The sequence below is a fragment of the Rhinoraja longicauda genome, chromosome 34 (genome assembly GCF_053455715.1).
Source record: "Rhinoraja longicauda isolate Sanriku21f chromosome 34, sRhiLon1.1, whole genome shotgun sequence".
Taxonomy (NCBI): Eukaryota; Metazoa; Chordata; class Chondrichthyes; order Rajiformes; family Arhynchobatidae; genus Rhinoraja; species Rhinoraja longicauda.
The window spans coordinates 21,313,233-21,374,364 of NC_135986.1; the positions used below are offsets into that span (position 1 = coordinate 21,313,233).

General features: G+C 50.4%; 1 protein-coding gene across 1 annotated transcript; it reads left to right on the forward strand.

Annotated features, from left to right (window-relative positions):
* The first annotated feature begins 24,694 nt into the window (after positions 1–24,694).
* On the forward strand, positions 24,695–60,621 carry LOC144609234 (G protein-coupled receptor 137Ba-like). The gene is made up of 9 exons (XM_078427657.1): positions 24,695–24,819; positions 35,594–36,123; positions 37,590–38,007; positions 43,552–43,601; positions 52,186–52,411; positions 54,121–54,270; positions 55,565–55,693; positions 57,342–57,463; positions 59,256–60,621. Exons 3-9 carry the CDS (start codon positions 37,621–37,623, stop codon positions 59,425–59,427), a joined length of 1,236 nt encoding a protein of 411 aa, XP_078283783.1. The 5' UTR covers positions 24,695–24,819; positions 35,594–36,123; positions 37,590–37,620; the 3' UTR covers positions 59,428–60,621.
* The last annotated feature ends 511 nt before the right edge of the window (positions 60,622–61,132 follow it).

A 61,132-nucleotide genomic window follows, 5' to 3' on the forward strand; every position in this document is an offset into this window, starting at 1 on the left:
TTTACGAATGTTACATGTTTCTATAAGATCCCCCTCTCATCCTTCTAAATTCCAGTGAGTACAAGCCCAGCCGACCCATTCAGGTTTAGCTTCGTTTATTGTCACGCGCTCAGAGAAAAACTTTTTTCTTTCAGTTTATTCAGAAGGGAGGACAATGCTAAATACGCCTGACCCGCTGAGTTTCTCCAGCATCTTGTTCATTCAGTTTTCAAGAGAGAGTTGTTGTTTTCAAGTCTTAGGGCTAAGGGAATCGAGGGATATGGGGGAGAAAGCAGGAACGCACGATCACATTGAATGGCGGTGCTGTCTCGAAGGGCCAAATGGCCTGCTCCTGCACCTATCTTCTATGTATCTTCCAATCCTTGATCTTGGTACCCCCTCTCCGGCTTCTCAATGCAGAGGGAACAGAACCAACAAGGGTTTTTGGATGCCTCTGAACTAAAAATAAACTCCTTAGTTTTTTCTCAGGTTGATTGTAACACTGGAATTTAAAAGGATGAGAGGGGATCTTATCGAAACGTATGAGATTATTAAGGGGTTGGACACGTTAGAGGCAGGAAACATGTTCCCAATGTTGGGGAGTCCAGAACCAGGGGCCACACACAGTTTAAGAATAAGGGGTAGGTCATTTAGAACTGAGATGAGGACAAACTTTTTCAGTCAGAGAGTTGTGAATCTGTGGAATTCTCTGCCTCAGAAGGCAGTGGAGGCCAATTCTCCGAATGCATTCAAGAGAGAGCTAGATAGAGCTCTTAAGGATAGCGGAGTCAGGTGGTATGGGGAGAAGGCAGGAACAGGGTACTGATTGAGAATGATCAGCCGTGATCACATTGAATGGCGGTGCGTACAGGCTCGAAGGGCCGAATGGCCTCCTCCTGCACCTGTTGTCTATTGTTTTATGTAACTGCGACGTGACCTCATAAACTTCTATATTCAAAATACAGCACAGCTTTTTTAAGGCATAGAATAAAATGCCGTGCGTCGAGGACCCGTGTGGCCGTGGAGGGGCCCGCGTGGGTGGGGGTCAGTCGAGGAGGGGCCGCTGAGAACCAGGAGGGACCCGGAGTGGCCAAAAACTTAGAATCGGGTCCCTCTCTGTTCTCGACGGCCCGTCCTCGACCAACCACCTGCACCCACACGGGCCCTGTCCTCGGCCACCCTTCGCCAGGGTCCTCTCTTGAGCGGCCATTTTTTTTTAGCGTTAAAAAAACTGCACTGTCTTTTGATGATAAGATGCAAAACGCTGGAGTAACTCAGCCGGGGCGGGCAGCGTCTCTGGAGAGAAGGGACGGGTGGTGTTCCGGGCCGAGACTCTTCTTCAGACGGATGTGTTTGGCTTTGGAAGTGGCAATGGAGACGTAGTGGAACGAAGGGTTGTTAACTGTCCCGTCTTAGCCGGGACATCCCGTATTTTGGGCTAAATTGGTTTGTCCCGTACGGGACCGCCCTTGTCCCATATTTGGCCCGGGGGGGGCGCTGTAGGCCCGGACACTGTAGGCCCGGACACTGTAGGCCCGGACACTGTAGGCCCGGACACTGTAGGCCCGGACACTGTAGCCCGGGGGGGCGCTGTAGGCTGGACACCGTAGCCCGGATACTGTAGGCCAGGACACTGTAGGCCCGGGGGACGCTGTAGGCCCGGACACTGTGGGCCCAGGCACTGTAGGCCCGGATACTGTAGGCCTGGACACTGTAGGCCCGGCCACTGTAGGCCCGGAGGGCGCTGTAGGCCCAGACACTTTAGGCCCGGACACTGTAGGCCCGGACACAGTAGGCCGAGACACTGTAGGCCCAGGGGCCGCTGTAAGCCCAGACATTGTAGGCTAACGGAGTGTGTTCGGGGAGCGGGGCCGAGTGCGTTCGCCGAACGAAGGTTGCGTAGCGACCCGCCTCCCGGCCCGGGCGGCCGCCATTGGTGGAGCGGGAGCACGTCGGGTGAGGTCACGTGGGGCGCGGGGCGGTGACGTCACATTTTGTCCCCTTATTCGGGAGTGAGGAAGTTGGCAACCCTAACGGGCGGCACCCGGGTGGAGCAGCGGCCAAGTGTTGCTTCTTTCGCGCCATTTAACTGTTCCGGAGGGGCTGCAGGGGTTAATTCTCGTGGCAAGTGTTTGTTTCTTCACTTTATTCTGATCGGGAATCCTCCTCCTCCTCCAGATAAGCCCGACTTGGCTGATTGCCCAGTTCTTCGATCCATATCATAATGTTGGTTCAATTACTACATGGTGATCTTTATGTTCAACGCCGTGGGCTAATACACTTGCACCCCTGATTCATCGATGTGTATTTGGCCAAGGGGGGGGGGGGGGGGGGGTGGGGGGGAGCGTTGGTGGGAGCTGTGATGAGGCCGTTATCACTCAGAGCGCAAGGTTCTATTATCTCAGTCGTAATAATCAAACCATCAAGGGGAAAAACACTGTTTTTACATTGAAGGTAGACACAAAATGCTGGAGTAACTCAGCGGGACAGGCAGCATCTCGGGAGAGAAGGAATGGGTCGAGACCCTTGGGCAGCGGTAGAGTTGCTGCCTCACAGCGCCAGAGACCCGGGTTCGATCCCGACTACGGGCGCTGTCTGTACAGAGTATGTACGTTTTCCCCGTGACCTGCGTGGGTTTTCTCCGGGCGTTCCGGTTTCGTCCCACACTCTAAAGACCGACAGGTTTGTAGGTTAATTGGCTTGGTATAAATGTTAAAATAGTGTAGGTATGTAGGTTAATTGGCTGGGTAAATGTAAAAATAGTCCCTAGTGGGTGTAGGATAGTGTTAATGTACGGGGATCGCTGGGCGGCACGGACTTGGTGGGCCGAAGGGCCTGTTTCCGCCCTATATCCCGATGTTGGGGGAGTCCAGAACCAGGGGCCACACAGTTTAAGAATAAGGGGTAGGCCATTTAGAACGGAGATGAGGAAAAACATTTTCAGTCAGAGAGTTGTGAATCTGTGGAATTCTCTGCCTCAGAGGGCAGTGGAGGCCAATTCTCTGAATGCATTCAAGAGAGAGCTAGATAGAGCTCTTAAGGATAGTGGAGTCAGGGGGTATGGGGAGAAAGCAGGAACGGGGTACTGATTGAGAATGATCAGAAATGATCACATTGAATGGCGGTGCTGACTTGAAGGGCCGAATGGCCTCCTCCTGCACCTATTGTCTATTGTCTATTGTCTATGCAACTAAATTCAATTAAACAAATAGATCGGTGTGCAGGCAGGATCTGAAGATGCTGGTTTAAACCGAAGATAGACACAAAAAGCTGGAGTAACTCAGCGGGACAGGCAGCATCTCTGGAGAGAAGGAATGGGTGATGTTTCGAGTCAAGACCCTCCTTCAGTCTCTTGTCCAGAGTAGGGGAATCGAGAACCAGAGGACACAGGTTTAAGTTGAGGGGGGGAAGATTTAATAGGTAACTTTTTTACACAAAGGGTGGTTGGTGTATGGAACGAGCTGCCGGAGGAGGTTGTCGATGTAGGTACTATCACAACGTTTAAGTAACATTTAGGCATGTACATGGATAGGACAGGTTTAGAGGGATATGACATGATGAAAGAATGGATCGACTGGGCTTATATTCACCGGAACTTTGAAGGATGAGAGGGAATCTTATAGAAACACATACAATTCTTAAGGGATTGGACAGGCTAGATGCAGGAAAAATGTTCCCGATGTTGGGGGAGTCCAGAACTAGGGGTCACAGTTTAAGAATAAGGGGTCGGCCATTTAGGACTGAGATGAGGAAAAACCTTTTCACCCAGAGAGTGGTGAATCTGTGGAATTCTCTGCCATTGAAGGCAGTGGAGGCCAATTCCCTGGATGTTTTCAAGAGAGAGTTAGATTTAGCTCTGAGGGCTAACGGAATCAAGGGATGTGAGGAAAAAGCAGGAAGGGGATACTGATTGTGGATGATCAGCCATGATCACATTGAATGGCGGTGCTGGCTCGAAGGGCCAAATGGCCTCCTCCTGCACCTACTTTCTATCTTTCTACGTTTCTAAAATGCTGGAGTGAATGCGCGGGGACAGGCAGCATCTCCGTAGAGAAGGAAGGGGTTGAAGTTTCAGATCGAGATCTGGGCCAAACGCGAGCAGGTGGGACTAGTGGAGCAGGGAAAGTCGGGCAGAAGGGCCTGTTTCCACGCTGGACCACTCTGTGACTTAGGGTTGCCAACTGTCCCGTGTTAGCCGGGACATCCCGTATATTGGGCTAAATTGGTTTGTCCCGTACGGGACCGCCTTTGTCCTGTATTAGGCCCAGACGCTGTAGGCTGGTTGCTGTAGGCCCGGACGCTGTAGGCTCGGACGCTGTAGGCCCGGACAGTGTAGGCCCAGACAGTGTAGGCCCGGACGCTGTAGGCCCGGACGCTATAGGCCCGGACAGTGTAGGCCCGGACAGTGTAGGCCAGGGCAGTGTAGGCCTGGACAATGTAGGCCCGGACACTGTAGGCCCGGACACTGTAGGCCCGGAGGCCCGGGCGCCGCCTAACGGAGGCAGCGTAGCAACCCGCCTCCCGGCCCAGGCAGCCATCATTGGTGGAGCGGGAGCACGTGGCCGCTGGCTGGGTGAGGTCACGTGGGGCGCGGGGCGGTGATGTCATCCTTTGTACCTTATTTTTGGGAGTGAGAAAGTTGGCAACCCCTACTGTGACTCGATGAGGACAAACAGCAATAAACAAAACAGCCACAGTCCCGTGGCGACAAGCCGTTTATACAAATGGGCGCACATTAAAGCAAACACAGACACACACTGATAAACACCGACTCCGACTGAATTACTGCAGCAATGTATTTGTACAAAGCTTAAACAATGAAAGAATTAATTAAGGCCAGACCCGATTAAAATAAGCCAGGCTGCTGTTTTTAATGTAGTGCGGTGTGTTAAATTTCGTGCTGTAAGCCATACTTGCAAGGAAATCAATACCTTCTACACAGACTGACTACCAATTAGTCACAAAATCTCCATAATACCTTAGGTTCAGGGAACCCAAATAGGATTTATGTAGCTGGATAGATTTGTTAACTCATTTGTGTGAACAAATATACATGACTAATATTCATAATAAATAAACAGTATACATGTGTGTAGAAAAAACTGGAGTTGCTGGTTTAAATCGAAGGTAGACACAAAATAACTCAGCGGGTCAGGCAGCATCTCTGGAGAGAAGGAACGGGTGACGTTTCGGTCCTGAAGGAGGGCCTCGACCCGAAACGTCGCCCATCCCTTCTCTCCAGAGATGCCGCCTGTCCCCGCTGAGTTACTCCAGCATCTTGTGTCAGTCCTCAGATCTAAGAGCCGTCTGGAGCTGGCTGCAGCACCTGGTGTTGAACATAGCATTTGTGTGATCAATCGCAAGCCATGGACTGAAGTCCCTGACAGCGAAATCATTCCCTCTGGCGCCCATCTTAAGAAGGGGAACCAGAGATGAACCTTCAAGTGCAGGAGGCCCAGAATGTGAACCGCACGAGGTACAGAAAGCAAAGAGTGGGGATAAATGGGTCCCTTTCAGAATGGCGGGCAGTGACTAGTGGGGTACCGCAAGGCTCGGTGCTGGGACCGCAGCTATTTACAATATACATTAATGACTTGGATGAAGGGATTAAAAGTACCATTAGCAAATTTGCAGATGATACAAAGCTGGGTGGCAGTGTGAACTGTGAGGGAGATGCTATGAGGTTGCAGGGTGACTTGGACAGGTTGTGTGAGTGGGCGGATGCATGGCAGATGCAGTTTAATGTGGATAAGTGTGAGGTTATCCACTTTGGTGGTAAAAATAGGAAGGCAGAGTATTATCTGAATGTTGTCAAGTTAGGAGCAGGGGACGTACAACGAGATCTGGGTGTCCTAGTGCATCAGTCACTGAAAGGAAGCATGCAGGTACAGCAGGCAGTGAAGAAAGCCAATGGAATGTTGGCCTTCATAACCAGAGGAGTTGAGTATAGGAGCAAAGCCCAGTTGTACAGGGCCCTAGTGAGACCGCACCTGGAGTACTGTGTGCAGTTTTGGTCTCCAAATTTGAGGAAGGATATTCTTGCTATTGAAGGCGTGCAGCGTAGGTTTACTAGGTTAATTCCCGGAATGGGTGGGACTGTCATATGTTGAAAGACTGGAGCGACTAGGCTTGTATACACTGGAATTTAGAAGGATGAGAGGGGATCTTATCGAAAAGTATAAGATTATTAAGGGGTTGGACACGTTAGAGGCAGGAAACATGTTCCCAATGTTGGGGGAGTCCAGAACAAGGAGCCACGGTTTAAGAATAAGGGGTAGGCCATTTAAAACTGAGATGAGGAAAAACTTTTTCAGTCAGAGAGTTGTGAATCTGTGGAACTCTCTGTCTCAGAAGGCAGTGGCGGCCAATTCTTTGAATGCATTCAAGAGAGAGCTAGATAGAGCTCTTAAGGATAGCGGAGTCAGGGGGTATGGGGAGAAGGCAGGAACGGGGTACTGATTGAGAATGATCAGCCATGATCACATTGAATGGCGGTGCTGGGTCGAAGGGCCGAATGGCCTCCTCCTGCACCTATTGTCTATTGTCTATTGTGACTAGCCCTGACCCCCGGGGTCCGATCACCCGAGAGCTTTGATTCCCCCCCAGATGCTGGAACATGATCGCCCCGACAAGGAAGGCCCGAACGCCGGCTACGGGAGCCAAGATCGCCCCGGCAACGGAAGGCCCGAGGCCCCCGACCGCGGGAGGACAAAGAAGGGAAGTAGATTGAACTTTTCTTCGCCTTCCATCACAGTGAGGAATGTGGAGGAGTCACTGTAGTGGATGTTCGTGTTATAGACAATAGACAATATGTGCAGGAAGAGGCCATTCGGCCCTTCGAGCCAGCACCGCCATTCAATGTGATTCAATTTCCCTCCACTGCCTTCTGAGGCAGAGAATTCCACAGATTCACAACTCGCTGACTGAAAAAGTTTTTCCTCATCTCAGTTCTAAATGGCCTACCCCTTATTCTTAAACTGTGGCCCCTGGTTCTGGACTCCCCCAACATTGGGAACATGTTTCCTGCCTCTAACGTGTCCTACCCCTTAATAGTGTTAAAATGTATTTTGTGTGTTCTGTTGCTTTTTACCGATACAACCGTGCGGGAAATGAAATTCCTCGTACGTTGCAAAACACACTCGGCTAATAAAGCATGATTGTGATTATCTCTGAAAATCCCCTTTCAATAGCCTTTCATGCTGAATCTTTGAAGAACCTTTAAGGCAGAGGTAGATGGATTCTCAACAAGCAAGGGGGTGATCAATAACAGCGAGGGGGTAGAATTACAGAGTCAGGCTTGTAACTTCAGAGGTTCTAGGAGCAGAATGTGGCCATTCGGCCCATCTAGTCTACTCCGCTGTTCAATCATGGTGGCTCTATCTCAACCCCATTCTCCTGCCTTCGCCCAATAAGGCCATGGAGGCCAAGTCAGTGGATATTTTTAAGGCAGAGATAGATAGATTCTTGATTAGTGCGGGTGTCAGGGGTTTTCGGGAGAAGGCAGGAGAATGGGGTTAGGAGGGAGAGATAGGTCAGCCATGATTAAATGGCGGAGTAGATTTGATGGGCCGAATGGCCTAATTCCGCTCCTATCACTTATGAACTTAGTTTAGTTTAGAGATACAGTTCGGAGAAACAGGCCCTTCGGCCCATCGAGTCCGTGCCGACCAGCGATCTCCGTACACTAGCACGATCCTACACACACACTAGGGACAATTTACTTTACCGAAGCCAATTAACCTACAAAGCTGTACGACTTTGGAACGTGGGAAGAAACCGGAGATCCCGGAGAAAACCCACGCAGGTCACGGGGAGAACGTACAAACTCTCCCCGTGACCCGCGTCGGTTGGCTTTCTCCGGGTGCTCCGGTTTCCTCCCACACTCCAAAGACGTGCAGGTATGTAGGTTAATTGGTTTGGGTAAAAAAAACAAATTGCCGCTAGTGTCACGGTGGCGCAGCGGTAGAGTTGCCGCCTTACAGCGAATGCAGCGCCGGAGACCCGGGTTCGATCCCGACTACGGGTGCCGTCTGTACGGAGTTTGTACGTTCTCCCCGTGACCTGCGTGGGTTTCCTCCGAGATCTTCGGTTTCCTCCCACACTCCAAAGACTGTGCATTGTTCCCTGAAGGTGGAATCTCATGTGGATAGGGTGGTGAAGAAGGCGTTTGGTATGCTTGCCTTTATAAATCAGAGCATCGAGTATAGAAGTTGGGATGTAATGTTAAAATTGTACAGGGCATTGGTGAGGCCGAATCTGGAGTATGGTGTGCAGTTCTGGTCGCCAAATTATAGGAAGGATGTCGACAAAATGGAGAGGGTACAGAGGAGATTTACTAGAATGTTGCCTGGGTTTCAGCACTTAAGCTACAGAGAGAGGTTGAACAGGTTGGGTCTTTATTCTTTGGAGCGTAGAAGGTTGAGGGGGGAATTGATAGAGGTTTTTAAAATTTTGAGAGGGACGGACAGAGTTGACGTGGGTAGGCTTTTCCCTTTGAGAGTGGGGAAGATTCCAACAAGGGGACATAGCTTCAGAATTGAGGGACAAAGGTTTAGGGGTAACATGAGGGGGAACTTCTTTACTCAGAGGGTGGTGGCTGTATGGAATGGGCTTCCGGTGGAAGTGGTGGAGGCTGGCTCGATTTTATTATTTAAGAGTAAATTGGATAGGTATATGGATAGGAGGGGATTAGAGGGTTATGGTCTGAGTGCAGATAGATGAGACTAGGTCAGAGAAAGTGGTCGGCGTGGACTGGTAGGGCCGGACAGGCCTGTTTCCATGCTGTAGTTGTTATTATATGGTTTGTAGGTTAATTGGCTTGGTAAAATGTAAAAATTGTCCTTAGTGGGTGTAGGATAGTGTTAGTGTGCGGGGATCGCTGGTCGGCGCGGACCCGGTGGGCCGAAGTGCCTGTTTCCGCGCTATATCTCTAAACTAAAAATTAAACTAGTGTGTGTAGGATAGTGCTGGTGTTGAGGCCAGTTCATTGGCAATATTTAAGAGGGAGTTAGATGTGGCCCTTGTGGCTAAAGGGATCAGGGGGTATGGAGAGAGGGCAGGTACGGGATACTGAGTTGGATGATCTGCCATGATCATATTGAATGGCGGTGCAGGCTCGAAGGGCCGAATGGCCTCCTCCTGCACCTTTTTTCTATGTTTCTAAGTTTCTATGTGTACAGGGAGATCGCTGGTCAGCGTGGACTCGGCAGGCCGAAGGGCATGTTTTTCCACACCTTATCTCGGTGGCACGGCGGTAGAGTTGTTGCCTTACAGCGAATGCAGCGCCGGAGACCCGGGTTCGATCCCGACCACGGGTGCCGTCTGTACGGAGTTTGCACGTTCTCCCCGTGACCTGCGTGGGTTTCCTCCGAGATCTTCGGTTCCCTCCCACGCTCCAAAGATGTGCGGGTTTGTAGGTTAATTGGCTTGGTAAATGTAAAAATTGTCCCTTATTGGGTGTAGGATGGTGTTAGTGTGCGGGGATCGCTGGTCGGCGCGGACCCGGTGGGCCGAAAGGGCCTGTTTCCGCGCTGTATCTCTAAACTAAACTAAACTAAGCTAAACTAAAACTCTACGCCCGACAGAACAGCAAATCTTTTTTTTTTAAAGGGTTAACATTTTTGTTTGTCCTGTTTATAAAAGAACTGGCCTTGTCAGAGGCAGCCTTGGCATTAATCTTGGAGAGCTCTCAGGCTGTGAAAAGCAATACTGACTTTCGCTTTGTCCTTGGTGCTCTTTCCATGCAGAACCACGGCAAGGTATTGCCCAGACCTTCGCAGGGATCTCATTGAAACATAGAAAGTAGGTGCAGGAGGAGGCCATTCGGCCCTTCGAGCCTGCACTGCCATTCAATATGATCATGGCTGATCATCCAACTCAGTATCCCGTACCTGCCTTCTCTCCATACCCCCTGATCCCTTTAGCCACAAGGGCCACATCTAACTCCCTCTTAAATATAGCCAATGAACTGGCCTCAACTACCCAATCGAAACGTATAAGATTATTAAGGGGTTGGACATGTTAGAGGCAGGAAACATGTTCCCAATGTTGGGGGAGTCCAGAACAAGGGGCCACAGTTTAAGAATAAGGGGTAGGCCATTTAGAACTGAGATGAGGAAAAATGGCCGAATGGCCTCCTCCTGCACCTATTGTCTATTGTCTATACCCTCTGTGGCAGAGAATTCCACAGATTCACCACTCTCTGTGTGAAAAAAAACTTTCTCATCTCGGTCCTAAAAGACTTCCCCCTTATCCTTAAACTGTGACCCCTTGTTCTGGACTTCCCCAACATCGGGAACAATCTTCCTGCATCTAGCCTGTCCAACCCCTTAAGAATTTTGTAAGTTTCTATTAGATCCCCCCTCAATCTTCTAAATTCCAGCGAGTACAAGCTGAGTCTATCCAGTCTTTCTTCATATGAAAGTCCTGCCATCCCAGGAATCAATCTGGTGAACCTTCTCTGTACTCCCTCTATGGCAAGAATGTCTTTCCTCAGATTAGGAGACCAAAACTGTACGTAATACTCCAGGTGCGGTCTCACCAATGCCCTGTACAACTGCAGCAGAACCTCCCTGCTCCTATACTCAAATCCCCTCGCTATGAATGCCAACATACCATTCGCTTTCTTCACTGCCTGCTGCACCTGCATGCCTACTTTCAATGACTGGTGTACCTCAGGTCTCGTTGCATCTCCCCTTCTCCTAATCGGCCACCATTCAGTTAATAGTCTGCTTTCCTGTTCTTGCCACCAAAGTGGATAACCTCACATTTATCCACATTATACTGCATTTGCCATGCATTTGCCCACTCACCTAACCTATCCAAGTCACCTTGCAGCCTCCTAGCATCCTCCTCACAGCTAACACTGCCCCCCCAGCTTCATGTCATCTGCAAACTTGGAGATGTTGCATTCAATTCCCTCATCCAAATCATTAATATATATTGTAAATAGCTGGGGTCAAGGATGCATTCCACCCCCACACCCCCCCCCCCCCCCCACCCCCCTCACCCGCAGTGCCCAGCGGTCCGGGAAATCATTTCTGACGTGGACTCGATGGGCCGAAGGGCCTGTTTCCACGCTGTGTCACTAAAACCAAAAGCTATTGCCCCGGGTGTTTGTGTAGGATGCGAAAGTGGGATAACATAGAACTAGTGTACGAGGTGATCGCTGGTCGCCGTGGACTTGGTGGGCCGACGGGCCTGTTTCTACGCTGTACCTATAAAAATAAAAACTATCTCTACACCCCTGTCCCCTGTCTCCATCAATGGTGTGGATGTGCAGTTTACCAAGGAGTACAAATACCTTGGAGTGTACCTGGACTGTACACTTAGGGTTGCCAACTGTCCCGTATTAGCCGGGACATCCCGTATTTTGGGCTAAATTGGTTTGTCCTGTACGGGACCGCCCTTGTCCCGTATTAGGCCTGGGGGACGCTGTAGGCCTCGACACTGTAGGCCCGGACGCTATAGGCCCGGATGCTGTAGGCCCGGACACTTTAGGCCCGGACGCTGTATCATATCATATCATCATATCATATATATACAGCCGGAAACAGGCCTTTTCGGCCCTCCATGTCCGTGCCGCCCAGTGATCCCCGTACATTAACACTATCCTACACCCACTAGGGGCAATTTTTACATTTACCCAGCCAATTAACCTACATACCTGTAGGCCCGGACAATGTAGGCCCAGACGCTGTAGGCCCAGACGCTGTAGGCCCGGACACTGTAGGCCCAGACAATGTAGGCCCGGACAATGTAAGCACGGACGCTGTAGGCCCGGATGCTGTAGGCCCGGACGCTGTAGGCCATTCCTTCTCTCCAGAGATGCTGCCTGACCCGCTGAGTTACTACAACATTTTGTGTCTGCCTTGCTTAGATGATTAGCTGGGGAGAAGTCAAAGCTCGTTAGAGCACACAGCCCGGTCGCTGAGAGGACTGAGATTCTGACTGAGAGGCAGGAGGGAGAGCCGCTCGGTTTCACGGAGGCAGGTGCAGTGATGGATGTGTTAATTATAAACAGCGCTGGCTGCCAAGTGGGCTACAATCCAATTGCCCAGTGGGCAGCTTGGCCCAAGTCTCACCCAACACGTTGCCAACAGGCCACAGCTTAGAGCTTCTTTAACAGAAGCCAGGGATGGCACAAGGCAGGATGATAATTATCAAAAGAAACGGCATGGTGGTGGCACGACGGTCGAGCTGCTGCCTCACGGCGCCAGAGACCCGGCTTCGATCCCAACTACGGGTGCCGTCTGTAAGGAGTTTGTACGTTCTCCCCGTGACCTGCGTGGGTTTTCTCCAGCTGAAACTATGTGAACTTATCACTACAATTGTTGTACACGCTAATGTATTGAATTGAAAGAACCAAATTGGAAACAGGCCCTTCGGCCCACCGAGTCCACACCAACCTTGTTCATCAGTCACTTAAAGGAAGCATGCAGGTACAGCAGGCAGTGAAGAAAGCTAAAGGCATGTTGGCCTTTATGACAAGAGGAGTTGAGTATAGGAGCAAAGAGGTCCTTCTGCAGTTGTACTGGGCCCTAGTGAGACCGCACCTGGAGTACTGTGTGCAGTTTTGGTCTCCAAATTTGAGGAAGGACATTCTTGCTATTGAGGGCGTGCAGCGTAGGTTCACCAGGTTAATTCCCGGAATGGCGGGACTGTCATATGTTGAAAGACTGGAGCGACTAGGCTTGTATACACTGGAATTTAGAAGGATGAGATGGGATCTTATTGAAACATATAAGATTATTAAGGGGTTGGACACGCTAGAGGCAGGAAACATGTTCCCAATGTTGGGGGAGTCCAGAACAGGGGCCACAGTTTAAGAATAAGGGGTAGGCCATTTAGAACGGAGATGAGGAAAAACCTTTTCACTCAGAGAGTTGTAAATCTGTGGAATTCTTTGCCTCAGGAGGCAGTGGAGGCCAATTCTCTGGATGCTTTCAAAAGAAAGTTGGCCCCTCGAGCCAGCACCGTCATTCAATATGATCATGGCTGATCATCCAAAATCAGTACCCTGTTCCTGCCTTCTCCCCATACCCCTTGATTCCATTAGCCCTAAAGAGCTCTATCTAACTCTCTCTTGAATACATCCAGTGAATTAGCCTCCACTGCCTTCTGTGGCAGAGAATTCCACAGATTCACATCTCTCTGGGTGAAAAAGTTTTTCCTCATCTCTGTCCTAAATGGCCGACCCCTTATTCTTAAACTGTGGCCCCTGGTTCTGGACTCCCCCCAACATTTTTCCCGCATCTAGCCTGTCCAATCCCTTAAAAAAAAGTAAATGTTTCTGTAAGATTCCCTCTCATCCTTCCAAATTCCAGTGAACATAAGCCCATTCGATCCATTCTTTCAGCATCTGTCAGTCCCGCCATCCCGGGAATTAACCTGGTGAACCTACGCTGCACGCCCTCAATAGCAAGAATGTCTTTCCACAAATCAGGAGACCAAAACTGCACACAATACTCCAGGTACGGTCTCACCAGGGCCCTGTACAACTGCAGTAGGACCTCCTTGTTCCTCTTCACAAAGGTTTCCGTGTTCCACGAGAATGAGATCCTTGAAGAATCCAGGAAAATAATTGAATGCATTCAGGCACAAATAACATAAATTGGATTTCATATTAAAATAGTTGCCAAGAATCCTGATGAAAACAGTGTCAGGCAAAGTGTTACATACTTAATCATGAAGGAGTACTTTGCATAGAATATCCAGAGTCACAGAGACTGAAAAGTGGCTTTTTAACCTACGAACTCCACTCGTCTTAAACAGTTTAGTTTAGTTTAGTTTTGTTCAGAGATACACGCCCTTCGACCCACCGAGTCTGCGTCGACCAGCGATCCCCGCACATTAACGCTATCCTACACACACTCGGGACGTTTTCCAATTTTACCGAAGCCAATGAAACTACAAACCTGCACGTCTTTGGAGTTGTGGGAGGGAACCGGAGCACGCACGCAGGTCACGGGGAGAACGTACAAACTCCGTACAGGCAAGCACCCGTGGTCAGGATCAAGAACTGGTCAATGGCGCTGTGAGGCAGCAACTCTACCGCTGCGCCACCGTGCAGGCCCATGTTTTTATTCACCCCACGGTTCCATAAGGCAGAACAGGGTCGGGAGACCAAAACTGCACACAATACTCCAGGCGTGGTCTCACCAGGGCCCTGTACAACTGCAGTCGGACCTCCTTGCTCCCCAACTCAAATCCTCAGATTTGAACATGGAACAGTGCAGCTCAAGAACAGGCCGTTCGGCCCACAATATCTGTGCTGAGCATGGTGCCAACACCAACTCTTATACACCCGCCTGTGTATAATCCATATCCCTCCATTCCTTGCGTATCTATGTGTTAGGGGTTGTTAACTTTCTTCATATGAAAGTCCTGCCATCCCAGGGATCAATCTGGTGAACCTTCTCTGTACTCCCTCTATGGCAAGAGTGTCTTTCCTCAGATTAGGAGACCAAAACTGCACGCAATACTCCAGGTGCGGTCTCCTTTTTTGAAATGCTTATCATTTTTTGAAATTTAATAAAAAGATTTGAAAAGGACAATCACTTCAAGATTCAAGATTCAAGATAACTTTATTTGTCATCCAATATTGGACGAAATTCAGTCACCCACAGTCCAACAATAAAAGCATTAAATAGGCATTAAAATTACATAACCCCAAAAACACACAAAAAAAGAAACATCCATCAAAGAAACATCCATCACAGTGAGTCTCCTCCAGTCCTCTCCTCACTGTGATGGAAGGCCACAATGTCTTTCCCTTCTCCTGCCGTCTTCTCCCGCGGCCAGGTTGTTGTGGTTGCAGGCCGCGCCGGACGGTCCGCAGCGGCCCGAGCCTAAGGCGAGTCGCAGCCGCTCCCGCAGCCTCCAAAGACGGCCGGCTCCGCCGATGATAAGTCCGATCCGGGGCGGGCAAACACGCTGCCGCTGTTGCTGTTGCTGCACGTCGGGGCGGTCGTGGCTCCCGACATTGAAGCCCCCGCCCAGCAGAGAAAAATCCCGCGGCATATTTTAGGCCGCGCCGGACGGTGAAATGTCCGCGGCCCAAGCCCCGCGATCCGGGGCGGGCGAACACGCTGCCGCTGCCGGAGCTCCCGATGTCGGCATCCACGCGGCCCGAGCCTAAGGCGAGTCGCAGCCGCTCCCGCAGCCTCCGAAGACGGTCGGCTCCGGTGATGGTAAGTCCGGTCCGCGGACTCTGCGAACCAGAGCCCTGGAGGCCGCCAGCTCCAGGAGTTGGGCCGATGGTTGGGCCGCAGCAGGAACGGGGACAACACCCAGAAAACAAAGGTCGGGTCTCCGTTCGGAAGGGACACATATTTACAATTTTACAGTTCCCCCCCTCCCCCCCACATACACACACACATAGTACACAAACACAAAAACACCACATCACAACTACAATTAAGACAACAAAAACAACAAAAACACAAAGACAACTGGACCGCAGGTAAGCCGCAGCTGCTATGGCAGCGCCGCCATTTTTCAGTGTATGTGGCAAACTGCTAACGCTGCTATTTATATTGGCCTTATTGCTCGGGGAAAACGCTCGGGGAAGAACGGCCTACCCATCCATAAAATAATCCCAGCGTGGGCTATATTAACAGCCTCTTTAAAGGGTGGCTGAGACAGAGTCTAAAAAGGGCAAATCAATGCATCTTTAAAAAAGGTTTTAGCTACATCAAGACAGACGACAGTGGCGGCGTTTGTCGACCTGAACCATGAGCTTTTTTTTCTTTTTAAATGAATGGGGATCTGATGGATATATTTACCATCACAATTGAACTGCATTAACACCAGTGCCTGATAATACATTCTCCTGCCAACCTTGTCAACTACTTGGTAAATAATTGCACTCCAAGGCCCCTTCTTTATTCAGCCAAGATCCTTTAATTATTTTGGAACAGTGTTTTTTCTTTTTTTTTAAAGTTTGCCTTTACATGACTTTGTAGAATGTGAATTCGCAAAATGCTGGAGTAACTCAGCAGGTCAGGCAGCATCTCAGGAGAGAAGGAACGGGTTTATTCACAAAATGCTGGAGTAACTCAGCAGGTCAGGCAGCATCTCGGGAGAGAAGGAATGGGTGACGTTTCGGGTCGAGACCCTTCTTCAGACTGAAGAAAGTAACTCAGCAGGTCAGGCGGCATCTCGGGAGAGAAGGAATGGGTGACGTTTCGGGTCGAGACCCTTCTTCAGAAACGTCGCCCATTCCTTCTCTCCCGAGATGCTGCCTGACCTGCTGAGTTACTCCAGCATTTTGTGAATAAATACCTTCGATTGGTACCAGCATCTGCAGTTATCTTCTTATACTACGAGAAGGAATGGGTGACGTTTCGGGTCGAGACCCTTCTTCCACTTTGTAGAATGTGAACATATTTTTCCCGGAGCGATATGCAGTCGTGCGGCACGGTGGCGCAGCGGTAGAGTTGCTGCCTCACAGCGCCGGAGACCCGGGTTCCATCCCGACTACGGGTGCCTTGCCTGCACGGAGTTTGCACGTTCTCCCCGTGACCTGCGTGGGTTTTCACCGAGATCTTCGGTCTCCTCCCACACTCCAAAGACGTACGTGGGTTCGTGGGTCAATTGGCTTGGCGTAAATGTAAAAATCGTCCCCAGTGCGTCCAGGATGGTGTTAGTGCACGGGGATCGCCGGTCGGCGCGGACTCGATGGGCCGAAGGGCCTGTATCTCTAAACTAAACTAAACTAAACTAAGATGGTTTACTGTAAATAGACCTGTACAAGAAAATGGCCGTTTCACTGAAGACTTGGCCTGTCTGAACTCCCGGTTGCTATCCGGTTTTACACCTCTTCCCATACTGCATGTCCTGGGCCTCCACCATTGCCCGAGTGAGACCGCACGCAAACTGAAAGAACAGCACCTCATATTCCCCTTGCAAGTTCACTGGTTCACAAGTTATAGTAGAATTAGGCCATTCGGCCCATCGAGTCCACTCCACCATTCAATCATGGCTGATCTCTGCCTCCTAATCCCATTTTGCTGCCACCCCGCCCCCCCTCATAACCCTTGACACCCAGTCTAATCAAGAATTTGTCTATCTCTGCCTGAAAAAAAATATCCACTGACTTGGCCTCCACAGCCCTCTGTGGCAATGAGTTCCACGGATTAACTACCCTCCGACTAGAGAAGTTCCTCCTCACCTCCTTTCTAAAAGAGCGCCCTTTAATTCTGAGGCTGTGCCCTCTGGTCCTAGACTCTCCCACCAGTGGAAACATCCTCTCCACATCCACTCTATCCAGGCCTTTCATTATTCTGTAAGTTTCAATAAGGCCCCCCCCCCTCATCCTTCTAAACTCCAGCGAATACAGGCCCAGTGCCGACAGACACCCATCGTAGGTTAACCCACTCATTCCTGGGATCGTTCTCGTAAACCTCCTCTGGACCCTCTCCGGAGCCAGCACATCCTTCCTCAGATATGGGGCCCAAATTTGCCCACAATACTCCAAATGCGGCCTGACCAGCGTCTTATAGAGCCTCAGCATTAAATCCCTGTTTGCGTAGCCGACGATTAGGGTTGCCAACTTCCACACTCCCAAATAAGGGACACAAGGGGACGTCACCGCCCCGCGCCCCACGTGACCTCCCCCAGCCAACGGCCACGTGCTCCCGCTCCACCAATGGCGGCCGCCTGGGCCGGGAGGCGGGTTGCTATGCAACCTCCGTCAGGCGTATCCCGGGCCTCCGGGCCTACAATGTCCGGGCCTACAGCGGCCCCCGGGCCTTCAGTGTCCGGGCCTACAGAGTCCAGGCCTACAGCGGCCCACGGGCCTACAGTGTCCGGGCCTACAGTGTCCAGGCCTACTGCGGCCCTCGGGCCTACTGCGGCCCTCGGGCCTACAGTGACCGGGCCTACCGTCTCCAGGCCTACAGCGGCCCCCTGGCCTACAGTGTCCGGGCACGGTGGCGCAGCGGTAGAGTTGCTGCTTTACAGCGAATGCAGCGCCGGAGACTCAGGTTCGATCCTGACTACGGGTGCTGCACTGTAAGGAGTTTGTACGTTCTCCCCGTGACCTGCGTGGGTTTTCTCCGAGATCTTCGGTTTCCTCCCACACTCCAAAGACGTACAGGTATGTAGGTTAATTGGCTGGGTAAATGTAAAAATTGTCCCTAGTGGGTGTAGGATAGTGTTAATGTGCGGGGATCACTGGGCGGCACGGACTTGGAGGGCCGAAAAGGCCTGTTTCCGGCTGTATATATATGATATGATATGATATGATATGATACAGTGCCCCCCCGGGCCTAACACGGGACAAGGGCGGTTCCGTCTGGGATGTCCCGGCTAATACGGGACAGTTGGCAACCCTACCTACGATCCAACAGTATGAACATTGAATGTGTGGAAAGGAACTGCAGATGCTGGTATATACCGAAGATATGCACAAAGTGCTGGAGTAATTCAGTGGGTTGTCTCTTTGTGTAAACCATCATCAGAAGGTTAGGATGGTTCATTTTTATTGGGACCCTCAGATTGCCTTGAGTGACCTGCAGTGGCAAGATGCCATCAGCAGAGGGCAGGATGGTTTATAAATCTGCAACATAGATTGTTTGCACCATCTAGTGGATAAGAGGTACATAAAAACATTGAAAATAGGTGCAGGAGGAGGCCATTCGGCCCTTCGAGCCAGCACCGCCATTCAACATGATCACGGCTGATCATCCACAATCAGTACCCCGTTCCTGCTTTCTCCCCATATCCCTCGATCCCGTTAGCCCTAAGAGCTCTATCTAACTCTCTCTTGAACACATCCAGTGAATTGGCCTCCACTGCCCTCTGTGGCAGAGAATTCCACAGGTTCACAACTCTCCGGGTGAAAACGTTTTTCCTCGTCTCAGTCCTAAATGGCCGACCCCTTATTCTCAAACTGTGACCCCTGGTTCTGGAGATACCCACAAAAAAAGCTGGAGTAACTCAGCAGGACAGGCAGCATCTCTGGAGAGAAGGAATGGGTGACGTTCGAGCTGAAGAAGGGTCTCGACCCGAAACGTCACCCATTCCTTCTCTCCAGAGATGCTGCCTGTCTCGCTGAGTTACTCCAGCTTTTTGTGTCTATCTTCGGTTTAAACCAGCATCTGCAGTTCCTTCCCGCACACCCTGGTTCTGGACTCCCCCAACATCGGGAACATTTTTCCCGCTTCTAGCGTGTCCAATCCCTTAAGAATTGTATGTTTCTATAAGATCCCCTCACATCCTTCTAAATTCCAGTGAATATAAACCCAGTCGACCCATTCTTTCATCATAGCATTACGAAAATAACTGCACATGCTGGTACAAATCACATGCACATGCTGGAGCAAAAAGTCTATCCCCTACTCCCAATTCCTCCGTCTACGCCGCATCTGCGCCCGGGATGAGGTGTTTCACACTAGGGCCTCAGAGATGTCCTCATTCTTCAAGAAACGGGGCTTCCCCTCTTCCATTATAGATGAGGCTCTCACTAGGGTCTCTTCTACATCCCGCAGCTCCACTCTTGCTCCCCCTCCCCCCACTCGTAACAAGGACAGAATCCCCCTCGTTCTCACCTTCCACCCCACCAGCCAGCGTATCCAACAAATCATCCGCCAACATTTCCGTCACCTGCAACGGGACCCCACCACTGGCCACATCTTCCCATCCCCTCCCCTTTCTGCGTTCCGTAGAGACCGTTCCCTCCGTAACTCCCTGGTCCACTCGTCCCTTCCCACCCAAACCACCCCAACCCCGGGCACTTTCCCCTGCAACCGCACGAGATGCAACACCCGTCCCTTTACCTCCCCCCTCAACTCCATCCAAGGACCCAAACAGTCTTTCCAGGTGAGACAGAGGTTCACCTGCACCTCCTCCAACCTCATCTATTGTATCTGCTGCTCTAGATGTCAACTTCTTTACATCGGCGAAACCAAACGCAGGCCCGGCGATCGTTTCGCTCAACACCTTCGCTCAGTCCGCCTTAACCAAACTGATCTCCTGGTGGCTGAGCACTTCAACTCCCCCTCCCATTCCCAGCCTGACCTTTCCGTCATGGGCCTCCTCCAGTGCCATAGTGAGGCCCACCGGAAATTGGAGGAACAGCACCTCATATTTCGCTTGGGCAGCTTGCAGCCCAGCGGTATGAACATTGACTTCTCCAACTTTAGATAGTTCCTCTGTCCCCCCTCTTCCCCTCCCCCTTCCCAATTCTCCCACTCCTGTCTTCACCTATATCCTTCCTTTGTCCCGCCCCCCTGACATCAGAAGCAAAAGTTTCAGAGGATTATGTGTTGTATGCCGATATACCTCCTCCCTCGACTCTGTCCATGGACGCCGACAGTCCTTTCAAGTTAGGTAGAGGTTCACTTGCACCTTCTCCAACCTCATCTACTGTATCCGTTGTTCAAGATGTGGACTCTTATACATTGCCAGGTCAGGCAGCATCTCAGGAGAGGAATGGGTGACGTTTCGGGTCGAGACCCTTCTTCAGTCTGAAGAAGGGTCTCGACCCGAAACGTCACCCATTCCTTCTCTCCTGAGATGCTGCCTGACCCGCTGAGTTACTACAACATTTTGTGAAATAAATACCTTCGATTTGTACCAGCATCTGCAGTTATTTTCTTACACTACTTATACATTGCCAAGACCAAACGCAGAATGGGCGATCGTTTCGCGGAACACCTTCGCTCAGAAGACCTGAAACATAGAAACATAGAAACATAGAAAATAGGTGCAGGAGTAGGCCATTCGGCCCTTCGAGCCTGTACGCACCGCCATTCAATATGATCATGGCTGATCATCCAACTCAGTATCCCGTACCTGCCTTCTCTCCATACCCCCTGATCCCTTTAGCCACAAGGGCCACATCTAACTCCCTCTTAAATATAGCCAATGAACTGGCCTCAACTACCTTCTATGGCAGAAAATTCCACAGATTCACCACTCTCTGTGTGAAACAAAACTTTCTCATCTCGGTCCTAAAAGACTTCCCCCTTATCCTTAAACTGTGACCCCTTGTTCTGGACTTCCGCAACATCAGGAACAATCTTCCTGCATCTAGCCTGTCCAACCCCTTAAGAATTTTGTAAGTTTCTATCAGATCCCCCCTCAATCTTCTAAATTCCAGCGAGTACAAGCCAAGTCTATCCAGTCTTTCGTCATATGAAAGTCCTGCCATCCCAGGAATCAATCTGGTGAACCTTCTCTGTACTCCCTCTATGGCAAGAATGTCTTTCCTCAGATTAGGAGACCAAAACTGTACGCAATACTCCAGGTGTGGTCTCACCAATGCCCTGTACAACTGCAGCAGAACCTCCCTGCTCCTCTACTCAAATCCCCTCGCTATGAATGCCAACATACCAACTACCTGATCTCCCGGTTGCTGGGCACTTTAATTCTCCTTCCCATTCCCACACAGTCCTTTCTGTCCTAGGTCTCCTCCATTGTCAGAGTGGGGCTAAACGCAAATTGGAGGAACAGCATCTCGTAATTTGCATGGGCAGCTTACAGCCCAGTGATATGAATATTGATTTCTCCAACTTCAGGTAGCCCCAGCATTCCCTCTCTCTCAGCGGCACGGTGGCGCAGCGGTAGAGTTGCCGCCTTACAGCGAATGCAGCGCCGGAGACTCAGGTTCGATCCTGACCTCGGGCGCTGTCTGTACGGAGTTTGCACGTTCTCCCCGTGACCTGCGTGGGTTTTCTCCGAGATCTTCGGTTTCCTCCCACACTCCAAAGACGTGCGGGTATGTAGGTTAATTGACTGGGTAAATGTAAAAATTGTCCCTAGTGTGTGTAGGATAGTGTTAGTGTGCGGGGATCGCTGGGCGGCGCGGACTCGGTGGGCCGAAGGGCCTGTTTCCGCGCTGTATCTCTAAATCTAAATCTAAAATCCCTCCCCCACCCAAGTCACACTAGCTTCTCATTTTCACCCTACAAACAGCTTACAATGGCCTGTTTCCTTTATCATCGTGACTTTTTTGCATAACTTACTTTCATTGTTCTTTCCACTCCACATTGATCACTCCACATTTCCGTCCATATCTCTCGTTTCCATTATCCCTAACCAGACAGTGGATAGAAGGAATGGGTGACGTTTCGGGTCGAAACCCTTCTTCTGTTCCGTTTCTCCAGAGATGCTACCTGTCCCGCTGAGTTACTCCAGCTTTGTGAGTCAATGGTCAGACGGTGAAACTAGTTGCAGAACTAGAGTGGGGGCAGTTCATAAGTGATAGGAGCAGAATTAGGCCATTCGGCCCATCAGGTCTAATCAATCGGCGGCACGGTGGCGCAGCGGTAGAGTTGCTGCCTTACAGCGAATGCAGCGCCGGAGACTCAGGTTCGATCCTGACTACGGGCGCCGTCTGTACTGAGTTTGTACGTTCTCCCCGTGACCTGCGTGGGTTTTCTCCGAGATCTTCAGTTTCCTCCCACACTCCAAAGACGTGCAGGTTTTGTAGGTTAATTGACTGGGTAAAATGCAAAAAATTGTCCCTAGTGTGTGTAGGATAATGTTAATGTGCGGGGATCGCTGGGCGGCGCGAACTCGGTGGGCCGAAGGGCCTGTTTCCGTGCTGTATCTCCAAATCTAAAAAAAATCTAAAAAGTCAAGTTTATTTGTCACATACACATACAAGATGTGCAGTGAAATGAAAGGCCACCCACAGTCCAGGAATAAGAGCAATAAAAATATGCAACTCCGCCATTCAATCATGGCTGATCTATCTCTCTCCCTCCTGACCCCATTCTCCTGCCTTCTCCCCATTACCCCTGACACCCGCACTAATCAAAAATCTGTCTATCCCCGCCTTAAAGGCATTGAGAGAGATGGAGAGGGATCTTATAGAGAAGTATAAAATCATAAAAGGACTGGACAAGCTCGATGCAGGAAAAATGTTCCCAATATTGGGGGAGTCCAGAACCAGGGTCCACTAAGAATAAAGGGGGAGGCCATTTAAAACTGAGGTGAGAAGAAAACTTTTTCACCCAGAGAGTTGTGAATTTGTGAAATTAATTCTCTGCCATAGAGGGCAGTGGAGGCCAAGTCACTGGATGAATTTAAAAGAGAGTTAGATGGAGCTCTAGGGGCGAGTGGAATCAAGGGATATGGGGAGAAGGCCGGCACGGGTTACTGATTGTGGATGATCAGCCATGATCACAATGAATGGCGGTGTTTATTCACAAAATGCTTCTTCAGTCTGAAGAAGGGTCTCGACCCGAAACGTCACCCATTCCTTCTCTCCTCAGATGCTGCCTGACCTGCTGAGTTACTCCAGCATTTTGTGAATAAATACCTTCGATTTGTACCAGCATCTGCAGTTATTTTCTTACACAATGAATGGCGGTGCTGGCTCGAAGGGCCAAATGGCCTCCTCCTGCACCTATTTTCCATGTTTCTAAGTTGTAGGAAAAACAACTGCTATTTGAAGTTAGAGACGTCAATGTTCATACCTCTGGGATGTGAGCTGGCCAAGTGGGGAATATGAGGTGCTGTTCCTCCCGGTTGTGCTTGTCCCCAACTCTTGACAGAGAGTCAAGGGGTCGGCCATTTAGAACGGAGACGAGGAAAAACCTTTAAGTCAGAGAGTTGTAAATTTGTGGAATTCTCTGCCTCAGAAGGCAGTGGAGGCCAATTCTCTGAATGCATTCAAGAGAGAGCTAGACAGAGCTCTTAAGGATAGCGGAGTCAGGGGGTATGGGGAGAGGGCAGGAACGGGGTACTGATTGTGGATGATCAGCCATGATCACATTGAATGGCGGTGCTGGCTCGAAGGGCCGAATGGCCTCCTCCTATGGTTCTAAGTTGTATATTTTCCATATTTTCTATGTTTTGTAAGTTGTAGGAAAAACAACTGCTATTTGAAGTTAGAGAAGTCAATGTTCGTACCTCTGGGTTGTGAGCTGGCCAAGTGCTGTTCCTCCTGGTTGTGCTTGTCCTCAACTCTTGACAGTGGACAACCTCAACTTGACAGTGGACAACCTCAACTCTTGACAGTGGACAACCTCAACTTGACAGTGGACAACCTCAACTCTTGACAGTGGACAACCTCAACTCTTGACAGTGGACAACCTCAACTCTTGACAGTGGACAACCTCAACTCTTGACAGTGGATAACCTCAACTCTTGACAGTGGACAACCTCAACTCTTGACAGTGGACAACCTCAACTCTTGACAGTGGACAACCTCAACTCTTGACAGTGAACTATCTCAACTCTTGACAGTGGACAACCTCAACTCTTGACAGTGGATAACCTCAACTCTTGACAGTGGACAACCTCAACTCTTGACAGTGGACAACCTCAACTTGACAGTGGACAACCTGAACTCTTGACAGTGGACAACCTCAACTCTTGACAGTGGACAACCTCAGCTTGTCCTTGGAACTACAGTTCCCGTCATGCCTTGCAGCCAGGGCGGCGGCGCGCAGGCGCGGTGCGGGCTGTTTACGGTTGGGACTCGCTGTTGACGGACCGCGCAGGCGCTCCTTCCTCCTCCCTCCCCCCCCCCCCCCCTCCCCCCGTGCCGGTGGTGCGCAGGCGGCGTCGCCTTGCGAGGCTGCCGGCCGTGACGTCACGCGCGCGTTCGGTCAGCCGGCGGTTCGTCGGGCGCAGGCGCGGCGCCGTAGAGCCGGCCGTCGGCCGCGCCCGGTGCTCGTTGTGCGCAGGCGCGGAGCCGTCGAGTCGGCTGCCGGCCGCGCACGGTAAGGTTGTGCGCAGGCGCTGCCGGCTGTCGGTGTGTTGGCTCCGGATGAAGGCGGCGGCGGCGGGGAGTCGGTCAGTCGGTCTGAGTCTCAGCCCCAGCCCCCAGGCTCCAGGCCCAGCCCGGGACAGAGCCGCCCTCTGCCCGCTCCCACCGGCCCGGTAAGCGCGGCTACAGATACATTTACCGTCAACTCACCACAAAGTTTTTGTGGGGTTTTAAAAAGAATCGCGTCAGGACCGGACCGGGCTTTAAAACCCCAGAGCAGCCAGAGGGAGGGAAGGAGGGAGCCAGTGGTGGGCTCAGAGACAGACAGACAGACAGACAGACAGGGCAGGGCAAGGCAAGGTGCTGAACTGTGCCAGTGGACCAGCTGCCAGTGGTCGACGTGCCAGTGGCGGAGGTGCCAGTTGTTGACGTGCCAGTGGCTCGGTGGTGCCAGTGGCTCGGTGGTGCCAGTGGCTCGGTGGTGCCAGTGGCTCGGTGGTGCCAGTGGCTCGGTGGTGCCAGTGGCTCGGTGGTGCCAGTGGCTATGTGGTGCCAGTGGCTCAGTGGTGCCAGTGGCTCAGTGGTGCCAGTGGCTCAGTGGTGCCAGTGGCTCAGTGATGCCAGTGGCTCAGTGATGCCAGTGGCTGGGGGGTGAGCGTGCCAGTGGCTTGGTGATGCCAGAGGCTGGGGTGAGCGTGCCAGTGGTCGACATGCCAGTGGCGAGGTGCCAGTGGCTTAGTGATGCCAGTGGGTGAGGTGCCAGTGGCTCAGTGATGCCAGTGGTTGACGTGCCAGTGGCTTAGTGACGCCAGTGGCTGGGGCGAGGGTGCCAGTGGTTGATATGCCAGTGGCTTAGTGATGCCAGTGGTTGAGGTGCCAGTGGCTTAGTTGACATGCCAGTGGTTGCCAGTGGTTGACATGCCAGTGGCTGGGGTGAGGGTGCCAGTGGTTAAGGTGCCAGTGGCTTAGTGATGCCAGTCGTCGACGTGCCAGTGGACGGGGTGAGGGTGCCAGTGGCCGAGCTGCCAGTGGTTGACGTGCCATTGGCTTAGTGATGCCAGTGGCTGGGGTGAGGGTGCCAGTTGACATGCCAATGGCTTAGTGATGCCAGTGGCTGGGGTGAGGGTGCCAGTGGTTTGGCCAGTGGTTGGGGTGAGCATGCCAGTGGGTGAGGTGCCAGTGGCTGGAGGGTGAGGGTGCCAGTTACTGGGGGTGAGGGTGCCAGTGGGTTGCCAGCGGTCAGGGTGCCAGTGGCCAGGTTGCCAGTGATTTGGCAGGGGTGCCCGTGGATGGGATGAGGGTGCCAGTGCCCGGGGTGAGGGTGCCAGTGGCTGGATAGTGAGGGTGCCAGTAGCTGGGGGTGAGGGTGCCAGTGGATTACAGCCAGCGATCAGGGTGCCAATGGCCAGGGTGAAGGGGCTCGTGATTTGGCAGGGTTGCCAGTGGCTGGGATGAGGGTGCCAGTGGTTTGGCCAGTTGTCAGGGTGAGGGTGCCAGTGACTTGGTGAAGATGCCAGTGGCTAAGGATGTGGGAGCCAGTGGATTAGTGATGCCAGTGGCCTGGGTGAGCATGCCAGTGGTTTGGCCAGTGGCTGTGGTGAGGGTGCCAGTAACTGGGGTGAGCGTGCCAGTGGTTTGGAAAGTGGCCACGGTGAGGGTGCCAGTTGCTTATTGATGCCAGTGGCTGGGGGTGAGGTTGCAAGTGGTTTGGCGAGGGCGCCAGTGACTTGGTGAAGATGCCAGTGGCCGGTGTGAGGGTGTCCGGGGTAAGGATGCCAGTGGCTTGTGTGTGTGTACTGAGCTGAGCCAGTGTGCAAGTGACCTGGGCCAGGGTGCCGAACTGCACAAGTGACTGGGGCGGGGGTGCCAGTGGCTGGGGCCAGTGTGCTGAACCACTGGCACCCTCACCCCAGCCACTGGCATCACTAAGCCACTGGCATGTCAACCACTGGCACCCACACCCCAGCCACTGGCATCACTAAGCCACTGGCACATCAACCACACTGGCACATTGGGGTGAGGGTGCTGAACTGTGCCAGTGTACCACACACTGGCCTGCAGACTCCGTGTTTCTTCCCCATCCCGAACTACAAGACGGGGGTTGACAGGAGCCCGTGATCATTTCTATTCCTTGTGTGTAAAAGTACAAGGCGTTGTACAAAATGTCCTCGAGGGGAGCAATATTTCAATCCAGTTATTACTCAGTGCAATAAAACAACATTTGTTGTTCCCCAGTTTCTCCTTTTATTGCTGCTTGTTAATAAGGGTTATAGGCCCCTGGACACTAACTTCTATAAGTGTGGGTTGCACACTTGCTGGAGCAGAGTAACCACGTACAGTAGTGAAGTGTGTGTGTGGTGCTTCTTCACGTAAGTATTGCTAACAGTACTGAATGATATCCGAGCTGAACTGATTGTAATATTCCTCCACTCTCTCTATCTCTAATCTATCGTTGGACTTGCACAACTCCATCATAATTGGTGCCCTGTGTATTCTTTGTTCAAAACTGTAAGTCCAAGTCAGCCCGACAACAAGGGAGCCATTATCTTTGGCCATTTTCTGGAGCGTACAAATATTAGGTTGCATGATCAGCTCTCTTTTTTTTTTAAAACTTTAACATTACTTGCCATTCTTCTATCCCCAATGCTTCAGTGGTCCAGAGGGCGGTGAATCTGCGGAATTCATCGCCGCAGACGACTGGAGGCAAGTCATTGGGTATTTTTTAAAGCGGAGACTGGTAGATTCTAGATTTGTAAGGGTATCGGGGAGTGAGGGGAGAAAATAGATCAGCCACCATCGAATGGTGTGGTGGACTCGATGTCACGAGTGTTTTATTGTCTCATGTCCCAGATAGAACGATGAAATTCTTACTTGCAGCAGCACAGCAGAATATGTAAACATAGTTTATTCACAAAATGCTGGAGTAACTCAGCAGGTCAGGCAGCATCTCGGGAGAGAAGGAATGGGTGACGTTTCGGGTCGAGCCCCTTCTTCAGACTGTAAACATAGTGCACTGTAAACAATATAACAAATGAGAAAAAAATGTTCAGTGTGTGATTGATTAGTAGGACTAGATGTTACAATCCCTAAGGTTTGCACTACAATTGACTGGTGTTGTTCTTGGGGGTGACCCCTAGGTAATGTTGCTACCATTCCGACACATCTTCAGTTGTGTACCTCAACGTCACTGGGTGTTTCGGCCTTTTATCACAAGACACTCTCAGTCGAGGTAGCCCCACTGCAGGGTGATCAGACCTGGGTGTGTGTCTTATGGTTAGCCTCAAGATGGTCACGTGGCAGCCCAGACTATCTTTTCTTTTCAGCCAGCCAGTGACTGCTCCGTTCGGCGGTATTTGCAAGTTCTTTGTATGTATACATATACAAACACATAAGGCATTTATTCACAAAATGCTGGAGTAACTCAGCAGGTCAGGCAGCATCTCAGGAGAGAAAGAATGGGTGATGTTTTGGGTCGAGACCCTTCAGTCTGAAGAAGGGTCTCGACCCGAATCGTCACCCATTCCTTCTGCAGTTATTTTCTTATACAAACACATATATACATATACACAAACACAAAAAGATGGAGTAACTCAGTGGGACGGGCAGCATCTCTGGAGAGAAAGAATGGGTGACGTTTCGGGTCGAGACCCTTCTTCAGACTGGTTAGGGATCAGGGAAACGTGAGATATAGACGGTGATGTAGAGTGATAAAGAACAATGAATGTAAGATATGCAACAAAGTGACGATGATAAAGGAAGCAGGCCGTTGTTAGCTGTTTGCTGGGTGAGAACGAGAAGCTGGTGCGACTTGGGTGGGGGAGGGATGGAGAGAGAGGGAATGCCGGGGCTACCTGAAGTTGGAGAAATCAATATTCATACCGCTGGGCGGTAAGCTGTGATGTTTCGGGTCGAGACCCATCTCAGACACTGTCATTCTTCAGACATTGTTAATGTCCTCCACTTCTGCTCCACCATTCCGTGCTCCTGTCTGATCCGTATGATCGGCCTCTTGGAGTGGCCCCTGATCTAATCGAGTCCCAGGCTGCTGCAGGGCCTCCAGCGGCCCACTCCACCGATATCTGCACACTCGCTCTGAAGAAGGAAGGCTCTCGCCCCGAAATGTCGCCCATTCCTTCTCTCCAGAGGTGCTGCCTGACCCGCTGAGTTACTTCGACATTTTGTGTCTACCTTTGGTGTAAACCAGCACCTGCAGTTCTTTCCTAAACACAGACGACCTTACAGGAGTTACTTAAACACAAAATGCTGGAGTAACTCAGCAGGTCAGGCAGCATCTCGGGAGAGAAGGAATGGGTGACGTTTTGGGTCGAGACCCTTCTTCAGACCCACTCCACCGATATCTGCACACTCACTCTGAAGAAGGGTCTCGACCCGAAACGTCACCATTTCCTTCTCTCCCGAGATGCTGCCTGACCTGCTGAGTTACTCCAGCATTTTGTGAATAAATACCTTCGATTTGTACCAGCATCTGCAGTTATTTTCTTATATTACAGGAGTTACTGAACAGTGGCGAATGGTTGTCAGAGGTTATGGGGAGCAGGCAGGAGAATGGGGTTAGGAGGGAGAGATAGAGCAGCCATGATTGAATGGTGGAGCAGATTCGATGGGCCGAATGGCCTAATTCTGCTCCTATCACTTACGAACATAAATTCATGGTGCCTGGGTGATTTCCTCTATTCTTGGCTCAAGATACCAAAAGTAATTATATCATAACTGCTTTAAAAAAAAAGTAATTTACTGTGAAATTCATTAGAAGAAGCTTTTCAGCACATTAAGCCTATCAGGCGATATGTATATATATCATATGTCAGTAATATTTACACCAAGTCTCGCAAAAGACAATGTCCATCACTGTAGAACCTAACGACCTGCACTTAATGCTCATCAGTATTGTGATCACTGAATTATCCCGCCATCAACGTCCGCGGGATCCCAATTAACCAGAAAACGTAATGGATCAGCCGCATAAAAACTGCAGATCAGAGGCAAGTCATCCTGCTCTTGGCTTCCCAAAGTCAGGGTCGGCAAGAAACTGCAGCAAAATGTGGACGCAGCCCAGACCATCACACAAACCGACCTCCCTTCCATTGACTCCATCTATATCTCACGCTGCCTCGGCAAGGCCAGCAGCATAATCAAGGACGTGTCGCACCCCGGCCACTCCCTCTTCTCTCCTCTCCCATGGACGGCACGGTGGCGCGGCGGTAGAGTTGCCGCCTTACTGGGAATGCAGCACCGGAGACTCAGGCTCGACGCCGTCTGTACGGAGTTTGTACGTTCTCTCCGTGACCTGCGTGGGTTTTCTCCGAGATCTTCGGTTTCCTCCCACACTCCAAAGACTTACAGGCTTGTAGGTTAATTGACTGAGTAAATGTAAAAAATTGTCCCTGGTGTGTGTAGGATAATGTTAGTGTGCGGGGATCGCTGGGCAGCGCGGACTCGGTGGGCCGAAGGGGCCTGTTTCCGCGCTGTATCTCTAAATCTAAATGTAAAAATGTATAGAAGTGTGAAAACACGCACCACCAGGTTCAAGGACAGTTTCTTCCCGGCTGTTATCAGGCAACTGAATCATCCTACCACAACCAGAGAGCAGTGCTGGACTACTATCTGCCTCGTCGACGACCCTTAGACTATCCATGTTTGGACTTTGCTGGCTTTATCTTGCACCAAACGTTATTCCCTTATCGTGTATCTATACACTGTAAACTGATCGATTGTGATCGTGTAAGAAAATAACTGCAGATGCTGGTAGAAGGAATGGGTGACGTTTCGGGTCGAGACCCTTCTTCAGACTGATGCCAAAGTAGGCATACCTTGAGGAGAAATCGCAGTGGAGCAACAGGTAGTGTAAGAAAATAACTGCAGATGCTGCTAGAAGGAAGGGGTGACGTTTCGTAATCGTGTGTTGTCTTTCTGCTGACTGGTTAGCACGCAACAAAAAGCTTTTCACTGTACCTCAGTGCACATGACAATAAACTGAACTGATAAGCTGAATTGAACCGATTGTAATGTGCAGGAGTTTAAAAACCAGGAGTCTGATTTTATCCCACGACCCACCTCAATAATGCACATGATCCGTTAACCATCCTGTGGAGACTTGCTGTTCTCCGCATTCTCTGCCACTTTTGTTAGATTATAAATCACTTTCTGAACTTCAAAGGAAATTGAGTTGTGCTATAGAGTGAGCCCTCGTTGCTGCTCAGTGCTGCCTAGGACTGTGGCTTCTGAATGTGTAGATCTCGTGCAATTGGTGTGGACACCAAAATAAGGTCATGAGCGATAGGAGCAGAGTCTGGGTCATTCGGCCCATCAAGTCTATTCCGCCATTCAATCACGGCTGATCTATCTATCTCTGCCTAAAGAATATCCATTGACTTGGCCTCCACAGCCGCCTGTGACAAAGAATTCCTCAGACTCGCCACCCTCTGACTGAAGAAATTCCTCCATCTTCTTCCCAAAGGAACGCCCTTTTATTCTGAGGCTGTGGCCTCTGGTCCTAGAGTCTCCTACTAATGGAAACATCCTCTCCAGATCCACTCTTTCCAAGCCTTTCATTATTCGGTAAATTTCAAGGAGATCCCTGCGAGTGGAATCTCAACTCCAGCGAGTAGAATTATGCATCACTGTTCTGTTTGTGAGCTTTGTGCTTGAATCCTCTGAAAGTCACTGAAAGGAAGCATGCAGGTACAGCAGGCAGTGAAGAAAGCCTATGGAATGTTGGCCTTCATAACAAGAGGAGTTGAGTATAGGAGCAAAGAGGTCCTTCTGCAGTTGTACAGGGCACTAGTGAGACCGCACCTGGAGTACTGTGTGCAGTTTTGGTCTCCAAATTTGAGGAAGGATATTCTTGCTATTGAGGGCGTGCAGCGTAGGTTTACTAGGTTAATTCCTGGAATGGCGGGACTGTCACATGTTGAAAGACTGGAGCGACTAGGCTTGTATACACTGGAATTTAGAAGGATGAGAGGAGATCTTATCGAAACGTATAAGATTATTAAGGGGTTGGACACGTTAGAGGCAGGAAACATGTTCCCAATGTTGGGGGAGTCCAGGACAAGGGGCCACAGTTTAAGAATAAGGGGTAGGCCATTTAGAACTGAGATGAGGAAAAACTTTTTCAGTCAGAGAGTTGTGTATCTGTGGAATTCTCTGCCTCAGAAGGCAGTGGAGGCCAATTCTCTGAATGCGTTCAAGAGAGAGTTAGATAGGGCTCTTAAGGATAGCGGAGTCGGGGTATGGGGAGAAGGCAGGAACGGGGTACTGATTGAGAATGATCAGCCATGATCACATTGAATGGCGGTGCTAGCTCGAAGGTGTGGCCTCCTCCTGCACCTGTTGTCTATTGTCTCCTGACTGCTTGTCTTGGTAGAACTGGCGAGGGCGGTGTCTTGGCCAGTTGTGTTTGTGGAGTCTGCCACACAGACTTTGCATTGATACAATGCATTGCAAGCACACCCTCTAATTCAATAATTGCACACCCCCTGTGCAGGAACCCTGTTTGTGCATCTTGTATATACTAAAACTCTCGTTTGTTTGTTCCTGAACTACCGCCAAAACGGTACACGATAGCGCGACAATTTTAGGCCCACCTTACTCACCGTCGTCCCTTTGGTGCTAATGGAAGACGTTTCATTGAAATCGGTGTTATATTTTTGTTTTAAATCTATCGCCTTAGGAGGAAGGGGGGGGAGGAGGGAGGTTGAGGGGGATGGAGTGGAGGAGGGAGGGGAGGGGGGAGTGGAGGGGGGGGTGAGGGAGGGGGGGTGAGGGAGCGGGGGGGTGAGGGAGGGGTGAAGGAGGGGGTGTGAGGGAGGGGGGGTGTGAGGGAGGGGGGTTGAGAGGGAGGGGGGTGTGTGAGGGAGGGGGGTGTGGGAGGGGGGGGTGAGGGAGGAGGGGGGTGTGTGAGGGAGGAGGGGGGTGTGTGAGGGAGGAGGGGGGGTGTGAGGGAGGAGGGGGGGTGGTGAGTGGTTGCTGCACCAATGCAGTAGAGGTTTGGGCCAACGGGTCCACTTGGTCTAGTTGTTATTAAAAGTAAAGCCTTTATAATTGGAACAGAGTGGGTGGGAAGGGGATAAGGCATTACAAGAAAATCACGTTAATCCAGATAACATTCAGTAGCACCTCATTATCTGAAGAATTCATGTGATCATGTTTATGGCTTTTGTGCATGTTTACTTTTAGTTTAGAGAAACAGGCCCATCAAGTCTATGCCCATCATCTATTCACTCTAGACAGACACAAAAAAGCTGGAGTAAATCATCTCTGCACCATATCTGCCTGTCCCACTGAGTTAGTTACTTCAGCATTTTGTGTCTATCTTCGGATTAAACCAGCATCTGCAGTTCCTTCCTGCACATCTGTTCACTCCAATTCCAATCTTAGTTTCGAGATACAGCGCGGAAACAGGCCCTTTGGCCCACCGAGTCCGCACCGCCCAGCGATCCCCGCACATTAACACTGTCCTACACACACTACGGACAGTTTAATGTTATACCAAGCCAATTAACCTACATACCTGTACGTCTTGTATACACTGGAATTTAGAAGGATGAGAGGAGATCTTATCGAAACGTATAAGATTATTAAGGGGTTGGACACGTTAGAGGCAGGAAACATGTTCCCAATGTTGGGGGAGTCCAGAACAAGGGGCCACAGTTTAAGAATAAGGGGTAGGCCATTTAGAACTGAGATGAGGAAAAACTTTTTCAGTCAGAGAGTTGTGAATCTGTGGAATTCTCTGCCTCAGAAGGTAGTGGAGGCCAATTCTCTGAATGCATTCAAGAGAGAGCTAGATAGAGCTCTTAAGGATAGCGGAGTCAGGGGGTATGGGGGAGAAGGCAGGAACGGGGTACTGATTGAGAATGATCAGCCATGATCACATTGAATGGCGGTGCTGGCTCGAAGGGCCGAATGGCCTCCTCCTGCACCTATTGTCTGTTGTCTATTGTACTATCCTATTAAGTTCTTGCTAGTCATGGGTTAGATCCAAATTTGTGGGCGGCACGGTGGCGCAACGGTAGAAGTTGCTGCCTTAAATCGCCAAAGATCCCCTGGGTTCGCTCCTGGCACGGGTGCTGTGTATACGGAGTTTGTACATTCTCCCCGTGACCATGTGGGTTTCCCCCGGGTGCTCTGGTTTCCTCCTACACTCCATAAACATCCAGATTTGCAGGTTAATTGGCGTCGGTAAAATTGTGAATCGTCCCTCGTGTGTGCGTAGGGTAGTGCTGGTGGCCGGGGATCGCTGATTGGCGCGGACTCGGAGGGCCGAAGGCTTTGTTTCCGTGCTGCATCTCTAAACTAAACTAAAGCTCCCTCGTCCATCTTCCACTAAATTCTTAAGGGACGGTAAAATGTGGACGATATATCCTCTGTACTCCCGCCAAACATTCAGATCAGAGGAGAGAAACTAAAAGACATTAGGACAGGTACATAGAAAGGAAAAGTGTAGAGGGGTATTGACTAATGGGATTTATTCACAAAGTGCTGGGGTAACTCAGCAGGTCGGGCAGCATCTCGGGAGAGAAGGAATGGGTGACGTTTCGGGTCGAGACCCTTCTTCAGACCCATTCCTTCTCTCCCGAGTCACCCATTCGTCACCCATTCCTTCTCTCCCGAGATGCTGCCTGACCTGCTAAGTTACTCCAGCATTTTGTGAATAAAAACCTTCGATTTGTACCAGCATCTGCAGTTATCTTCTTAGACTAATGGGACTAGTTTAGATGGGCATCTCGGATGCTGGGCTGATTTCTCTGACTAATATTTTATTGGCGCGTTGCAGTGTGATTTTTAGTTATAGGATAAAAACTGCAGATACTGGTCTAAATCGAAGGGAGACTCAAAATGCCGGAGTAACTCAGCGGGTCGGGCAGCATCTCAGGAGAGACCCTTCTTCAAAGATCTCGACCCGAAACGTCACCCATTCCTTCTCTCCAGAGATGCTGCCTGACCCGCTGAGTTACTCCGGCATTTTGTGTCCACCGTGATGTTTAGTTTAGAGATGCAGCGCGGAAGCAGGCCCTTCAGCCCACCGAGTCCGCACCGCCCAGCGATCCCCCGCACATTAACCCTACCAAAGGCACACTAGGGACAATGTTTTACATTTATACCAAGCCAATTAACCTACAAACCTGCAACTCTTTGGAGTGTGGGAGGAAACCGACGATCTCGGAGAAACCCCACGCAGGTCACGGGGAGAACGTACAAACTCCGTACAGACACTTTGGCTATCTGCTTAAATTCTCTATTCTCTCCAGTGCTTTTCGCACGTGAATTGTGAGGGATTGCGAGAGAGAAGGAGGCCCTTTTACGTTGTATGGTATAAAAGTGGTCATTCTCGGAAGAATGGTAGACACAAAATGCTGGAGTAACTCAGCGGGTCAGGCAGCATCTCTGGAGAGAAGGAATGGGTGACGTTTCGGGTCGAGATCTTTGAAGAAGGGTCTCTCCAGAGATGCTGCCCGACCCGCTGAGTTACCCCGGCATTGTGAGTCTCCCTTCGATTTAGACCAGTATCTGCAGTTCTTATCCTATAACTAAAAATCACACCGTTTTTATCCTATAACCAAACATCACGGGTCGGGCAACATCTCGGGAGAGAAGGAATGGTTGACGTTTCGGGTCGAGGCCCTTCTTCAGACTGATTCATTCAGACAGACCTATTCATTCCTTCTCTCCAGAGATGCTGCCTGACCCGCTGAGTTACTCCAGCATTTTGTGTCTACCTTCGATTCTCACAGTCTTCTTTTGTCCCGACACGTTCTCGATGCTGTGTTGCACGATATTATATTACTGATAAAATGCATCCGTTTAAAAGTGCTTGTTTCCCTTGGGTTTTTACCGCTGCAGATTATTGCTGTTCTGAACTTTGGGTTTACGGTGAAGTGATTCATTTGATACCTTATTGTATTCTACTTCATTGTATTCTAGGCAGCAGAAGGGTGGTGTGGCCAACGGCCTTTTACTGACGACGACTCCCTGCTGAATTACGCTGGGAGTGTACTCCAGGTAGACGGCAAGTAGCCCCGAGGGCCACCGGGAAGATCCATCTGATTCCTGCTGTCAAAAACAGGAGGAGGAGTATTCCAGTCCTGGCTCGACCTGCTCACCAGCACGAGGATGGGACCAGATGACGCACTGTTAAAGCTGACGCAGTCCACCAAAGGAACAATTTCACCTTCCTTTTACTGGGGCCAAGGCGGGTGGGAAGAGTAGAAACTGCAAAGAAGATTTGTTTTTTTGTTTTTTTTCTTTTAATGCGCTGCTTTTAATTGCACTGTTGCGAAATCCGAGAGTCCCGTTCCTGATGGAGTTTGGTCGAAGCTGAACGTAAGGAAAGGAGTTGAGTGGGGCTTCTCTCCCGTATACCCTCCACTGTTCGCACTCAAGCCTTCAGACACTCCTGAACCGCTTTCCACGAGGAATTCCGGGACTGGTCTAATTAAACTGAAATCGCCTGGGTACTTGTATAATTTTTTTTTTAAACTACCCGCTTTTCTCATTACTTTTATGAACTGTTCAGGATATCACACGGGGAGCTCTATTCACAAAATGCCGGAGTAACTCAGCGGGTCAGGCAGCATCTCGGCAGAGAAGGAATGGGTGACGTTTCGGGTCGAGACCCTTCTTCGGACTGATGTCAGGGGGGGGCGGGACAAAGGAAGGATATGGGTAGAGACAGGAAGATAGAGGGAGATCTGGGAAGGGGAGGGGAAGAGAGGGACAGAGGAACTATCTAAAGTTGGAGAAGTCAATGTTCATACCACTGGGCTGCAAGCTGCACAGGCGAAATATGAGGTGCTGTCCTCCAATTTCCGGTGGGCCTCACTATGGGACTGGAGGAGGCCCATGACAGAAAGGTCAGACTGGGAGTGGGAGGGGGAGTAGCACCTCATATTTTGCTTGGGCAGCTTGCAGCCCAGTGGTATGAACATTGACTTCTCCAACTTTAGATAGTTCCTCTGTCCCTCTCTTCCCCTCCCCCTTCCCAGTTCTCCCACTGTCTTCCCGTCTCCACCTATATCCTTCCTTTGTCCCGCCCCCCTGACATCAGTCTGAAGAAGGGTCTCGACCCGAAACGTCACCCAGTCCTTCTCTCCAGAGATGCTGCCCGTCCCGCTGAGTTACCCCAGCATTTTGTGTCTATCTCCCTTTTGAAGGCGTCAGTTAATTCTGCTAGCGAGACAGTGTTGTGGGTGCCAGTTTAAAAAAAGAATGCTCTTCCTCTGTGAACGCCTGACTCTGTTATACAGAGAATGAAACAAGTAATGGTTTACTTGGGGGCGGTCACGGTGGCGCAGCGGTAGAGTTGCCGCCTTGCAGCGAACGAGGCGCCGGAGACTCGGGTTCCATCCCGACTACGGGCGCCGTCTGTACGGAGTTTGTACGTTCTCCCCGTGACCTGCGTGGGCTTTCTCCAAGATCTTCAGTATCCTCCCACACTCCAAAGACGTGCGGGTATGTAGGTTAATTGGCTTGGCAAATGTAAAAAATGCCCCTAGTGTGTGTAGGATAGTGTTAATGTGTGCGGGGATCGCTGGTCGGCGCGGACCCGGTGGGCCGAAAGGGCCTGTTTCCGCGCTGTATCTCTAAACTAAACTAATCCGAATCCCACCCTTAATGCCTTAACTTGCATTTCCATGAAAGAGTTGCAGCATCTTTTTCTGCTTTTCTTTATCCTCTTTTCCCTTGCGTTCCCCGCTTTTTCCCCCCCACGTGTTCAAATTACGCTATTTTTAAAAGAAAACAGCAGTCCGCCCACCCCGGCAGCTCGAGGTTGTTCATTAACCTTGGTTCGAGGTAAGGTGGGGATAGATATAGTTAGTGCACCTCTTCAACAATCCTTTGCAATCTGCTTATTATCTACTGGCTGGCCGATGAATAAATAGTCAAAGGTTGAACGCGATGGTCTTTTCTTTCCTTCAAGCCGTTTGCTCGAGGCAGCGCTTGGATTGACAATGGCACTCGACTTGCAGATGGGCGCGCCCGCAGCAGTCTCTCGGCCGAGCACGATGAGCCCAGAGCCCCTGCAGCCCGCCGTGCCGCCAGCCGTGACCATGGGGCTCACCATCGTTTACACTGCACTTTACGGACTCCTCTTCCTCCTGGTCTACGTCCAGCTGTGGCTGGTGTTGCACTACAAGCACAAGAAGTTCAGCTACCAGACCGTCTTCCTCTTCCTGTGCCTCCTGTGGGCCGCCCTGAGGACAACGCTCTTCTCGTTTTACTTCCGGGACATTATCAAGGCCAACTCCCTGGACCCCTTCTCTTTCTGGTTGCTGTATTGCTTCCCAGTGTGCCTGCAGTTCTTCACTCTCAGTCTCATGAACATGTACTTTGCTCAGGTGAGTGAATATGACCAGCTCTCTCTCGTAGATCTTACACAGAAACATCAAAAATTCTTTATGGGATTGGCCAGGCTCAATGCGGGAACAATTCAGGATTCAGGATATCTTTATTTGTCATCCAAAAAACAAGTTTTTTGGACAAAATTTGTTCCCCATGTTGGGGGGGGGGGGGGGGGGGAAGTCCGGAACCAGGGGTCACAGTTTACGAATAAGGGGTCGGCCATTTTGGACTGAGATGAGGAAAAACGTTTTCACCCAGAGAGTTGTGAATCTGTGGAATTCTCTGCCACAGAAGGCAGTGGGGGCCAATTCAATGGATGTTTTCAAGAGAGAGTTAGATAGGGGCTAACGGAATCAAGGGATATGGGGAGAAAGCAGGAACGGGGTACTGATTTTGGATGATCAGCCGTGATCGTATTGAATGGCGGTGCTGGCTCGAAGGGCTGAATGGCCTACTTTCCTCGTTTCTATGTTTTTCTCTCTCTCTCACTTATTTCTGAGACCACAATGACATTTTTTCTCTTTGAAATTTGTCTAACCAGGTCGGGCAATTGGTTGTAAATACAATCTAAGCAGGCTGCTGTTGGCAATTGCAATCACAGTTAAATATACACTGATCGGCCAAAACATTATGACCTGATGAGCCAAAACATTATGACCACCTGCCTAATATGCTGTTGGTTCTCCGTGTGCAGCCCCATACACAGTAGGGTGCAATGCACTGTGTATTGTGACACATTCCTCCCGTGACCACCATCAAAACTTTCTGTGACTTGTGCCACAGTCGACCTTCTGTCGGTTCGGACCAGACGGGATAGCCTTCGTTGCCCTCGAGCATCGATGAGCCTTGGGCGCCCAGCACCCTGCCTGTCGCCGGTTTGTGGTTTGTCCCTCCTCGGACCACTGTCGGTCGGTACTCACCACTGCTGACCGGGAGCACCCCACAAGCCTTGCCGTTTCAGAGATGCTCTGACCCAGTCGTCTGGCCATAACAATTTGGCCCTTGTCAAAGTCGCTCAGGTCTTTACTCCTGCCCTTTTCTCCTGCATCCAACACATCAACTTCAAGAACTGACTGTTCACTTGCTGCCTAATATATCCCACCCCTTGACAGGTGCCATTGTAACAAGATAATCAATGTTATTCACTTCACCTGTCAGTGGTCATAATGTTGTGGCTGATCGGTGTATAGCTATTTTATTGAGCAGAACCGGGAAGCAATGGCCTGGACAGAGCGGATGTGGAGAGGATGCTAAAGAAATTTCTCCTCATCTCCTTCCTAAAAGGACGTCCTTTAATTCTGAGGCTACGACCTCTAGTCCTAGACTCTCCCACTTTGATTCTCAGAGATGTTATGTAAATATAATTATTTCCCTTTGGAGAATATTTGCATAGTTTAAAGGCAGCCTTTGAATTGAGGAACTTTCTTTTTTTCAGATGATCAACGGCAGAGTTTAACATTTGTGATCCATTTATGCTCTCTTAGTCCAAAGCTTGGTTTTCTGAGTTTCCACTAGGCACAGAGGCCACAGCCTCAGAATAAAAGGATGTACATTTACAAAAGGAGATGAGGAGGAATTTCCTTGATGGTGAATCTGTGGAATTCATTGCCACGAAGGCTGTGGAGGCCAAGTCACTGGATATTTTTAAGGCAGAGACTGATAGATTCTTGATTAATCCGGGTGTCAGGGGTTATAGACAATAGACAATAGATGCAGGAGGAGGCCATTTGGCCCTTCGAGCCAGTACCGCCATTCAATGTGATCATGGCTGATCATTCTCAATCAGTACCCCGTTCCTGCCTTCTCCCCATACCCCCTGACTCCGCTATCCTTAAGAGCTCTATCCAGCTCTCTCTTGAATGCATTCAGAGAATTGGCCTCCACTGCCTTCTGAGGCAGAATATTCCACAGATTCACAACTCTCTGACTGAAAAAGTTTTTCCTCATCTCAGTTCTAAATGGCCTACCCCTTATTCTTAAACTGTGTGGCCCCTGGTTCTGGACTCCCCCAACATTGGGAACATGTTTCCTGCCTCTAACGTGTCCAACCCCTTAATAATCTTATACGTTTCGATAAGTTCTCCTCTCATCCTTCTAAGGGTTATTGGAAGAAGGTTGGAGAATGGGGTTAGGAGGGAGAGATAGATCAGCCACGTTGAATGGCGGAGTGGACTCGATGGGCCGAATGGCCTAATTCTGCTCCTACAAGTTATGAAAACGTTTCATATCAACGATTTAAAATCTCATTTTATTAATTAATCGAAAGATTCATTCATCTAATTTTATTAATTCATTGAAAGATTTGGGTTTAAACAATACTTTGCAGGACATCCCAAATTCTTTTAAAAGTCATTCTGTATAGTTAGAAATACAGTGATGGAAATCAATTGTCTGTAGATGCCACAGAAGGCAGTTAAATATGTGACTGGACATTGTTTTTTTAAATATATATGTGTCATGTGAATATTGCACGCATGGAAAATTTTACTATTCCTCGGCTATTTTAGGACACAGTTAAAAATCAACCAAAAACATTGCTGGAGTAACTCAGCGGGTCAGGCAGCATCTCATGATCACAGACATGTGATGTTTTCTTCTGGAGAAGGGCCCAGACTCGAAACGTTACCCATTCAGCCTGAAGAAAGGTCCCAACCTGAAACGTCACCCACCCAAGTTCTCGAGTTGGGTGGACACGTTAGAGGCAGGAAACGTGTTCCCAATGTTGGGGGAGTCCAGAACCAGGGGCCACACAGTTTAAGAATAAGAGGTAGGCCATTTAGAACGGAGATGAGGAAAAACTTTTTCACTCAGAGAGTTGTAAATCTGTGGAAGTGAATTCCACAGATTTACAACTCTCTGCCTCCCTCCCTCAGAAGGCAGTGGAGGCCAATTCTCTGAATGCTTTCAAGAGAGAGCTGGATAGAGCTCTTAAGGATAGCGGAGTCAGTGGGTATGGGGGAAGGCAGGAACGGGGTACTGATTGAGAATGAGCATCCATGATCACATTGAATGGTGGTGCTGGCTCGAAGGGCCGAATGGCCTACTCCTGCACCTATTGTCTATTGTCTATTGTCTGTTGTCTATTGAGATGTTGCCTGACCTGCTGAGTTACTCCTGCACTGCGTATCCTTCTTTGTCTAACAATCAATCATGTTGCTGTGGATCTGGCATTTAGGCCAGAATTCCTTCCCTGAAGGACAGTAATGAATCCTGTAAGTTGTTACAGCATTTTTTGGGGGTATATTGTGTTCATCTATCGGGGCGGCGCAGTGGCACAGCGGTAAAGTTGTTGCCTCACAGCGCCAGAGAGCTGGGTTCGATCCTGGCTACAGGTACAGAATTTGTACGTCCTCCCCGTGATCTGCGTGCATTTTCTCCGGGATCTTCGGTTTCCTCCCACACTCCAAAGACGGCTAATTGGCTCGGTATAAATGTAAAAAATGTCCCCAGTGTGTGATTTAGATTTTTAGATTTAGAGATACAGAGCGGAAACAGGCATTAGAGGCAGGAAACATGTTCCCAATGTTGGGGGAGTCCAAAACAAGGGGCCACAGTTTAAGAATAAGGGGTAGGCCTTTTAGAACTGAGATGAGGGAAAACGTTTTCAGTCAGAGAGTTGTGAATCTGTGGAACTCTCTGCCTCAGAAGGCAGTGGAGGCCAATTCTCTGAATGCATTCAAGAGAGAGCTAGATAGAGCTCTTAAGGATAGCGGAGTCAGGGGGTATGGGGAGAAGGCAGGAACGGGGTACTGATTGAGAATGATCAGCCATGATCACAGTGAATGGCGGTGCTGGCTCGAAGGACCGAATGGCCTCCTCTTGCACCTATTGTCTGTTGTCAAAGTTTAGTTTCATGTTTCATGAATCTTCTTGTGTTTTTTTGACTGTTGGCAGACCAATTTTCCTCCTGGGATAAATAAAGTTCCATCGTATTGTATCGTAAGTGTGACATGGACTCTGGAATAGGTAGTAGGAATTGGATGCATGTCCTTTTTTTTTGCCTTGAAGTATTGGGTCCTGTGCCGAGACCAGCTTAAAACTTGGGGAATGAAGTGTGGGATCTTTCTGGCGATTGAAAACAGCCGCACATTGACTCAGCAAGTGTTTTGCAGCATCCCCAGAGAACATGGATAGATGGTGACCTGTTTCCTTTATCATTGTTACATTTTGGCACATTTTTCAATAGACAATAGGTGCAGGAATAGGCCATTCGGCCCTTCGAGCCAGCACCGCCATTCACTGTGATCATGGCTGATTATCCACAATCAGTACCCCGTTCCTGCCTTCTCCCCATATCCCCTGACTCCGCTATCTTTAAGAGCTCTATCTAACTCTCTGTTGAAAGCATCCAGAGAATTGGCCTCCACTGCCTTCTGAGGCAGAGAATTCCATTCTTTCCTCTCATTCATTTGTTCCATATCTCTCTGCATCGTCTATATCTCTCGTTTCCCTTTCCCGTGATTTTCAGACTGAAGAAGGGTCTCGACCTGAAACGTCACTCATCCGTTCTCTCCAGAGATGCTGCCTGTCCCGTTGAGTTACTCCAGCATTTTTGTGCCTATCTTCGGTTTCAACCAGCATCTGCTGTTCCTTCCCACACATGGATAGATGACGTTAGGGTCAGGACTGTTCTTCAGACTGATTCCTTGGGAAATCTAGTCTTCCCTTGGGTAAACCCATTCTCTCTTTTCCTGCTCCCGATGTAATCAGATTAAAGCCATTCCTCGTTTATTGATATAAATGGAGAGTTGGCTATCTTGTAAGGGAAATATCTCCCATTCCCCCTGTGTTAATACCAGTCTGAGACTTAAACTCGATACACACGTATTGAGGGAGTGCAGCGTAGGTTCACCAGGTTAATTCCCGGGATGGCGGGTCTGTCATATATTTAAAGAATGGAGCGACTAGGCTTGTATACACTGGAATTTAGAAGGATGAGAGGGGATCTTATTGAAACATATAAGATTATTAAAGGATTGGACAAGCTAGAGGCAGGAAACATGTTCCCGATGTTGGGGGAGTCCAGAACCAGGGGCCACAGTTTAAGAATAAGAGGTAGGCCATTTAGAACGGAGATGAGGAAAAGCTTTTTCACCCAGAGAGTTGTGAATCTGTGGAATTCTCTGCCTCAGAAGGCAGTGGAGGCCAATTCTCAGGATGCTTTCAAGAGAGAGCTCGATAGAGCTCTTAAAGATAGCGGAGTCAGGGGGTATGGGGAGAAGGCAGGAACGGGGTACTGATTGTGGAAGATCAGCCATGATCACAGTGAGTGGCGGTGCTGGCACGAAGGGTCGAATGGCCTCCTCCTGCACATATTGTCTATTGTCAAAGTTTAATTTCATGTTTCATGAATCTTCTTGTGTTTTTTTGACTGTTGGCAGACCAATTTTCCTCCTGGGATAAATAAAGTTCCATCGTATTGTATCGTAAGTGTGACATGGACTCTGGAATAGGTAGTAGGAGTTGGATGCATGTACCTATTGTCTATTGTCTGTTGTTTATAACTCGCTTTGAAAAACCAAATGCTCTTTCTCTTCCAGGTTGTTTTCAAGACAAAAGCCAAGTATTTCCCTGAGATGGCAAAAAAATTGTAAGTGCGGCATCTATTGTGATAAACTTTTGAATAGGTTTTGTTTTGAATAGGTGTCGACTTGATATTTCCAATAGCGGGAGAGTGTAGGATCAGAGGCCGCAGCGTCAGAAAGGGAGGACGTACCTTTAGAATGGAGATGAGGAGGGATTTCTTCAGCCAGAGGGTGGTGAATCTGTGGAATTCAATGCCACTGACGGCTGTGGAGGCCAAGTCTTTGGGTATATTTAAAGCGGCGATTGATTAGGTTCTTGATGCATAGGGGCGTCAAAGGTTACGGGGAGAAGGCAGGAGAATGGGGTTGAGAGGGGAAAATAGATGTGTAGGGATATAACTGCAGATGCTGGTTCAAATTGAAGGTAGACACAAAATGCTGGAGTAACTCAGCGGGTCAGGCAGCATCTCAGGAGAGAAGGAATGGGTGACGTTTCGGGTCGAGACCCTGCTTCAGACTGATGTCAGGGGAGGGGGCGGGACAAAGACAGGATGTAGTAGAAGACAGTGGGAGAACTGGGATGGGGGAGGGGAAAGAGAGGGACAGAGGAACTATCTGAAGTTGGAGAAGTCAATGTTCGTACCGTTGGGGTGTGCGCTGCCCAAGCGAAATATGAGGCGCTGTTCCTCCAATTTGCGGTGGGCCTCACTCTGACAATGGAGGAGGCCCAGGACAGAAAGGTCAGACTGGGAGTGGGAGGGGGAGTTGAAGTGCTGAGCCACCGGGAGATCAGGTTGGTTAAGGCGGACCGAACGAAGGTGTTGAACGAAACGATCGCCGAGTCTGCGTTTGGTCTCGCCGATGTAGAGAAGTTGACATCTGGAACAGCAGATGATCAACTATGATTGAATGGCGCTGCAGACTCGATGGGTTAATTCTGCTCCTGTGTCTTAGATCTTATAAACGGGAAGTGCAGAATTAGAAATAGATGATGATGGGGAATAGTTCCTGTTTCAGCACCGCATGTCTAAGGCTGTGCACAGTTCTGCTTGAGAACTCTGCCATTTAGGTGAGGCTGCCTCTCGAGTTCCTTATTAGCAAAACTGAAAGTAGGCCGTAAAATGAGGTCATAATGGCTCTGGCTGTAATTAGTAACTGCAGTAATGATAATTAGCTGTTTGGATCTTGTCGTTGACAAAAAATGGTCGTCAGTTGCATGATTAAATTAATCCCATTCTGAAGGGTCTCGTCCCAAAACGTCGCCCATTCCTTCTCTCCTGAGATGCTGCCTGACCTGCTGAGTTACTCCAGCATTTGGCAACAAAGGCTTTTCACTGTACCTCAGTTATGGTTGCCAACTGTCCCGTATTAGCCGGGACTTCCCGTATTTTGGTTGTCCCGTCCGTGACTGCCCTTGACCCTCTAGGTTTCCGACATTTTAGCTCCGGACACTGTAGGCCCGGAGGCCCGTGCGCCACCTAATGGAGGTTGCATAGCAACCCGCCTGCCGTCCCAGGGCAGCCGCCATTGGTGGAGCGGGAGCGTAGCCACTGGCTAGGTGAGGTCACGTGGGGCACGGGGCAGTGACGACACCTTGTCCCGTATTTGGGAGCGAGATAGTTGACATCCCTAACCTCGGTCTACGTGTCAATAAACTGAACTGAAACTCGTCCACTTTGCTGAGTCATTTCACGGTTTAGTAAAATTGTCCTTTCCCCTGTTGGGAGTTTTTTAAGCTCCTGGTCTGACTCTGCCCTCTTTTGTATTCTACTAAATCTATCTGAATTATCATTGGTTTCTAATTACTCTCCCTTTGACTAGTCCAGACCTGCCTTTTTCTTGCTGATATGATCTATCTCCCCTCTGTTTTTTGTACATGATTATTTTCTCAATTAATATTAAGAAATTGGTTATTTTCTCAATTAACATTAAGAAAACACAGGCTCGCCACGAGGACATGGAGTGATACAGTGTGGAAACAGGCCCTTTGGCCCAACTTGTCCACACCGGCCAAAATGTCCCAGCTTCACTTGTCCCACCTGCCCGCGTTTGACCCATATCCCCCCCAAATCTGTCCTATCCATGTACCTGTCTAATTGTTTCTGAAACATCGCAATAAGTCCAGAACAAGGGGTCACAGTTTAACGATAAGGGGGAAGTCTTTTAGGACCGAGATGAGAACGTTTTTTTTCACACAGAGAGTGGTGAATCTGTGGAATTCTTTGCCACATAAGGTAGTTGAGACCAGTTCATTGGCTATATTTAAGAGGGAGTTAGATGTGGCCCTTGTGGCTAAAGGGATCAGGGGGTATGGAGAGAAGGCAGGTACAGGATACAGAGTTGGATGATCAGCCATGATCATATTGAATGGCGGTGCAGGCTCGAAGGGCCGAATGGCCTACTCCTGCACCTATTTTCTGTGTTTCTATAGTCCCTGCCACTACTACCTCCTCTGGCAACTCATTCCATACACGCACCAACCTTGGTGTGAAAAAGTCACCCCTCAGATTCCCATTTAATCTTTTCCCCTTCACCTTAAACCCATGTCCTCTTGTTTTCAATTCACATACTCTGGGCAAGAGACTCTGTGCGTCTACCTAATCTATTCCCCTCGTGATTTTATACAACTTATCCTCCTGCGTTCCGAGGAATGGAATCCCAGCTTACTCAACCTCTCCCTGTAGCTCAGATCCTCGAGTGCTGGCAATATCCTCGTAAATCTTCTCTGTACCCTTTCCAGCTTGACAACATCTTTCCTATAACACGGTGCCCAGAACTGAACACAATGCTCTAAATCTGACTGAAATTTATTACACTTGAGACTTCTCCAGGAGGGAGATTTTTCTTTGTGCCATTTATCAGTCTTGCATGCATGTTAAAATCCTTTCAAGGATCACCCCTTCTAAACTCCAGCGAGTACATGCCTGGTGCCGTAAAACGTTCATCATATGTCTGGAAAATAACGGCAGGCGCTGGTTCAAATTGAAGGTCGACACAAAATGCCGGATTTACTCAGCGGGTCAGGCAGCGTCTCCGGAGAGAAGGAATGGGTGACGTTTCGGGTCGAGACCCTCCTTCAGACTGATCAGTTATATGTTAACTCTCTTTCCTGGCATAGACAATAGACAATAGGTGCAGGAGGAGGCCATTCGGCCCTTTGAGCCAGCACCGCCATTCAATGTGATCATGGCTGATCATTCTCAATCAGTACCCCGTTCCTGCCCTCTCCCCATACCCCCTGACTCCGCTATCCTTAAGAGCTCTATAGAGCATTCAAGAGAGAGCTGGATAGAGCTCTTAAGGATAGCGGAGTCAGGGGGTATGGGGAGAAGGCAGGAACGGGGTACTGATTGAGAATGATCAGCCATGATCACATTGAATGGCGGTGCTGGCTCAAAGGGCCGAATGGCCTCCTCCTGCACCTATTGTCTATTGTCTATCAAGCTCTCTCTTGAATGCATTCAGAGAACTGGCCTCCACTGCCTTCTGAGGCAGAGAATTCCACAGATTTACAACTCTGACTGAAAAGGTTTTTCCTCATCTCAGTTCTAAATGGCCTACCCCTTATTCTTAAACTGTGGCCCCTTGTTCTGGACTCCCCCAACATTGGGAACATGTTTCCTGCCTCTAACGTGTCCAACCCCTTAATAGTCTTATACGTTTCGATAAGATCCCCTCTCATCCTTCTAAATTCCAGTGTATACAAGCCCAGTCGCTCCAGTCTTTCAACATATTATGACAGTCCCGCCATTCCGGGAATTAACCTGGTGAACCTACGCTGCACGCCCTCAATAGCATTGAGATCAGCCATGATCACATTGAATGGCGGTGCTGGCTCGAAGGGCCGAATGGCCGCCTCCTGCACCTGTTGTCTATTGTCTATCATTCTTGTCAACCTCCTAGGGCCCTTTCCCAGGGCCAACATTGCTCGCGATACTCCAAATGCCGCCTGACCAGCAGAGAGAGAGAGCCTCAGTCTCACGCCCCTGTTGTTGTATTCCAGCCCTCGTGGAAATAAAAGCTAGCTGTTCTCGTTACAGGGAGCATAATCTATTGTTGCGCCTTTTCGTGTTTCTGTGTGTGACTGCCTCTCCGTGCGCCCATCACTGTCAGCGTGTGTGTGGCCCTGGTGACATGCCTGTCAGTCTTGGCGGCTGCGTGTCAGTCCCTGTGTGTGTGCGCGCACGCCAATCTCGGGCTCAGCTCATTCCCCTCAGAGACGCGGTGACATTTCCATTTCGCACACCAGCTGGAACGGTGAGATTGCCAGTGCCGGCCTGATTAATGTTGGCTCGACGCTGCCAGCTCTCTCGAAAGATAGACACAAAATGCCGGGGTAACTCAGCGGGACAGACTCCCCGTCAGCGTCTCTGGAGAGAAGGAACGGGCGACGTTTCGGGTCAACAGACAACAGGTGCAGGAGGAGGCCATTCGGCCCTTCGAGCCAGCACCGCCATTCAATGTGATCATGGCTGATCATTCTCAATCAGTACCCCGTTCCTGCCTTCTCCCCATACCCCCTGACTCCGCTATCCTTAAGAGCTCTATCTAGCTCTCTCTTGAATGCATTCAGAGAATCGGCCTCCACTGCCTTCTGAGGCGGAGAATTCCACAGATTCACAACTCTCTGACTGAAAAGGTTTTTCCTCATCTCAGTTCTAAATGGCCTACCCCTTATTCTTAAACTGTGTGGCCCCTGGTTCTGGACTCCCCCAACATTGGGAACATGTTTCCTGCCTCTAACGTGTCCAACCCCTTAATAATCTTATACGTTTCGATAAGATCTCCTCTCATCCTTCTAAATTCCAGTGTATACAAGCCTAGTCGCTCCAGTCTTTCAATGTACGACAGTCCCGGTGGGGAGGTCAGTAGGCATGATGGACAGGGCTGTGTCCACTACTTTTTGCCACCACCAGTTAGCTTGGCGGATAACCTAAAGACAGCAAAATACACAGCAGCCCCAGTACTGTAAATGGCAGTCAGCTTGCAACCCAGTGATTGGGTTCCCCACCTTGTCATGGTGGGGAAGCTTGTGTGGTCCTGAGACCCTGAGAGCTATCCTGAGAGTGAGACCATGGTCAGATCACCCATGGCGGTAAGGTCGAGGGGGAGGTCCCTGACATCGGTCTTATCCAGTACAAAATCCTCCTCATAACCTACAAAGCCCTCCATAACCTGGCCCCATCCTACCTGACCGACCTCCTCCACAGGCACACTCCCACCTGCACCCTCCGCTCTGCTGCTGCCAACCTCCTATCCCCCACACCCGGACCAAACTCAGATCCTGGGGGGACAGGGCTTTCTCCATCGCTGCTCCCACCCTATGGAACTCACTACCCCAAAACGTTAGAGACTCCTCCACACTCACCACATTCAAAACATCGCTGAAGTCTCACCTGTTCAGCACTGCCTTCAACCACTGAAGGTCACCTCACCTTCTGTCTCCTTTCTCTGTTCGTTTATTTATTTACTTATTTATCTATTTATTAATTTCCCTATGTTCTCTAAATCTCTGTAAAGCGTCTTTGAGTATATGAAAAGCGCTATATAAATAAAATGCATTATTATTATTATTATTATATTTTTAAAGTTATTCACATTTTAAAGTTTAAAAGGAGGGGAGGGGGAGGAGAGGAGGGAAGGACGGGGGAAGGGTGGAGTGGGTAGAGGGGAGGGGGGGGGGGTTAAGGAGAGAGGGGAGTGGGGGAGGACAGGGTGCTGCACCAATGCAGGAGAGGTTTGGGCCCAGACTTCAGTTTGGACTGAAGTCTGAAGAAGGGTCTCGACCCGAAACGTCACCCGTTCCTTCTCTCCCGAGATGCTGCCCGACCCGCCGAGTTACTCCAGCATTTTGTGCCTACCTTCCATTAAATGTCACCAGGGTCTTGCAAACCGTGAGTGATGAGACCGTAAGATTGTCTTGCCTTCAGAACCTTGCATTAATGGAGCCGTTTCCACTCGCTCTCTCCTCACATCCATATTCAGTTACTGGTGATGTGATTAAGTACTAGACCAAGTGGGCCCAAACATAGAAACATAGAAAATAGGTGCAGGAGTAGGCCATTCGGCCCTTCGAGCCTGCACTGCCACTCAATATGATCATGGCTGATCATCCAGCTCAGTATCCCGTACCTGCCTTCTCTCCATACCCCCTGATCCCTCTAGCCATAAGGGCCACATCTAACTCCCTCTTAAATATAGCCAATGAACTGGCCTCAACTACCTTCTGTGGCAGAGAATTCCACAGATTCACCACTCTGTGTAAAGAAATGTTTTCTCATCTCGGTCCTAAAAGACTTCCCCCTTATCCTTAAGCTGTGACCCCTGGTTCTGGACTTCCCCAACATCGGGAACAATCTTCCCGCATCTAGCCTCTCCAACCCCTTAAGAATTTTATATGTTTCAATAAGATCCCCCCTCAGTCTTCTAAATTCCAGCGAGTATAAGCCTAGTCTATCCAGTCTTTCTTCATATGAAAGTCCTGCCATCCCAGGGATCAATCTGGTGAACCTTCTCTGTACTCCCTCTAAGGCTAGAATGTCTTTCCTCAGATTAGGAGACCAAAACTGTACACAATACTCCAGGTGCGGTCTCACCAAGGCCATGTACAACTGCAGCAGAACCTCCCTGCTCCTATACTCAAATCCCCTCGCTATGAATGCTAACATACCATTCGCTTTCTTCACTGCCTGCTGCACCTGCACGCTTGCTTTCAATGACTGGTGTACCATGACACCCAGGTCACGTTGCATCTCCCCTTTTCCCAATTGGCCACCATTCAGGTAATACTGTTCAGGCTTTCCTGTTCTTGCCGCCAAAGTGGATAACCTCACATTTATCCACATTATAAAACCTCTCCTGCATTGGTACAGCACCCTGTTCTCCCTCTCTCCTCAACCCCCTCTCCCATCTCCCCCAACCCCCCCTTCACCCCTCCCTCCCCCTCCCCTCCTTTTAAACTTAAAAATGTGAATAACTTTAAAAATATAAGACCGATTTCAATAAAACGACTTGCATTATCACTAAAGGAACGATGGCGAGTAAGGTGGGCCTAAAAGTGTCGCGCTATCGTGTACCGTTTTGGCTGAAGTTCAGTCACAAACAAGCTAACAAACGAGAGTTTTAGTATATAGGTTAGTACCCGTGCTGCTGGTGCCATCTGTCGGTGACTTTTCTCTTCCGTTCTCTGCCCGTTCTGCCACCTGCTCTCTGCCCGTGAAACCCGGCTGGCTCATGTAGCACAATCTTTGCCAACGGGCCTTTCCCCCCTTCCCACCGCCTCGCCACCTCGTCACATCCCAGGCAAGGAAGTCTGTTTCTTATAGGTGGAGCTGTTGCCTTACCCCCTTAAAGAATTAAGGGGAAGAAAGCAGGAGAGGGGTACGGGGAGAGGGCCGGAACGGGGTACTGATTGTGGATGATCAGCCATGATCACATTGAATGGCGGTGCTGGCTCGAAGGGCCGAATGGCCTACTCCTGCACCTATTGTCTGGAATGGGGTTAGGAGGGAGAGATAGATCAGCCATGATTGAATGGTGGAGTAGGCCTGATGGGCCGAGTGGCCTAATTCCGCTCCTATCACTCATGATATCACACTGATGGCGACATTTTGGTTCGGGACCTTTCTTCAGACTGATTGTCCTCTGCGTCTCCCTCTCCCCTGACGCTCAGTCTGAAGAAGGGTCTCAACCGGAAACATCACCCCTTCCTTTTGTCCAGAGAAGCTGCCTGTCCCGCTGAGTTACCCCAGCATTTTGTTGTCTATCTTCGGTATAAACCAGCATCTGCAGTTCCTCCTTACTCAAGATAGATCAGCCGCGATTGAGTGGCTGGGTAGACTTTAGTTTAGCTTAGAGATACAGCGCGGAAACAGGCCCTTTCGGCCCACCGGGTCCGCGCCGACCAGCGATCCCCACACATTAACACTATCCTACACCCACGGGACAATTTTTACATTTACCCAGTCAATTAACCTACAAACCTGCACGTCTTTGGAGTGTGGGAGGAAACCGAAGATCTCGGAGAAAACCCACGGGGAGAACGTACAAACTCCGTACAGACAGCGCCCGTAGTCGGGATCGAACCCGGGTCTCCGGCGCTGCATTCGCTGTAAGGCGGCAACTCTACCGCAGCGCCACCGAGACCGCCCACTTGATGGAGATCTTATCGAAACGTATAAGATTATTAAGGGGTTGGACACTTTAGAGGCAGGAAACATGTTCCCAATGTTGGGGGAGTCCAGAACCAGGGGCCACACAGTTTAAGAATAAGGGGTAGGCCATTTAGAACTGAGATGAGGAAAAACCTTTTCAGTCAGAGAGTTGTGAATCTGTGGAATTCTCTGCCTCAGAAGGCAGTGGAGGCCAATTCTCTGAATGCATTCAAGAGAGAGCTAGATAGAGCTCTTAAGGATAGCGGAGTCAGGGGGTACGGGGAGAAGGCAGGAACGGGGTACTGATTGAGAATGATCAGCCATGAATGAGAATGATCAGAATGGCGGTGCTGGCTCGAAGGGCCGAATGGCCTCCTCCTGCACCTATTGTCTATTGTCTATTGAATGGCCTAATTCTGCTCCTCTCGCGTATGAACGCTTCTTTCCCCCCCCCCCCCAGCTTACCTCGTAACTCGGACGAACATTTGTGTTTCAGGCTCCCAATACGTTTGGCTTTGCTGGTGGCGAGCCTGGTTTTTCTTGTGGTCAATTTAACCTGTGCCTTGCTGGTGAAGATCCAGCACGAGGAGACCAAAGTCATTGTCCTAGTGCGGGTGATCATCAACGACTCGCTGTTTGTCGTCTGCGCCGTTACTCTGGCAGCCTGCCTTTATATCATCGCCAAAACGTCACCCTCCACCAACATCTACTTGGAATCCAAGGTAAACTACCGCGCGAGGAAAGACATTCTTGCCACAGAGGGAGTACAGAGAAGGTTCACCAGATTGATCCCTGGGATGGCAGGACTTTCATATGAAGAAAGACTGGATAGACTCGGCTTGTACTCGCTGGAATTTAGAAGACTGAGGGGGGATCTTATAGAAACGTACAAAATTCTTAAGGGGTTGGACAGGCTAGATGCGGGAAGATTGTTCCCGATGTCGGGGAAGTCCAGAACAAGGGGTCACAGTTTAAGGATAAGGGGGAAGTCTTTTAGGACCGAGATGAGAACGTTTTTTTTTCACACAGAGAGTGGTGAGTCTGTGGAATTCTCTGCCACAGATGGTAGTTGAGACCAGTTCATTGGCTATATTTAAGAGGGAGTTAGATGTGGCCCTTGTGGCTAAAGGGATCAGGGGGTATGGAGAGAAGGCAGGTACGGGATACTGAGTTGGATGATCAGCCATGATCATATTGAATGGCGGTGCAGGCTCGAAGGACCGAATGGCCTACTCCTGCACCTATTTTCTATGTTTATCATTTGTATTCACTGTTCACTCCAAGCTTCATGTGGAGAAAAAAATGACTGGGTACCATACATACAATAATACTGGTGGCGCGGCGGTCGAGCTGCTGCCCTGTAGCGCCGGAGACCAGGGCGCTGCCTGTACGGAGCTTGCACGTTCTCCCCGTGACCTGCGTGGGTTTTCTCCGAGATCTTCGGTTTCCTCCCACACTCCAAAGACGTGCGGGTATGTAGGTCGACGCAAAATGCTGCAGCAACTCAGCAGGTCAGGCAGCATCTCAGGAGAGAAGGAATGGGTGACGTTTCGGGTCGAGACCCTTCTTCAGGCTGAAACGTCGCCCATTCCGTCTCCCCTGAGATGCTGCCTGACCCGCTGGGTTACTCCAGCATTTTGCGATACCTTCGATTTGTAGCAACGTCCGCAGTTATTTTCCTACTGATTCAGACTGATGTCAGGGGAGGGGGGCAGGACAAAGATAGGGTGTAGACGGAGACGGGAACACTAGTGGGAGAACTGGGAAGGAGGAGGGGAGTGCGAGGGGAAGCAGGGGCTACCTGAAGTGGGAGAAGTTAATGTTCATACCGCTGGGGTGTAAGCTGCCCCAAGCAAAATATGCGCTGGGCCTCACTCTGACAATGGAGGAGGCCCAGGACAGGAAGGTCAGACTGGGAGTGGGAGGGGGAGTTGAAGTGCTGAGCCACCGGGAGATCAGGTTGGTTGAGACGGACTGGTCGGAGGTGTTGAGCGAAATGATCACCGAGCCTGCGCTTGGTCTCGCCGATGTAGAGGTTGACATCTAGAGCAGGGGATGCAATAGATGAGGTTGGAGGAGGTGCAGGTGAGCCTCTGCCTCACCTGGAAAGGCGAGGTGATCTTGGATGGAGTCGAGGGGGGGGGGTAATGGGACAGGTGTTGCATCTCCTGCGGTTGCAGGGGAAAGTGCCCGGGGAAGGGGGCGGTTTGGGTGGGAAGGGACGAGTGGACCAGGGAGTTACGGAGGGAACGGTCTCTGCGGAACGCAGAAAGGGGTGGAGATGGGAAGATGTGGCCAGTGGTGGGGTCCCGTTGTAGGTGACGGAAATGTTGGAGGATGATTCCACCACATACCTCACTGTGATGGAAGGTAGTTTGGAACAACTGTTCAATTTTAAGAAAGAGTTTTTGTGTTTTGTTTTAATGTGCAGGGAACCTCGGTATACCAGACCACCGCTGTGGGAGGATTGGTGATCCTGCTGTACGCCAGCAGAGCCTGTTACAACCTAGTTGCTGTGACGCGTTCTCCTGCCACCCATGTGGACACCTTTGATTACAGCTGGTACAATGTTTCTGACCAGGTAACTGCGAGCTCAGAACATTTGGGGGTTTTAAGGTGGCGCAGCGGTAGAGTTGCTGCCTTGCAGCGAATGCAGCGCCGGAGACCCGGGTTAGTCGATCCCGACTGCGGGCGCTGTCTGTACGGAGTTTGTACGTTCTCCCCGTGAACCGTGCGGGTTTACTCTCCGAGATCTTCGGTTTCCTCCCGCACTCCAAAGACGTGCAGGTTTGTAGGTTAATTGGCTTGGTAAATGTTAAAAAATTTGGGTATAGGATAGTGTTAATGTGCAGGTATCGCTGGTCGGCATGGACCGAAAAGGGGAAAAGGGGACATACAACAAGATCTGGGTGTCCTAGTGCATCAGTCACTGAATGGAAGCATGCAGGTACAGCAGGCAGTGAAGAAAGCCAATGGCCTTCATAACAAGAGGAGTTGAGTATAGGAGCAAAGAGGTCCTTCTGCAGTTGTACAGGGCCTTAGTGAAACTGCACCTGGAGTACTGTGTGCAGTTTTGGTCTCCAAATTTGAGGAAGGATATTCTTGCTATTGAGGGCGTGCAGCATAGGTTTACTAGTTAATTCCCAGAATGGCGGGACTGTCGTATGTTGAAAGACTGGAGCGGCTAGGTTTGTATACAGTGGAATTTAGAAGGATGAGAGGGGATCTTATCGAAACATGTAAGATTATTAAGGGGTTGGACACGTTAGAGGCAGGAAACATGTTCCCAATGTTGGGGGAGTCCAGAACCAGGGGCCACAGTTTAAGAATAAGGGGTAGGCCATTTAGAGATGCAGCACGGAAACAGGCCTTTTCAATAGACAATAGATGTGATCATGGCTGATCATTCACAATCAGTACCCCGTTCCTGCCCTCTCCCCATACCCCCTGACTCCGCTATCCTTAAGAGCTCTATCTAGCTCTCTCTTGAATGCATTCAGAGAATTGGCCTCCACTGCCTTCTGAGGCAGAGAATTCCACAGATTCACAACTCTCTGACTGAAAAAGTTTATCCTCATCTCAGTTCTAAATGGCCTACCCCTTATTCTTCAACTGTGTGTGGCCCCTGGTTCTGGACTCCCCCAACATTGGGAACATGTTTCCTGCCTCTAACGTGTCCAACCCCTTAATAATCATATACGTTTCGATAAGATCCCCTCTCATCCTTCTAAATTCCAGTGTACACAAGCCTAGTCGCTCCAGTCTTTCAATTAGAAAAGAGTTTACTGGAAAAAGACTGACGTTGCCATTACACGTCGATTCAGCCCGCGGTCTGTGGAAGGGATTTATCTCGTGTGCTTGGACTCCCTCTGCAGGCTGATCTCATGTCGAGTCTCGGTGACCAAGGCTACCTCGTGTTCGGTTGCGTCCTCTTCTTCTGGGAACTGTTGCCGACGGCCGTGCTGGTTTTATTCTTCCGTGTCCGGAGACCGACGCAGGACCTGGTGAGTCATAGAAACATCCATATACTAAAACTCTCGTTTGTTTGTTCCTGAACTACAGCCAAAACGGTACACGATAGCGCGACAATTTTCGGCCCACCTTACTCACCGTCGTCCCCTTTGGTGCTAATGGAAGAAGTTTCATTGAAATCGGTGTTATATTTTTAACGTTATTCACATTTTAAAGTTTAAATCTATCTCCTAGGGAGGAGGGGGAGGAGGGGGGTTGAGTGGGAGGGAGAAGGAGAGGGAGGTAGGGGGGGAGGAGAGAGGATGAGGGGGGGTTGAGGGGGATGGAGTGGGAGGGAGAAGGAGAGGGAGGGGGGGAGGAGAGAGGATAAGGGGGGTTGAGAGGGATGGAGGGAGAGGGAGGGAGGGGGGGAGGAGAGAGGATAAGGGGGGTTGAGGGGGATGGAGTGGGAGGGAGAAGGAGAGGGAGGGAGGGGGGGAGGAGAGAGGATAAGGGGGGGTTGAGGGGGATGGAGTGGGAGGGGGAGGGAGAGGGAGGGAGGGGGGGAGGAGAGAGGATAAGGGGGGTTGAGGGGATGGAGTGGGAGAGGGGGGAGAGGGGAGGAAAGGGGAGGGGAGGAGAGGGTGCTGCACCAATGCAGGAGAGGTTTGGGCCCAACGGGTCCACTTGGTCTTGTAGAAACATAGAAAATAGGTGCAGGAGGAGGCCATTTGGCCCTTCGAAGCCAGCACCGCCATTCATTGTGATCATGGCTGATCATCCACAATCAGTAACCCGTGCCTGCCTTCTCCCCAGATCCCTCGATTCCGCTAGCCCCTAGAGCTCTATCTAACGCTCTCGCAACCCCTCATCCTCATGTTCCTCTCACTGGGGTGATGCTGGGTTCACAAGTCCATAAACCACAGGAGCGAGGCAAAAGGTGTAGAAGCGTGTAAACGCACTCCTCCAGATTCAGGGGCAGTTGTTATCAGGCAACTGAACCACCCCACCACAACCAGAGAGCAGTCCTGAACTACTATCTGCCTCTTTGGTGACCCTCGGACTATACTTAATGTATCATTCCCCTGCACTGTCCTGTGCACCGTACCCCCTGACTCCGCTATCCTTAAGAGCTCTATCTAGCTCTCTCTTGAATGCATTCAGAGAATTGGCCTCCACTGCCTTCTCTGTACAGTGCAAACTCTGTGGGGCAGCACGGTAGAGTTGTTGCTTTACAGCGAATGCAGCGCCGGAGACTCAGGTTCGATCCTGACTACGGGTGCTGCACTGTAAGGAGTTTGTACGTTCTCCCCGTGACCTGCGTGGGTTTTCTCCGAGATCTTCGGTTTCCTCCCACACTCCAAAGACGTACAGGTATGTAGGTTAATTGGCTGGGTAAATGTAAAAATTGTCCCTAGTGGGTGTAGGATAGTGTTAGTGTGCGGGGATCACTGGGCGGCACGGACTTGGTGGGCCGAAAAGGCCTGTTTCCGGCTGTATATAGATGATATGATATGATAACACCCGTAGTCAGGATGGAACCCGGGCCTCTGGCGCTGTGAGGCAGCAACTCTACCGCTGCGCCAACGTGCCACCCTAACTACGTTATGCGGGTATTTAAAAATGAAGACGTTGAAATTGATTTTTTAATGTGAAGCGTGTCGTGATATTTCCGTGCCTGACTGTTGCTCCATTCCTTAGGCTGGCACTGGAATAATAAACGGTCAGAGCTTTGCACCTCGATCGTATTTCTTTGACAACCCCCGTCAGTTTGAAGGTGATGACTCTTTGTGGGCTCCAGGGGCTCAGAGCGAACAGGGCAGGTACGACGATCACGCCGTTTCTTTTACTAATTTCCCCTCTTCCCCCCTTTTAATTGAATTTTTCATAATTGATAGGAGCAGAATTAGGCCATTCGGCCCATCGAGTCTACTCCGCCATTCAATCGTGGCTGATCTATCTCTCCCACCCAACCCCATTCTCCTGCCTTCTCCCCATAACCCCTGACACCCGCACTAATCGAGAATCTATCTATCTCCGCCTTGAATATATCCATTGATAGCCTTACATTGAAACATAGAAAAAAGGTGCAGGAGTAGGCCATTCGGCCCTTCGAGCCTGCACTCGGAGAAAACCCGCGCAGGTCACGGGGAGAACGTGCAAACTCCGTACAGACGGCGCCCGTAGACGGGATCGAACCCGGGTCTCCGGCGCTGCATTCGCTGTAAGGCGGCAACTCTGCCGCTGCGCCACCGTGTACTCTGTGTCCAATTAAGTATCCCCAATGATCCAGCCTGCACAGCCCCTCAGGGTAGAGAATCTCAGAGATTCGCCATCCTCTGCAAAAATTAGTACAACGGTGATGAACTTACGATTGTAAGAATAAAATACACACACATGTCCGTTCTATTTCTACTGTACTGTTTCTCGTGACCGGGAACGAAGGTTGACAGTAGAACTAGACAATAGAATACAAGAATCGTGCCAGGACTCGAATAGGGTTGCCAACTGTCCCGTATTAGCCGGGACATCCCGTATTTTGGGCTAAATTGGTTTGTGAGACCGCACCTGGAGTACTGTGTGCAGTTTTGGTCCCCAAATTTGAGGAAGGATATTCTTGCTATTGAGGGCGTGCAGCGTAGGTTTACTGGGTTAATTCCCGGAATGGCGGGACTGTCATATGTTGAAAGACTGGAGCGACTGGGCTTGTATACACTGGAATTTAGAAGGATGAGAGGGGATCTTATCAAAACGTATAAGATTATTAAGGGGTTGGACACGTTAGAGGCAGGAAACATGTTCCCAATGTCGGGGGAGTCCAGAACCAGGGGCCACACAGTTTAAGAATAAGGGCTAGGCCATTTAGAACTGAGATGAGGAAAAACTTTTTCAGTCAGAGAGTTGTGAATCTGTGGAATTCTCTGCCTCAGAAGGCAGTGGAGGCCAATTCTCTGAATGCATTCAAGAGAGAGCTAGATAGAGCTCTTAAGGATAGCAGAGTCAGGGGGTATGGGGAGAGGGCAGGAACGGGGTACTGATTGAGAGTGATCAGCCATGATCACATTGAATGGCAGTGCTGGCTCGAAGGGCCGAATGGCCTCCTCCTGCACCTATTGTCTATTGTCTATTGTCCCGTACGGGACCGCCCTTGCCCTGTATTAGGCCCGGGGGGCGCTGTAGGCCCACGGGACAGTGTAGGATAACGGAGTGTGTTCGGCGAGCAGGGCCGAGTGCGTTCGCCTGACGTAGGTTTCCGTAGCAACCCGCCTCCCATCCCGGGCGGCCGCCATTGGCGGAGCGGGAGCAGGTGGCCGCCGGCTGGGTGAGGTCACGTGGGGCACGGGGCGGTGACGTCGTCTTGTCCCGTATTTGGGAGTGATATAGTTGGCAACCCTAGGCTCGAAGGCCTGAGCTATAGGGAGAGGTTGAGCAGGCTGGGACTCTATTAGAAACATAGACATAGAAACATGTCGGTGCTGGCTCGAAGGGCCGAATGACCTACTCCTGCACCTATTTTCTATGTTTCTATGTTTCCTCGCTGGAAGACTCTGCAACTGATATCGAGCAGATGGTGACTGTCCGTGGGTTTATCTTTCCCCCCCCCTCTGTTCGCAGTTTGTCGGGCAGCCTGCAGCGGAACGGCTGGTACGGGAACGAGAGGCGTAACAGTGAGCCCACGTGGTACGAGGGGTCGACCCAAGCCTCCACGGCCCCCCTGCTCTTCGCCCGAGACAACACCCAAGGCCCCAGCTACTACCACACCTTCTATTCCACCCCGCAGACGTAGAAAAAGGACTTTGAAGCATTCCGCTCCGCCTCCCCAGTCTCGACGAGAGGCCGCGTCTTATTTATTACCGTTCCTAACTAATCATCTTTCTGCATTTGCAGCTGGAGCTGCTGTTTGATTCCAAGCGCGTGTTGGCCGAACAGAAATGATTATCTCACCGGGCGTTCAGCTGGCTGCCCGCGAAGGGAGGGGCACTGTACATGGGGCACGCGGTCGTGGCTAAGGATGTGTGTGGAACAGTCAGTGTGGGCCGTGACTGAGAAGCTTCACTCAGTTGCCAGAGCAGGGACCCTGTGTGGAGAATCCAGCAGGTCATTCCTACTGCCCACCTTTCAAATGGCAGCAACCTTCTCCCATCAGGTCCGTTGGATTTGCATAGGGGGGGGGAGGGAAAAAACCAACCTGCAGATGCTGGTTTAAATCGAAAGGTAGACACAAAATGGCGGAGTAACTCAGCGGGCCGGGCAGCATCTCGGGAGAGGACACGGCCTGATGCTGCCTGACCCGCTGAGTTACTCCAGCATTTTGTGTCGACCGTTGGATTTGCTGCTCCTTCACCTTCTTCGAAGGGTCTCGACCCGAAACGTCACACATTCCTTCCCTCCAGACCCGCTGAGTTACTCCGGCATTTTGTGTCTGCCTTCAACTCTGTGGGGGGGCAGGGATAAAACTGCCCCCTCCCCCCCTCCATTTTTGCCTTTGCCGAGAATCAAACGCATTAACACCACTGGGCTCTCACAGTGGGATGGGGGGGGGGCAAGATAGGGGAGAAGAGGAGCTGGCGGTCCACTATGTTCCTCTGCCCACACCGTGATTTTACACCGCCGACGCGACTCACTTCAAACTGTAGGATTCAGCGAACCGTTCTCAAAAGCCTTTGTGCGAGCATTTTGCAGAGCAAGCCTTTTGCAAGGGAAGTCCCTGCAGATCGAGCCAGCAGAACAGTAGATCTCCAATTCCCCTCAGACGCCTCCGGCTTTAGGACCAAGAGCGGCAAACCTGAAGACTTGCCGTTCCCCCCCCCCCCCCCCGTGACATTTGCACTCGCTGTTCCTGCAGCGCTTTGACCCAGAAAGATTGTATTCCTGCAGAGCAGCTGACCCCTGCTATTTATTTTAAATGTATGTCTCTCTCCCTCTCTCCCTCTCTCTCTCTCTCTCCCTCTCCCTCTCTCTCTCTCTCCCTCTCCCTCTCCCTCTCCCTCTCCCTCTCCCTCTCCCTCTCCCTCTCCCTCTCCCTCTCCCTCTCCCTCTCCCTCTCCCTCTCCCTCTCCCTCTCCCTCTCCCTCTCCCTCTCCCTCTCCCTCTCCCTCTCCCTCTCCCTCTCTCTCTCCCTCTCTCTCTCTCTCTTCCTCTCTTCTCTCCCCCTCTCCCTCTTCCCTCCCTCTTCCCCCCCTCTCTTCTCTCCATCTCCCTCTCCCTCTCTTCTCTCCCTCTCTTCTCCCTCTCTCTCTCTTTCCCCCCTCTCCTTCTCCCTCCCCCTCTCCTTCTCCCTCTCCCTCTCCCCTTTTCTCTCTTCCCCCCTCTCTTCTCTCCCTCTCTTCTCTCCCTCTCTTCTCTCCCTCTCTCTCTCTTTCCCCCCTCTCCTTCTCCCTCCCCCTCTCCTTCTCCCTCTCCCTCTCCCCCTTTTCTCTCTTCCCCCCCTCTCTTCTCTCCCTCTCTTCTCTCCCTCTCTTCTCTCCCTCTCTTCTCTCCCTCTCTCTCTC

Excerpts from the sequence above, each read along its gene's own strand:
- LOC144609234 (XM_078427657.1), top strand. The coding sequence starts at position 37,621 with ATGGCACTCGACTTGCAGATGGGCGCGCCCGCAGCAGTCTCTCGGCCG. Across the intron at positions 55,694-57,341 it reads GGAGACCGACGCAGGACCTG|GCTGGCACTGGAATAATAAA; the intron begins GTGAGTCATAGA and ends TCCATTCCTTAG. Across the intron at positions 57,464-59,255 it reads GCTCAGAGCGAACAGGGCAG|TTTGTCGGGCAGCCTGCAGC; the intron begins GTACGACGATCA and ends CTCTGTTCGCAG.